General features: G+C 52.8%; 2 protein-coding genes across 3 annotated transcripts in view; both read right to left on the reverse strand.

Moving 5' to 3' along the window:
• Positions 1–11,855, reverse strand: part of Krt79 (keratin 79) — a 12,029-nt gene extending 174 nt beyond the window's left edge. Inside the window, exons 1-9 of the mRNA XM_047549233.1 lie at positions 11,330–11,855; positions 8,850–9,070; positions 7,359–7,419; positions 7,142–7,237; positions 2,671–2,835; positions 2,344–2,469; positions 1,471–1,691; positions 756–790; positions 1–486 (exon numbers count right to left, since the gene is read on the reverse strand). The exon at positions 1–486 is cut by the window's left edge and continues 174 nt beyond it. Coding sequence (XP_047405189.1) covers positions 281–486; positions 756–790; positions 1,471–1,691; positions 2,344–2,469; positions 2,671–2,835; positions 7,142–7,237; positions 7,359–7,419; positions 8,850–9,070; positions 11,330–11,806 — 1,608 coding nt within the window. The 5' untranslated portion in view covers positions 11,807–11,855 and the 3' untranslated portion in view covers positions 1–280. The remainder of the gene's footprint in view (positions 487–755; positions 791–1,470; positions 1,692–2,343; positions 2,470–2,670; positions 2,836–7,141; positions 7,238–7,358; positions 7,420–8,849; positions 9,071–11,329) is intronic.
• Positions 11,856–14,028: 2,173 nt separating this feature from the next.
• Krt78 (keratin 78) lies at positions 14,029–24,450 on the reverse strand. 2 transcript variants are annotated; one of them, XM_047551525.1, is made up of 9 exons: positions 23,991–24,450; positions 23,373–23,587; positions 22,256–22,316; positions 21,718–21,813; positions 20,767–20,931; positions 20,300–20,425; positions 17,591–17,811; positions 17,065–17,099; positions 14,029–16,978 (listed from the first exon to the last, which is right to left on the reverse strand). In XM_047551525.1, exons 1-9 carry the CDS (start codon positions 24,354–24,356, stop codon positions 16,698–16,700), a joined length of 1,566 nt encoding a protein of 521 aa, XP_047407481.1. In that variant the 5' UTR covers positions 24,357–24,450; the 3' UTR covers positions 14,029–16,697. The 2 variants fall into 2 exon arrangements, with proteins under 2 accessions (XP_047407481.1, XP_047407480.1); XM_047551524.1 differs by having other exon boundaries at positions 14,029–16,984.
• Positions 24,451–54,007: the final 29,557 nt, after the last annotated feature.

The raw sequence follows: 54,007 nt of genomic DNA on the forward strand, positions 1-54,007 counted from the left end.
AGATGGCCTGGGACGTCCAGTCTTCTCTCAGTGGTCACCTTCAGATCATGCAGACACATCACTCAAGGTGACCTTGACCTCCCATCCCACAGCACATCCCAGGAGAAAAACTGGGGAGATTTGAGCCCTTCCCCAACTACGAATCATACCCAAAGAGTGTGGTGTGGAAATACACTGGATCTGTGGTCCCAGGGCTGTTCCTGCTCCTAAGAGGGTTGGGGAGGGCAGCAGAGGTGGGGCAGGGAGAGGACTGCAGGGCCCCGCGGGCGAGTCTCCGCCGCTAGTACCGCCGGCTGGACGTCTTGACCGTGGTGGTCTTCCGCAGGATGGAGGTGCCGCCGGAGACGGCCCCGCCTTTGACGTTGCCGTAGCCCATGCTCGTGCTGAATCCAGCCTTGCAGGCACCCCCGCTCCCACCCAGGGAGACGCCACCCCCAAAGCCAGCCGCGCTGCCTCCGCACACGGTGGTGGAGTTGCCAGTCACAGCTGCAAGGCAAAGGGTCTGGATCAGGCCAGAGGCAGGGCCAGGAAAGGGCGTGCAGGGCAGGGGTGGCAGAAGATCCTTGCGGGACTGGGACATTGAAAATTTCCTATGAGAAATGGGCACGGAAGCACAGCACGGGAAGCTCGTTCTGTGATGCTCTGAACGCTCCAGGGAAGGAGGAGAGACTGCTTTAGGGCAGGGACAGGCTGGAGGGACGGGGGTTCTGGAGCCAGGCCAGGGGTGGGGCAGGAGCAGAGCAGCAAATACTCACAAATGCTGACTGCACTGGGGCATTCTCCAGACATCCTAGGGGAAGCAGAAAGGCCGGGAGGGGTCAGTGCCCAGGAACCCAGCAGAAAACCCTCTCCACCCCACCCCCCACCCCCACCCCCACCCCCCCACCCCCCACCCCCGCCTTTATGTCAGATTAGATCTGGGCCAAGATCCGGTGACAGTGACAAGACCAGGAGTCCTCAGAAGTGTGAGCATGCAGCGGGGGTGGGACCCGAGGCCCTCCCACCATGTGCTCTGGACAGGCTGCCAGCAGGCCATGCAGCCCCCACTTTCCCTCCCCTGGGTCCCCCCAGGACGGTGGACGGCATCTCTGCTCCATGGAGACAAAGCCCCTGACCTCCCGGAGCCGCCCCCGGTCTGCCCACTTCCTCTCCATCTCTTGCTGAGGGAGATGAGAGTTTGGAAGCCTGGCGGGGTGGAATTTTTTTCAAGTTTACGCTGGCCGGCCGTGGAATCTGGGGTTAGAAGAGGAAGTGTCCTTTCCACCTGGCTGCTGGCCACCCCAAGGATTAAGGATGGTTATGCTGCCCAGGAAATAAGCAGCAGAGACGTGGAGCCCATGGGGTGGGGGGGAGTGTCCCCGAGGTGAGTCAGGGGCCACTCCCCAGTGCTTCCCCTCTCCCCGCCAGCAGCTCTGCAGGGCTTTCCCCTGGCAGGGACTGGAAGCCCTCCGAGGGGCAGAGGGGCCCCACCTGCTCTCCTCGCCCTCCAGCAGCTTGCGGTAGGTGGCGATCTCCACGTCCAGGGCGAGCTTGATGTTCATGAGGGCCTGGTAGTCACGCAGCAGCCGGGCCAGGTCCTCCTTAGCCTGGTGCAAGGCCGTGTCCAGGTCCCCGAGCTTCTTCTTTGCATCCTTAAGCGCCATCTCCCCACGCTGCTCCGCATCCGCGATGGCCGTCTGCAGCTGCTGACACTGCCCAGGGGGTGAAAGTTGTTGGTAACACTCTCTAGGATCATCCCATTCATCTCTCTACCCCCCAAGCCTGGCATCACCTTCCCCAAGCCCCTGCCCCAACTGAGAGAGAGAGAGAACAGAAGGAGAAATGCGCATCTGAAAGAAGGAGTATTACACATCAGGATCATGTGGCAGCATTGGGAAAGCCCTTACTGAAGTCTAACTTCAATCCCTCCAGCTGCAGCTCAGACCAGTGCTTGAGAAGAGATAAAGTAAATGATGCAGCCTCACTATTAGCCAGATTCCTCCTTCTGGTCTGGAGAATTCATGCTTTTTTAACCATACCCTAAATGGGGTCAGCCTCTGTGACCTGGATCCTGGAAACCTCTGCCTCCTCCAAAGGATGGGATGGATCAGTCTCCTTGGAGGACATGACCAACCTGCTCTACCATTTATATGCTGCTTGACCCTGGACAAACCCCTTCCCCAAGTCTCTGGGCCCTAGTTTCCTCCCCTATAAATGGAATGCACTGCTCTTGATGGTTCAGCATCTGAGCTGTCCCATCTATCAGAAGAGGAGCTGGCCTCGCCCCTCAGGATGACAATGGAAGAAGGCTCCCCAGCCCTGCCAACGCCCAGCCTGACCCCAAGGCCCCAGGTAGAGGCCCACCTGCTTCTTGGCTGCATCCAGCTCACTCTGCAGCCTCTGGATAGTGCGGGTAAGCTCCGCGATCTCGTTCTTGGTGTCCCGCAGGTTGTCCCCATGCTTCCCGGCTGTCACCTGCAGCTCCTCGTACTGGAGGCCAAAAAGGCAGCAGTGAGTATCAGAGTGTGAGCACCAGGACCACAGAGGCAACCACTGGCCCCAGGGCCCACCTGCCCGTCAGGCCCTGTGGAGGCTCAGTGCATCTGGCTCCCAGGGCTCCAGCATCCCAGTGGCCCAGGCCTCTGCCATCGGCGGCCTGTGCCCAACCCCTGAGCCAGCCGTTCTTCTCACCTTCGTCTGGTACCAGGCCTCGGCCTCAGCCCGGCTTCTCTGGGCGATCAGCTCATACTGGGCCTTGACCTCGGCGATGATGCTGTCCAGGTCCAGGCTGCGGTTGTTGTCCATGGACAGGATGACGTTGGTGTCAGACACGTGGGTCTGCACTTGGCTCAGCTCCTGAAGAAACAGAAACAGCTGCTACCAGGACCTTGGTGGGGATGGAGCAGAGGACAGAGGACAGGCCCCTGGGTGGCATCAGGAGGGCCACCCTAGGCTTTCCCAGGCTCCATCCTAGAAAGAACTCGTGCATGGCTGCAGGAGGAGGCTCAGTCTCCCCACTTGTGACCTGGGCTCCCTTTTGTAGCCTTCATTATGTTAGTACACTGCAGGCCACCAAGAGATCAGAGAAGGGGAACTGAACATGCACCAACGCGGTGACGAGGTTCAAATGGCTTCCTAGGATCACTCCCAACTGTCCTGAGACTCTAGGGCCCTCCCTGGGTTTCTAGGACCATCAGCATTGACATGCAAGCAGGGAAGGTGACAGGAGGGAAGGGGACAGGGAACCGAGGGTCTCTGTGTTCTGGTCACTGGGTCGTGACTACATTGACTCCCAGGGGGCTCTGCCTCTCGCTCCCCTGGTCCCTCCTGAACTGCCACCAAATGCCCTAAACCCCAGCCTTGACAAATCCCTCGGCCATGAGGTTCTCCTCTGGACTTCCAGATGGGCAGAGAAACTTCCCTGCAGAAGTCAATACCTTCTGTATTCCAATCTAGACCCCAGTGCTTCTGACACCACAGCCCTCACGACAGCCATGTGGACAGAGAGAGTAACAATAACAGCCATCTACCACCTCCTGTCACCAAGCAGGTCTTGTGGTTCAGGTTCTGTGGCAGATGTTGACAGGCACCATGAGTTAGTATTCTACGTGTCTTGTTCTAATAGCACAAAGAGATTAAGTAACTTGCCCAAGATCACAAACCAGTAAATGGGGAGCCTGGTTTCAGGAATCTGACCCCAGAACCTGAGATGTCCTAGACAAAAGTAGAAAGAAAGAAAAACAGTGGCACGGTGGTGCACACCTATAATCCCAGCAGCTCGGGAGCCTGAGGGAGGAGGATCGCAAGTTCAAAGCCAGCCTCAGCAAAAGCGAGACACTAAGCAACTCGGTGAGACCCTGTCTTTAAATAAAATATGAAATAAGGCTGGGGATGTGACTCAGTGGCCGAGTGCCCTGAGTTCAATCCCCAGTACCCACTCCCCCCCCCCAAAAAAAAAAAACCCAAGCCAAAATTAATATCCATACTGACATAGATTTATTTTGTCAGATTGACTTTAAAGGTGGAGGGGGTGGAAGAGAGGAACCCCCATCTCTGACTCATTTGTGTGTGGAAAACTGATCCAAGTCTGGAAACAAACAAGATGGCTCCCTGGCCTGGTGAACACCAATCACGTACCCGAGGTCATTCAGGGATGCCTCGGGCTCCTCCTGTGTAAAATGCCCAGGAGAACACCTTCCCCATGCAGTGGTAGTGAGGATTCCCCATGGTGGCTTCTGTAAACCAGCTTCCCAGAAGGCCACTGGTGGGGCTCCCAGCCCTCCCAGGAAGGACCAGCTATAACCTCCTCCCTGTACCTCAGCACCTTGTGCCAGTCCCCAACATGGCTCCCAACACTTGCTAACCCTAGCTCCCAAGGGCAGGGACTTTGTCTTGGTTGTCATATGGAAGGTGCTTAGAAAATATCTGCTAACAGAGCAAAGCATTGCAAAGAATAGGAATGCTGGGTGAGCCAGCTATGTGCCCTAGACAATAAGAACGCCATGTTGAAATATTCAGAGAAGAAGGGGAGGGAGACAGAACCTGAGAGGACAAGGAAGCCCGACGCCAGGAAGGACCACCAGCAAAGAAGAAATTGCAGAAGCACCTGGAAACAGCATGACAGCCAGAATCCTTCCCAGCAAGCTCTGTTCTGGAAGCAGGAGTGGAGATGTTGGAAGAGAACTATACAGCCAGGGAGAAGCGGGGAAATGCCCAGGTTGGAGCTGGACATGGACTCCTACAAACCTCTAGCGGGAATCATAAAGTGAAGGGGAACACATGAAACTTTCCAGGTTCCAAAGGAAACGTTAAACCAAATGGACGTCATTCCTTTACCAAACGGCCAAAGACCAGCCACGGGCATTGTTTCACCAAGTCTTTCCAGGCATTGTTGAAAATTGGACCAGAAGAGGTAGTCCAGGGGTGGTGTGTGTAGGTAGATTTTAAAGTCGCTGAGGGCCCAGCATGGTGGCACACACCCTAAATCCCAGTGGCTCAGGAGGCTGAGGCAGGAGGATCACGAGTTCAAAGCCAGCCCCAGCAACTTAAAGTAGCTGAGGCACGTCAGCCACATATTGTTGATTAAAGGAGCAACAGGCCGGGTAGAAAGTCACCACTGAAGATCCCCAGGGCTCTGATCTTGGCCTTGACTGCCTGCCTTAACATGTAATTTAGACTGAATTTTATTGTATCAATAATTTAGACTGGATTTTATTGGGTTTTGTTTGTTTGTTTGCTTTATGGGTTAGTGGTGGTGGTGGTAGTGGTGGTAATACTGGGGATTGAACCCAAGGCACTTAACCACTGAGCCACATCCCAACCCTTTTTATTTTTTTATTTTGAGACAGGTCCTCACTAAGTTGCTGCAGCTAGCTTTGAACTTGCAATCCTCCTGGCTCAGCCCCCCAAGTACCTAAGATTACAGGCATGTGCCATCCTGCCCAGTTACGCTGAAGTTTCCAAATAACTAAACTGGGCTGGGGTGTAGCTCAGTGGTTGAGTGCTTGTCTAGCATGCTGTGGGACCTGGATTCCATCCAGCACAACGTACATGAAAAAAAAAAAAAAAAAAAAAAAAAAGTCTAGATTAAATAACTAAACTAAAAGTTTATCCAGTCTCCAGAGGACCCAAAGCAGGGCATTACTAGTACAGTGGATAGCAGAATCAAGTTTCTCAGTGCCCTGAGGGCCTCAAACGATGGGATAAACCCACAGGAAAGAAAGAAGATGATAAACTCCTGTATTCTGTTCCAAAAATTCAACTACCCAAATACAAAGTAGTAGGAGAGTAGATGCCTGTCTCCCTTGAAAACATTCATGTGAAAAAATCCGGGGGTTAGGGATGAGATGGCTTCTAAATATAATACAGAAACATCAGGGGCAACATCAGGCTGCGTGGGTGGATGTCAATTCTCCCTCCTGACCCTCTATTTTCTGAATACTTCATTAAGACTCCCATTTCCTGGAAGGCACCACGGCAGACGACTGTCATCCTCACCACTTGGGAGGCTGAAGCAGGAAAGTTGCAAGTTCAAGGTCAACTTGGGCAACTTAGTGAGACCCTGTCTCAAAATCAAATAGTTTTCTATTTTATTATTCTTTCATTTTATTATTTTATTATTATTCTATTATCTTTTTAGAGCTGGGAGTGTATAGCTCCATGGTAGAGAGCCCCCCAGGTTCAATCCCCAGCACCACAAAAAAAAAAAGAAAAAAAAACTATTTCCTGAAATTCCTCACAGATTTTTGTTCCCTAATCATCCTGCCCCCTATAAGTTGTTATGGAAAAGACACATGTCACATGGAAGACAACTGGATATATATAGCTCTGAGGGCAGAGTCAGGACCAGTCAAGGTCAGAAATGCTAACAAAACAGCTTCAAAAACAGCGAGCTCCCTGCACTAGGAGTGTTCCAATAGAAGCCACACGATCTCCTGTCACAGAGGTCACAGGAAGGGTTCTTGCATTGGACCAAGTCTCACTGTCCCTGCTGATCCGAGGAACCTAGAATTCTCTGGTCAACTCATATTAAGTTCAACCCTCTCACCTTAGTCTCTAAAGCCACCTTGTCTCCTGGAACCCCTCGTGGATTCTTTGATCTACCCACCACCCCCACCTCACCTCCCTCAACAACCTAGAATACTTTCCCTCCTCTCTGTCCATCTCTGCTCCTCCATCTTTGCTCCAATACAAACTGGAGAGGAAGAGAGCAACTGAACAGTGTGATGAGAGTCAGGTTCTAGAGTTAAGGTCAAGTTTGAATTCCTATGCTGTCTCTTTCTACCTGTGGGACAGTGGACAAGTTACTCTCAAGTCCTTGACTATAAAGTGGAGACAACAATAGTACCTACTTTATGGAGCTGTGGAGAGGAGGTTTGACCAGTGTCTGGCCCATCGAAAGCCCTTAACATATGGAAGGAAGTACTAGTGAAAGGGTTAACATCCCTCCCCCCCCCCCTTTTTTTTTTTTTGGTGGTACTAGAACTTGAACCCAGGGCCTTGTGCATGTGAGGCAGGCACTCTACCAACTGAGCTACATGCCCCCAGCACCCCCAACAGCCCATCTTTTACCAATGAGGTTACACTGGTGAACTCAGTTCAGATCTCCATGGGGAATCCCTGGCACTGTAAGGGAATTATCACTGTCCATTGGCCACCTCACCATTTCGTAGAGAGCCTGGAGGAAGTCAATCTCCTGGGTCAAGTTGTCCACTTTGCCATGCAGATCCATTCGGCCCATATATGCAGCATCCACATCCTGGGGGAGAAGGAGAAAGCAAGGCAGACGGCTCCATCTACAGTGGTCTCAGCTTTCTGGGTCAGCCCAGCACCCTGGCAGCCAAAGAACCATCTCCCCGACTCCCCACCACCCTGCTCACCTTCTTGAGCACCACAAACTCATTCTCCAAAGCAGTGCGCTTGTTGATTTCATCCTCGTACCTGTTACACAAGGAAGGCTCAGCCCACTTCTGTCTTTTAGGTATTGGACCCTCCTGGCTTTAAGGAAGCCCTGATGGGTCCCCCATGGCCCAAGAATGCTTTTGGGGAGCAGTTTTTATTTTTTTATTATTTTGTTTCACAGCACTGGAGATTGAACCAGGAGTGCGCTACCACTGAGTTACATCCCAGCCTTTGGTATTGTTTTGAGACAGGGTCTCACTAGTTGCCCAGGCTGGCCTCAAGCTTGCCATCCTCCTGCCTCTGCCTCCCAAGTAGCTGGGATTACAGGCATGCACCACCATGCCCAGCTGGGGAGCAATTCTTTAATGTGGCCAATCAGTGAAAAACCCAGAGTACTGACTTTATTAAAGCAGTCTCTCTCCCAACCCCTTCCTGAGGAAAGGGACCCAGTCTTTGTGCAATCACATGACAATCAAGAGCACTCATCTCTTTGGATCAGAGCCCTTCAGAGGCTTTATAGGAGCAACCAAAGATGTGAAAGATGTGCCAACAATGGTTACCTTTGCATTCACTTTCAACAACTGGATGTCACTTACAACAACCAACGCCTCCATATCCATTTCTGCTGAGAATTTTAAGGTTGAGAAATTGCTGGTGTCGAGTTATGGAAAAATTTGGGCCTTCAAATTATAAATATACATATCCACCAATCTCAATATGTGAACCTTATTTGGAGCTCAGTTCCAATGAACTGTATTTTTTAAATTTATGACATTTATGGAACAATTGAAAATTCAAAACTGGATATTTGATGATGTTGAGGAATTACTGTTTGGAGTATTATTATGACATTATGATCATGTTTTATAACATTAGGCAGATGAACTATATAAATAGATCTAGTAAAATATTTGTGAATGAAATGATTTGATGGCGGCAATTCACTTCAAGACAATGAGGAAAGAGGAGGGGGTAGAGGGAGAGATGAAGTGAGATTGGCTATGAGTCAATAATTATTAAAGTGGACTGGAACATGGGGGTTCAGTATACTATTCTCCCTACCTTATAGGAAAAAAAAAATTTTTTTTGGTCCCAGGGATTGAACTCAGGGTCGCTTAACCACATCCCCAGCCCTTTTTATGTTTTATTTAGAGACAGAGTCTCTCTAAGCTGCTGAGGCTGACCCTGAACTCATGATCCTCCTGCCTCAGCCTCCTGAGTTGCTGGGATTACAGGCATGCGCCACCACACCCAGAAGCTTATAAAACTGATTTTTAACTACAAACAATACACAAACTAAGTCTCCGGTTCTCCAGGCAGCAGCAGGTCCTGGACCTGAGCACCCAAGGGAACCAGCTCTGGCCGTGCAGACCCCAGGTAGATCCTAGAGCCCTGGGACTGGGAGGCTTTCCCCAGGGAGAGTCTCACCCTGCCCCTCGCCCCACACCGGCCTGCCCGGTTCTCCTCACTTGTTCTTGAAGTCCTCCAGGAGATCTTGCACGTTCCTCAGCTCCGAGTCCAGCCTGCCCCGCTCGTCCTGCTTGTTGTCCAGCTGCCTCCGTAGGCTGCTCAGGTAGGCCTCAAAGATGGGCTCCAGGTTGTTTCTGGTGACACCCAAGTTCTGGCCCTGCTCCTGCAGTAGCGCCCACTTGGTCTCCAGCACCTTATTCTGCTGCTCCAGGAAACGCACCTGAGCCAGAGAAAGAAGGGTAGACTGGTGTCATGCTCTGGCCACAGGAGGGACTGAGGACAGGGACCACCACCCCATGGCTCCCAAGCCAGCATCACAGGGGCAGAGCGGCAGCACCTGCACCCTGCAGGGGAGACAGTCCTGAGGGGAGCAGTCTCTGCTGACGTGACAGCCCCACCTGATGGAAAGGACTCTAAAGAGTTTACAAACACAAGAACCCCAGCTCAGGCGTCTCCAGCTTGGCCTTGGTCACACCACTTCTCTCTGTGTCTCCCTTTCTTGCTCATCCTGAGTAAACAGGACCAGGTCAATGCTTCTGAACCCTAATTCTGCACCAAAATCAACTCTCAAAAATGCTGATGAGGCCGGGTGCAGCAGCGCACACCTGGAATCCCAGCAGCTCAGGAGGCTGAGGCAGGAGGATCAGGAGTTCAAAGCCAGCCTCAGCAACTTAGCAAGGCCCTAAGCAACTCAGTGAGACCCTGTCTCTAAACAAAATAAAAAATAAAAAAATAAGGGAGGGCTGGGATGTGGCTCAGTGGTTAAGCACCCCTGGGTTCAATCCCTGGTACAAAAAAAAAAAAAAAAAATGCTGACGATTCACACACAAAGCAAGAAAGAGAGAAAAAAAAATATGGCCAAATGTTAACAACTGCTGAATCTGAAAGAATATTTAGAAACACGTTGGACTATTCTTTCAACTTCTCTGCAAATTCCTCATTTTTTTTCCAGGTTTGTTGTTGTTGTTGTTATTTTTTAATCTCTATGCCTGGGCCCAATTTCTGTAGGCTCAGAGGGAGGCTCAGAGGATGAGTTAACAGTGCTCCCCGGGGAGAGGGGATGACTGTCCCCCACCAGGGCTCTGAGTGTATCCCCACCGGACACACAACTCTCACACCTCCAGTGCCCTGGCAGTGATTCTGGATGCCCAAGAAAAGTTTTTGCCTATTTGATCCCTGAGACAGTCCCACCAAAAACCAAAAGTCACTACTAGGGGAGAGAGCAAGGAGGTGGGTGGGAGGGCTTGCTTCACCCTCTGCTGTCAGGTCTCTCACCTCCACAGGCCCTGACAGCTCCAGGTAGAGGGTGCACTCTTGGTGCCCAGGGCCGTGGGCTCCAGTTCTGTCTCTGCCTTCATGTGCCTGTGTGAGTCTGGGAAAATCACTCGACCTTTCTAGACCTCATTTTTCTCATCTCAAAAATGGTACTGGCCGGGTGCAGCAGTACCTGTAATCCCAGCAGCTCAGGAGGCTGAGGCAGGAGGATCAGGAGTTCAAAGCCAGCTGCAGCAACTCAGCAAGACCCTAAGCAACTCAGCAAGACCCTGTCTCAAAATAAAATACACAAAAGGACTGGGGATGTGGCTTAGGGGCTTAGTGCCCTTGAGTTCAATCCCCAGTACCAAAAAAAAAAAGGGTACCAGAGTCAGGGAACCACTGAGGGTCGCATGGAAATGGGGATGTGGGTGTTCTTTGTGAAAGCACAAATCAGCAGCCCAGGCTACAGTTGTCCACCAGATCTTTCCCATCGTGACCCTGCTGCTGAGGCTCAAGATCAAGGAAGACAATGCCAGCAAGATGGGCCAAGAAGTACCAGAAAGCAGTACAAGAGTCACCCTAGTCAGCCTGGAGGCCAGAGAAGGCTTCAGGACCCTCCCAGTCTGCAACAGTTCGACTCCACAGCCTCAGGGCACGGTACCTGCTGACCACCCACCTCACCGTCCACCCCGCACTGAGCTTCTTGACTTCCAGGGAGAGCAGGAAAAGGAGAAGCAATGAGGCACATCCCCTGAGAACCTCCCCAACTGTGCTCTGATCATGTCTTGCCCTTAGGCCTCCTCCAAGCCTGAGAGAACGGGGGCAGACAGGGCCCCGACCTCAACCTGGGGTAACTTGTTGAACTCCTGCGTCTCAGTTCCCCAGCTACAGAATGACAATAAGGGCCCCCACACTGAGAGCAGCAAGGACTATCACGTTTCAATTGTAGAATAAGACTGCCATGTAATTATACTTAAGATGACCATAAAAAAGCCTCCCACCATCACTGGGTTTGGCCAGTAGGCCCCATGTGTAGAATGAGATCCACCCTCACGCTCACAGCAAGGATGCCGAGGACCACCCCCTTCCACCTCTCGGCCCCCAGGCTCTGACCCATGGAAACCAATCCTCCCACCCAGCCCCACCCGGGGCACGTGGGCTGGAACAGCCTCAGCCCCCTGCACCTCCCTCGGAGGCCCTGCCTCCTCTCCACACCCCACACCTTGTCAATGAAGGAGGCAAACTTGTTGTTGAGGGTCTTGATCTGCTCGCGCTCCTGGGTGCGCACCCGCTGGATCTCGGGGTCTATCTCCACATTGAGGGGGGTCAGCAGACTCTGGTTGACAGTGACTTCCTGGATGCCCCCTGGAGGACAAGCAGGCCCGAATGTCTGCCTGCCAGCCCCCAGGCCCATGAAGGCCCCACTGCCGAAGCCAAAGCCTCCCAGAGCCCGGCCGGAGGAGGCCCCTCCAGCCACACTGACAGAGATGCTCTTGCTGCCCCCCAAATTATAAAGGCTCCGGCTGCCAAAGCCAGTGGGGCTGGGGCCACAGCGGGCCCCTCCACCGCTGCCACTGCTCCGGGACATTGTCACGGAGCTGAAGCTGGTACGGGTTCTACACCCGCCCCCTCCGCTGGCTGAGTTGGAGCTGAAGCCTCCTTTGGTGGAGTAGGTCTGTCGAGACAGGGAGGACCTCATGGCTGTTGGAGCCGCCCTGGAGCAGGCTGAGAGCAGGAGGAGCGCATGAGCTGCTGGGCCACCAATGGCCTTTTATCTTCTCCCAGCTGGGCCGGTCCCTGGGCTCCACGCACACTCCTGCCCCCTTGCCCTAGGAGGAGAGGGAGGGGCCGCGGACCTGGAGGGAATCCCCTCTCCCCAGCAGGCAGGAGGGCCCCTCCCAGCCCTCACCTGTGCTCCAGAGCTGGGGCTGACAGACTGTTGGGAGCAGGATGCCACCTTCCCCCCCAGGCAGTCCTCGCTTGGAACAGGATGATAAGGGCTCCCACGGCCACCCCAACACCCGGTGGCTGACTTGTTCTCCTCCCACCCAGCCCTGATGGCCTCAGTCAATGGGACTCTGTTCTGTGGGCTTCGTCCCAGGGCCCTGTTGTAAGCCAAGGCCCCAGGGCCCGCAGCTATGCAGGTGGAAGGGAAGGAGCGTTGGGCAACGGGCTGCTGAAGAGTGCCCAGGCCTGCTCCCATCCACCCTCCTGGCCCACGGGCAGCCTCCTTGTTGCCTCCTAGCAGGTCCTGGTGGAGGGCATGGTGACAGGGTGACTATCTGCTCTTTTGACTGGCAGATGTCTGTTGGGTAGAAATCCTGCATAAAGTGAAGTGAATTCAAGGACCTAAAGAGGCCCCTGCCCATCCGTGGGCCCTGGGCACGTGACAAGGGATAGAAAGGCCTGGGGTCTTCAGGCATGGCCCTGGGGTCTGGGGTCACAGCACACTCTCCTGAGGGCTGGATGTGGGCAAGGAGCTTCCACCATCATCTGAGACCCCTGACCCTCTACAGAAGGGCCAGCCACTCTGGAAGGAGCAAATGGAAATACAGACCCCAGAACAACAGAAGCCCCAAGCGGTCCATGCTGCACCCATCAGTCCCCCTTTCCCTGCCCACCAGGTGCCCAGATGCTTGACTCAGAAGGGGCCAGAGGGCATCCCTCAGTTGGGGATGTAGCTCAGCAATGGCAACAACTGCGTAGTTCTGCAAAAAATTAAATATCATTCAGAATCCCGCTCCCCACCCACCCCAGGCAGCTCACCCCAGAGCCCCCAGCAAAGCCAGGGAGACTCCAGATGTTAGAACTGTGTGCTTGTTAAGGTGACTTGGCGGCTGGCTCTCCCCAACCCCTTCAGCTTGCAGCAAGTAAAAGAGTCCAAGGGAAGAAGAGGGGTCCACACCTGCTATACTCCTCACACCCGCTGGGCTGGAGCTGAGAAGGGCTAGTCCTTAATGCACAAGATACTGTGCTCCCTGCCTGGAGTTAGGGTGCCAGGCATTTGCAGGAGCAGGGTTTAGAGACAAATCCCCACTAGCTATGTGTCCTCGGGCATCTCTCAACCTCTCTGGGCCTCATCTCTTTGTCTTACAACACAGCTCACCATAGAAATCCTTTGGGAAATTGATGGCCTGTGATCCCTAGCTGGAGCCATCTCTTCCCACTGAACTTTGTCTCCTTTCCCTAGGCTGGGCTCACTTTCTCAGCCTCCCTTATCTCTCCCTGGGCAGCGTGGGTGGGGATATGGTCGTGAGCCGGCCTAGCTGCATCCTGGGCCTGAGCCCCCTGGGCGAGGGAGTGATGTCAGCCCTTTGAGTCACCATGCGGCTGGGGTAGTGGGAGTGGGAGTCAGGTTGTAAACACACCCCACCCCAGAGACTGACATTCACTCACACAACTCATTCACAACTGTACCACGCACGCCGTCTGTGCCAGCCTCTGAGCTGGAAACTAGCGGCAGGTGCACAGGTGGCCCTGGCCCACTCTCATGGAGCACACAGCTGCTCATGGAGACGCCTCCCTCACACCCAGGAGGGACCACGCACAGGCCAGACCAGACAGGGGTGTGGCCAGCCCCCTGCCTCCCAGCACTGCCCTCCGCTCTGCTTTCAGACATCCTAGCCCAGACCTTCTCTCTGCTGCCTCTTAAAAGGAAAAACTCACACTTTTAAGATTAGCAGAATTTATTTGAGCAGTTATAAACAGAACAAAGTATAACCAAACCAAAAAACCCACCAGTGAATCGGACAGACCTCAGAACAAAGCAGCTTCAGAGAACTGACAACACTTAGAGGAAACGGAAGGGCGCCATAGAGAGAGCTTAACTGGTTCCAGCTTAAATGGTTAATCGGTTAAAGAGCCTCCCACAATTAACTAGGGGTCAAATACTACAGTTCAACTTCCTATTTTCATATTGGGTTCTTTTTTTTTTTTTTTTTTTTTTTTTTTCCAAATCAATGACTTCCCAAAAATATTCTTTAACAAGCCCAAGGAAGAGCAGTTTCTTCCCCTCCGTTTCTCCATAAGAGAGAGCTGCTTGTGACTGAGGGGCTCCAGGTCTGGAGACCAAGGTGATCAGAGTCCTTCCCAGCCAACAGGAGGCAAAACAGAGTGCATGCTACTGTTGCCACTGCCAGAGGAATGCAGCAAATCAGCTGCTAACAGCTACTGAGCCCCTGATGTGGGCCAGGGGAGTGCTGAGCCACAGGGAAGATACAGGGGTGAGGAGTCCCCAGGGAGAAGTAGGATTTTTCTACTAATCTATTAATCGTTGTAGTCAGCATTTATTGAGCACTTACTATGTGACCCAGAGCAGCCTAAGCACTGGCTGTGTGGTAGCATGGTATTCTTTATACTAGTTATGCCCCGTTTGCTTCCTCCCCACCCCAGAGCTATTCTCTACCTGCCTCTCCTGCTATGGGCTGCTCCCCTGCTCTCCTCCAGTGTTGACCAAAGGGAAACATGAACAGGAGACCAGAAGGAGGGGGAGAGAGAGGGCAGGTCCGATTTCCGGCTCCCTCTTTCCTTCCCCTCTGGGATTACAGTTTCCAGAGATCCTTCCCAGTTCCAAGCCCTCCGCATCTGCTCCTGCCACTTCTCTTGTCTCTTCAGCTCCACGCGGGTTGACCACCTCCTTCTGATTTTCTCAGGATTGTCCCAGGTTCACGCCCTCAGTCCTGGACAACCTGGGGTGTTTGAGCACCCCAGCTCTAGGGGTGGTAGCAGTGTCCCAGCTAGTCTCTGACCTCCTGGTTCTCCAGGCCCAGCTGCAGGGTCACAGTCTCACCCACCCACGCCTCCTTCACTAAGGCTGGGAAACTTCTTCTTGGGTCATTTTGATGGAGGACCCATGGAGCTAAGGAAAAGGGCTTCCATCCCCCTGATGCAGGGTGAGGATGGCGTGATACCCCACAGCCCGGGTATGGAGTTGAGAGCTAAGCCAGGTTCCCGCCTCAGTCTGTAAAGGGGCAAGGGGAGGGAGCAATGGCAGAAGCCACCTGACTGCCAGGGAGGGTGAAGAAGGCATCCTCCCAGCCCCTCCTCGCCCCGGCCCAGACTCCCACACTGCTGGCTTCCGGCAGAGCTCTCGGAGAGAGAGAAAAGGAGGGGGACTTTCCAGCTTCACGTTCAGACAGGCCTGAGCATGGGGTGGCAGCTCAAAGAGAGAGGGGCAGGGGCACAGTTTCGGCCTCCAGTCCCCATCAGAGCCCCCCAGGCCTGAGCTAAGCTGAGATTCCCTTCCTAGGTACAGAAGAACCTGCCCAGAGGTCCCAGGCCAACAGAGGAGCTGAGTCCCCAACAAGAACCAGACAGACACCGCTCAGGACAGCAGCAAGTGCAGCTCGAATGTGCTGGGGACAGGAAGGGTCCAGTAAGGAAATTAAGGAAGATTTCCTGGAGGAGAAAAATTGATGGAGAGATCCGTGGTGTCCTTGGTAGCTCCACCCACACCCCAGAAGCAGCCCTATCATTCAAGTCAACTTAACTCTCTGGTCCTCACTTCCAGGATGACAAAGAAATGTCATCCTGAGTGAGGTGGGCAAGTTGGGGGCAGGGCTGAACGGCAGGAAAGAGTAGCAGAGAAGCAGCACGTTGCCACAGCGAAACTCCACCTCTGCCCTTCGGCCTCCCCAAAATGTCCTTTGAACCCATATTGAAGGTTATTGCTCAGCATCTGGGTGAAATTATTAACCTGCTGGGCATTCCTATCCAGAAGTGCAAGGGCCAAATTAAGACTCAGAGATGAGAGCTGGGGGCAGGTAGCAAGAACCAGGTCCCGCAAAGACCCGGAGCCGGGGCATCACTGGGGTGGGACTGAAAGAGACGACACAGAGGGGCTTTCCACAAGGCCCCATTTCCCAGCATAGGAGATCTGAAGTAGTCACAGGAGGCCCGCCCTCTGACCCTGAAGGCCAAGGGCTCTGAGAAGGAAGATCTGGCTGTCAGAGGTAGGAGGGATTATGCTGGAGACCCCAGAAGTAGACAGGGTGGGAGAAACACAACACCCAGCACTTGCCAGAGTAGCCCCAGTCCCATTGCAGCCCCTCAAGTATCGTTGCCCTGGGTAAAATTTGGGGGAGGGCAGGAAGTGGGGAACCAGGGGAGAGATGAAGGAAGATGCAGCAGGGAGAACTGGATGCTGTGTCACTTCACAGAGACCTAGAGCAGGGTGTGCCATGGGTGGGACAACAGTGAGCTCTCTTGGTTCCAACCTCCAGCCTCAGGTCCCCGCTCCTCCTAAAGGACAAGCTTTGGAATAGAGATGTAGCCTTGCAAAGCCCAGCCAGGAGACTTTCCAGCTCAGCCTGAAGGCCACGGAAAAAGGAGAGAATGTGGTCAGCTGGCTGGAGGACCAGGCACAGTGCACCTTGATTTAGGATGGGCAGCATGCAAATGAGATGCAAATCAGCATGCAGAGCAAGGCCAACCAGGCTGAGCACTCAGAACAGGAGGCAGGTGGGACCTTCTTGACTGTCTTGGAACCCACGTAGGCTGCTTTGAGCTGCAGGCCGTGGACATGGAGTTGACCGCACAGAGCTGGGGGATGAGGTGGGAGCTGAGGGTTCAGGAGGGAAGCGCCGCGTCACTCAGTACGTGATGGACGTCTTCACACTTGACTCCACTGTTTTCTTCAGGATGGTGCCGCGGCTAGAGCTGCAGCTGGAGCCAGAACCAAAGCCAGAGCCAGACACAGAGCAAGAACCCAAAGCAGGTTCCTGTCCAGAACCTGGGTTATGACTGAAGCCTCCAGTCACAATGCTGGAGCAACCTGACCCAAAGCCACCTCCCTGGCCTCCGAGTCCTCTGGGTCCACAAGTGCCCACTTGGCCATCACCAACTCCTCCGGACACCACAGCACTGCCTCCTGCTGTTGCTGCCAAGAAATACACCAGGGTCACAGCAGGGTCCTCAGTGCCCCATGGGGAATACCACTCTAAGTCCCCAGATACTCACAGATAGTGACCTGGCTGCTGTATTCCCCTGACATCCTAGGAGAAAAGGACAAGAGGAAGAAATGCTAAGAAAGTCTGCGAAGAATGCATCCCCTAGTGTTTAAGCCTCTAGAAGAAGCTCCCTATCTTCTCAGCATAGAAAATCCAGTCCCCAAATGAAAATCCCTTCCAGTAGAGTTCATTGCTCTTAGCTCACAGTGTCAGGAGATCTCTCAGAATCCACCACCCCTGCCCCTTTTTTTAATATTGGGGATCGAACCCAGGCACACTTTACCAATGAGCCACACCCCCAGCCTTTTTTATTTTTTGAGACAAGGTCTCACTAAGTTGCTCAGGACCTTGCCAAATTGCTGAGGCTGGCCTCAAACTTGGAATCCTCCTGCCTCAGCCTCCCAAAGTTGCTGGGATGATAGGCGTGCTACACTGCCACTGGCCTCAGAATCCCCTTTGGCAAGGAGAGTACTTCGTAGGCATTCCATCCTTCTCCACCCTACCGCATATTCCCAGGTCCCTCCAAGCTGCCCCACCAGCACTCCTCGCCCTCCAGCAGCCTGCGGTAGGTGGCGATCTCCACATCCAGGGCCAGCTTTGTGCTCATCAGTTCCTGGTACTCCCGCAACAGTCGGGCCATGTCCTGCTTGGCCATCCTCAGAGCACCCTCCAGCTCATCTAGTTTAGCCTGAGCGTCCTTGAAGGCCAGCTCCCCACGCTGCTCAGCATCAGCAATGGCTGACTGCAGGTTGGCATTCTAGAAAGCGGTAGAAATGAGGGAGAAAGTGGCTGGAAGTCCAACACGGCCTCCCAAAGCACTCACTGTGGATATAGCCGGAGGGATATCATCCTCATGAGCTCAAAATCAGCCATGACCACCCCACTCCCCAGTTCTAAGGAACAGTATAGCTTCCATGCTTCCTTAGCTCCTGCAGTGAGTTGAATAGGATCCTCCAATTTTTTTCTGCCCACCCAGAACCTCAGGATGTAACTTATTTGGAAATATGGTCTTTACTGGCTCTCATGATGATGCCATTCTGCATCTAGGGTGACAACTCACCCAGCAGCTGCTGGCCTCATCAGAAGGAAGAGGACGTAAATACAGACACAGAGAAGAGGCTGTGTTCAGACAGACACAGAGGTCAGAGTGATGCAGCAACAAAACAAGGAAAGTAGCCAGGCGTGGTGGAGCACGCCTGTAATCCCAGTGACCAGCCTCAGCCACTTAGGGAGGCCCTAAGCAACTTAGCAAGACCCTGTCTCAAAATTTTTAAAAATGGGGTGGAGGGACTGGGGATGTGACTTAGTGGTCAAGCACCCCTGGGTTCAATCCCTGATACAAAAAAAAAAGAAAGAGAGAGAGAATTAAAGAGCCCCTGGAGCCACAAGAAGCTAGGAAGGACCTCCCTACCCCCAGCAGAACCTTCAGACAAATCACCTGATTTCACACTTAGAGGTCCCAGAACTGCAAAAGAATATAGTTCTTGGTTGTTTTAAGCCACCAAGTTTATGGCAGTTCAACTGCCTAGGAAACTAATACAAGTCCCTTGAGCTCAAGAGATCCTCCCCGTTTCTTTCCCCGCAACCAAACATTTAGAGGGCTTCCTGTCCTGTATGGGCCCTTATCCTCAAGTCTCAGCTCGAGGGCAGCCAGGGTCCTTAAGTTTCTGGGGACGGCCCTGTGACAATGTTCTGTCCTGTTGCTCAGTCCATCAAACCACTGCCTTGAGCTTCCGTCTGAGATGCAGCCTCCACATGTATTCTCCAGTTAGCAGGGAACCCGGGGAAGGACAGGCTCCCTGCCTCACCAGACTCACATCCAACCAAAAAGGAAGCGGTTCCCTGAAGGCTCCGCTCCGCTCCCACACGGGCACCCACAGTTGGGACGTCATCTCCACTCTACACCTAGAGAAGCTGAGGCTCAGAAAGGTGAAGGGTGGCAGAGTAGGAACCTGATGGCATCCAGCACCTGGGACCTGGCACAGGGGCACCCAGGCCATTAGAAAAAGGGCACTTGATCCCCAAGAGGGATCTCATAAGAAACGCTCTGGTCTCTGCTCACCACCCTCTGTGGATCCCAAAATTGACTCTTTGGGTTTGGAGAATCTGAGTGCAAAAACTTGAAAACTTATTAAATCAAAACCCTTCCCAACTAGGAGTGAGCGCTCTGCAAGGAGCAGGGAAGCGCGGCCCTCCGTGCACCTGCCCTTCCCGCTCAGAGGCTTGTGAGGCACCTGCCTAAGGAGGGTACCTTTCTCTGGGCTCCGACCCTTCCCAAAAGGGGACCAGATAGTCAGTGATTGACCTTAAGTCCCTGCTTGGTTTGAAGAATAAAAGTCCAAAAAAAGAGATGAGAAAAGAGATTCATGGGTTTATACCCAAAGGACTTAAAATCAGCATACTAAAGTGATGCAGCCACATCAATGTTTAGAGCAGCTCAATTCACAATAGCTAGATTGTGGAACCAACCTAGATGCCCTTCAACAGATGAATGGATAAAGAAATTATGGTATATATACACAATGGATACTCAGCCATAATCAGCCATGAAGAAGAATAAAATTATGGCATTTGCAGGTAAATGGATGGGGCTGGAGAATATCATGTTAAGTGAAATAGGCCAAGCCCAAAAAAACCAAAGGTCAAATGTTTTCTCTGATACATAACAGGGGTGGGGAGTGGCAGGGGTGTAAGAGAAGAATGGAGGAACTTTGGATTGTGCAGAGGGAAATGGGGTGGGAGGGAGCGGGAGCAGGAAAGATAGTGGACTGAGACAGACATCATTACCCTATGATTGCATGAATGGTGTGAGTCTACATGGTGTACGACCATAGAAATGAAAAGTTATACTCCATTTGTGCACAATGAATCAAAATGCTGTCTGTAAAAATGAAAAATAAATAAGTAAATTTAAGAAAAAATAAATAAATAAAAGACAAGGAAAAAAAAAAAGAGATTCATGAAACTATCTAGCCAAAAGCAAGATGTCCCCTGAATGTGGACCACCCCCTGGGGTTGTGCAAAACAGGGGCCCTTTCCTGAAAAATCCAACAAATAGCCTGGAAGTCTCAGAAGGAAGCTGAATTCATCCCAGAGGATACATGGGGACCTCTCCACCCCAAGTTATCCAAAGCCCCATTTGGGTGTCAAGGCTTCCCACAACCCACTGGTGAACTAGGCTTGGAGAGACTGGCCCTGGGGACAGCTGAGGCACAAGGCAGTGAGCGGAGGCCTGGGAGGCGGACCTGCTCCTTGAGACTGGCGATCTGACTCTGCAGCCTCTTGATCGCTTGCTGCAGCTGGGACATCTGGACCTTGGTTTCCTTCATGGTGTCCCCATGAATCTGGGCCGATGCCTGAAGCTCCTGGTACTGAGGGGAACGGAGGAGACACCAGTGATTGAGAAGACTGCCACCTTTGACCCCAACACTGAGGAAATACCACCTCCCCGCCTTTGGAGATGCCTCTCCACATCCTCGTCTTCAAGATGTGGGTTAACTGCTGGAGACGCCGACGTAGCCATTGTGCCTATGGAAGACCAAGTTCGTCTCCCACAGTTGCCCTGCAGAGGATATGGTCCTGCCCACCCAACCCTGGACCTTCACGGAGGCTATCAGAACTGCCCCAGTGGACCCAGGTTGGGTGACCACCTAGGGTGAGGACACGGAGACCCAGCCATTGCCAGCTCTGTGCCATCCCCCGGCCCCAGCACCTTGGTCCGATACAGGGCCTCCGCCTCAGCCTTGCTGGTCTGGGCGATCTCTTCGTACCGGGCGCGGACCTCAGCAATGATGTCACTGAAGTCCAGGCAGCGGTTGTTGTCCATGGACAGCACCACAGACGTGTCGCTTGCCTGGGTCTGCAGCTGACCCAGCTCCTACAGGAAAGACTGTCTCAGTGGCCACCAACAACCACTCCGTCTCCCTGGAACCCTCGGTTGGGGAGGATGCCTGAACATCTGCCCACATTCCGTCAACTGGCCACCCTCATTCACGTTTAGTGGCATTGCATGTGGCCTGCCCTCTGTGAGCCTCAGTCTCCCCACCTGAAAATAAGGTCATAGAAGTGGTCTCTAGTGACCCTTGCAGCTTGGCTGTTAAAGGAAATGGCCCCAAGACCCAAAATCACCTGTCTCCATCACTCCTCTGTCTCCTTATCACTCTCCTCGCCCACTTGCTCCTATGCTCCAGCATGTGGCCTCCTTGCATTGGCTTAAAGACACCAGTACGCGTGGCTGTGGGCCATAACACTTACCCACAGTCCCAGACGCCCACCTGCATGAATTTCCGCACCTCCTTCAGACCTTCACTTTAATTCTATCTTCTCAGTAAGGCCTAGTTGAAGTCACCACCTGCCCCACATTCCCATCCCTCTTTTCCCTATTCTCCATTGAGTCTGTCACCTTCTGTCATGCAGCATCATTATTCACAAGCCCAGTGCTTATGTCTGTCTTCCAAAAGAAAACAAGCTTTGTGGGTTTTGTCTGGTTATTCCCTGATGATCCACACAGTAAGCTTTCAATAACTGATTGTAGAATGACTGAATAAACACAGATCAAGCCACCCTAACTGGCTTCTCCTCCTGGTCACTCCCCACATGGCCACAGGGCGCCTGCCCACACTGTCCCCTTCTCCGCTCTGGCCTGCCCTGGGCAGATCCTCACTTCTTCATACAGACGCTTCAAGAAGCAGAAGTATTCTTTCAGAGCTTCCAGCTTGCCTTCCAACTCCATCTTACTCAGGAAAACCCCATCCACGTCCTGGAGACAGGGAGACAGAAATCATGTGTCTTTCACTTCCTCTTTGTGAACTTTACGCTGGCTTGGAGTTCTGGGCACCCACTGCCCAACGCCCACTCTCCAGATGCCCCTGGCTTCCTCCTCCAGACCCACCCTGTCCTTCTCTCTTCTTTGCCCTACACTGGCCCATGCCACCTTCTGGAAACTTCCCTGATTGCCTCCACTTCTTCTCCACCCACTCCTTCAGTGATACCCAGAACTCATCATGTAGGGCCTCAATTGGATCTAGTCTTAAAGTCCCTGTGTCTAGAAAGATGTCCTGTGTCCCAGGGGGTGGCGGGCCTGCAGGTGGAGTGGTGGGGTGTCCTCACTCAGGATCGCCACCTTCTGCCTCCCGTCTAGGACCAGGCTCCGTGCACAGCGGGGGCTCAGGATCTGAGTGGAGCTCTTGACACTCCCTCACCTTTTTAAGGACCACAAAGTCATTCTCCACTGTGGCATGCTTGTGGGCCTCCTTCTCGTACCTGCCAAGTAAATAGAAAGGGACAGTGAGGTGCCAGGCCAGGGCCCACGGCCCTCCTCCCAGCATGTCCTCCCTGAGGAGGGCTCCCTGGCTTTAGATGGTCCAAAGAAGAAACTTTGGCCAGCCCCATTCTGCTTTCTTGCCAGGAGGCTTTGTCACCTCTTAGCCATGTCCCTGTGCCACTCTTCCAGCCCATGTCCCTATGATGACAGGTCACATTACTTCACAGCTTCTAGCGCACATTCAAATGCCTGTTCTCACTTGGCACTCACACCCTCATCTGCAGTAGGTTGTTTGGGTTATTAGGGGAAAGGACTGGACCAAGTTCCCACCGAGGATCAGTCAGCCATAGCAGACCCAGAACCCAGGCCACCTGGCCCAGCCCTGGGCTCCTTCCTGGGCCTTCCTTCCTCCTCTTTAGAGCCTACTCCCAACAGTTCTGGGGGGTAAGAAGGGTAGATGACCTTTCCCCGGCGCATGGATATGGAAACTGGGCCTGGGAGAGGTACAATGGCTTGCCAAGGCCACATGGCCAGTTCTTGCCACAGTCTCTCCACCCAGGCCTCCTGCCAGTTGAGGGCTCTCTCCACACCACCAGGTGACCTACCTTGGAGCCCAGCTGTGAATCATGCCCTAGAACTGGGGATGATCCCAATAAATTGATTTCCTTCCACCCCTGAGACCAGAGAATATCTGAGTCATTATAGCCCACAGCCTGCTAAACAGGAATTAATTTCTAAAAAAAAAAAAAAAAAAAGCCACCAAGGCATTGTCTAAATAGCCCTTCCCAGCCCAGGAACATGGCCTGTGGGAAATGTGCCTTGGCCCACTGGAAACAGGTCACCCAACCTTCCTCCTCTGAATCTCTCCAAACCTGGGTGGAAGTGGGGGCTGTGGGGTCTCCTCTACCCATAGAAGGTGGGGCCCTTGTGAGTCAGGGAAAAGAGGACACAGAGCAGGAGAGGGAAGGAGTCATGTACCTCTGAGCACCCAGCAAGGGGGAGGTTACAGAGCCTCCGGCCCTCCTAGACCCCACCGGGGAAGCTCCAGAACCTACTTGGTCTTATACTCCTCCTCCTGGTCCTGGCAGGCCTTCAATTCGGCATCCAGAGCCCCTCGGTCTCTCTGCAGCTGCTCCAGCTGCCTCCTAAGATGCACCAGGTAGTCCTCAAAGACAGGCTCCAGGCCCCGGGGACTGTCACTCACCTCCAGCTGCTGCAGCAAGTGCCACTTGGTCTCTAGGACCTTGTTCTGCTGCTCCAGGAACCGCACCTGCAACCCCAGCACAGGGCCCTGAGACTCCTGTGGGACTCCTCAGGCAACCTCTGCAAAGTAAAGCTTCGGGGACCCTCCCGCCAGCACCCCTTCCCCACCTTCCAACCCCGCCTGGGCAGGAAGAGCCTGGTGGCCTTTCATCAGAGCCTGAACGCATCAAAATGACTGGACGGTCTAACAGGGAAGGGTCTTCCCACCACAGGGAAGGGTCTTCCCACCATAGGCCAGCTGTTTTCTGTCCCTGAGCCCCAGCCTTGGAAAACAGGGCCTCAGCGTAACCAGACCGCTTGCTGCTGAAGTGACTAGAAAAGTGGGAGAGGAAGGACAGACTTCCCCACTCCCAGTCCATCAAGAGAGCCCCCTCTGAGGCGGACAGGGACCAGGTCCAGTTGACCCTCACCTTGTCAATGAAGGAAGCAAACTGGTTGTTGAGGGTTCTGATCTCTTGGGTCTCCTGCGTCCTCACCACCTGGAACTGGGGGTCAATCTCAATCTTCAGTGGGGTCAGCAGATTCTTGTCGAAGGTCACTTCCTGGATGCCCCCCGGAGGGCACAGGGAAAGCCCAGGCTCCCCACTCTTCTGCCTCATCCGCACCCCCAGCCTTCCCCTCGACCCCCAGCCCCGCCCACGAGAGCCCCCCCTGCACCCGCCGAAGGAACTGAGGCTCCTGCTGCTGAAGCTGCCCCTGCTGTGGCCCCCTGAGAGAGCAGAACAGGCCGAGCGAGCGCTGAAGCCCCTCTGGGTCCGGCACGGGGACAGAGACATGGCAGAGACAGACAGTCACACAGATGCAGACAGACAGACGGATGGTCAAGGTGTGTGTGTTCCTGCCCCGGGGCCCTGGCACGAGACTTTTATCCCCTCCCGTACCTGGGTTGGGCCTCAAAGAGCAAGATGCTCTCTGCCTGACTGTGTGTCACTCGGCTCCGGCTGACCTACTCTGACACACCTGGGGAATGGGTGTCTCACACGTGCAGAACTCAAGGAAGAAGGAGACCCTGGCCCTCCCCTGGGAGCCCCTGGGCTGGTGGGACAGATGGGCCTGGCCCAAAGTCAAGGAAGCAACTGGGGACCTGGAGCAGAGTGCTGAGGATGGGGAGGGACAGTCCCAAGCAAAGGTACAGAAGGTCATTTAAGGAAGGCTTTCTGAAGGAGAGGGGGAAGGAGAGGAGGGATATCCAGGGGACAGGAAGGAGGAGGGGGTCAGACAAGGCATGAGAGTGTCCTGGGGAGGCCGACCTAGGAGAATGAGCCTCTAAAAGGAGGCTCGAGCTTAAGGAGGCCAGGGAGGAAGGCACTGTGGAGCCGGGAGGTGAGCAGAGGTATCGATGCCATCGTGAGCTAAAAGACACTTCAGGATTTGGAAATGACAGAAAAGCAGGGTTTCCCAGTTCCTCCTCCCGCCCAACCCAGTAATCAATCATCCACGAGGCGCCACCTGCTCCAGCAGGCAGCTCCCTCCAGGATGAGCCCAGCCTGAGTCCCTGTCCCTCCCGCCCTCACGGTGCCAGGCTCATCCACCTGGGGCATCCAGGGTACACATCAGAGGCTCCCAGTCTCCAAAATAAAATGAGCTTTTAGAAGACTGTATTGAAGGACTGGGAGCAGAAACAGGGGATGCGGGAACCTCACGGATGGATTCTGCCTCGGAGCAGAGGCTGGCCGGCAGAGGAGCACACGGTTCCCCTCCCGCCCAGGCAGGGTCCCCGGGGAAGGGCGTCCAGCAGGCGGCCTTAGGCTCCTCCCTGCCGGCCTACATAATTGGATGGCCCTGATTCTTAGGAATGTCTACAATGTCTTTAAATGGCAAGAGGGCTATTCCTCTCTTTTCTAGAACCCAGTGCCTTCTAAGATAGGATACCCAGGCCCTTGACTACGCAACTCAAGTCAGACACTCAGCATGCTGGACAACCAAGAGGTATGCTATGAGGAAGTCAGCTCAGCAATGAGAACAATCCCGCAGGTGCTCCGCCCGAGGCCGAGGGCTGGGAGGCGTCCTAAGCCCCTTCCTCCCTCCCAGGGGATGGCACTGAAGGGGAAGAGAGGCAGGGCCTTTGATGATGCGAGCAAAGCAGGTCAAGGGATGAGGGACCAGGCAAGGAAGAAGAGAGAGGAGAAAGACCCAGGAGCGGGTGGCGTGTCCCCGGGAGAGGAAGCTGCCCCAGAGTCAGAAGGGGAGAGCTGGTAACGGCCTGGAGTCCAGTGGGAACAGCTCCAAACCCTCACCCGGGGGACTGCTTTCCAGAGGCAAGTTGCGGGCCTTCCCTCTGGGTGTGGGATGTGCTCAAAAATGGGCCACATGAACTAAATTCTGCCATCGTTCCTTCTCCACGTTAAGGGTGAAGGACAGAAGTCACACTTGGCATGGGACCAAACCCACCTGCAAGGAACTTCCCCATATTTGTGATATTATGGAGCCGCAAGGGAGCTTCAGTGTCATCTGATCCAGTGTCTTTGTTTTAGGCTTGAGGACTCTGAGGCCCTGGGGGTGTGGGGCAGGGGAGGAGACTGCCCCTCCGGTAACCTGCAACCTTGCACAGATGACCTCGAAATCTACTCCCTGCTCACTCTGGGATCTAAGGCACTTGCTCAGGGCCACCCCACCCAGCTCAGACCACAGCCCCACAGAGCAGCCCAAATGAGCCTCCTCCCTCTTCCTCATGCCTACCCTTCAAACTTCTGTGAGAACACCACGAGACACTAAATCATAACTACACGACATCAGTTCCGTGCACCACTCTGTCCCGTTCGGGGCCTGAAACACGCTAGGCATCAATGAGATCTGTTTAAAGAGAAGGATTTTGAACCATTGACAATTATATCAAGGGACCTTCTTGAATCCCCAGATTTGCAAATGTTGCTATACTAGGTGCTTCCTCTATGTTTAGTTTAAAAGATCAAGCAGTTGCAGTCACTCTGGAGAGCAGTGTGGAGATTCCTTAGAAAACTTGGAATGGAACAGCCATTTGATCCAGTTATCCCACTCGTTATCATATACCCAAAGGACTTAAAATCAGCATACTACAGTGATGCAGCCACATCAATGTTCATAGCAGCTCAATTCACAATAGTTAAGCTATGGAACCAACCTCGATGCCCTTCAACAGATGAATGGATAAAGAAAATCCATTGGCATATATACACAAGGGAATATTACTCAGCCATAAAGAAGAATGAAATCAAGCCATTTGCCAGTAAATGGATGGAACTGGAGACTCTTAATGCTAAGGGAAATAAGCCAATCGCAAAAAAAAAAAAAAAAAAGGCCAAATGTTCTCTCCGATATGTGGATGCTAACCCATAACAAGGGAGGGTCGGAAGGGAAGGTTAGAAGTTCACTGGATTAGACAAATGGGGATGAAGGGAAGGGAGGGGGATGGGAATGGGAAAGGCAACAGAATGATCAGACATAACTTTGCTCACATGTGATACAGGACCAGTGTAACTCCACATCATGTACCACCACAGAATGGGAAGTTACACTCCACGTATGTATGTTATGTTAAAAAACACTCTACTGTCATGTATGTCTACAAAGAACGAATTAAAAAAAAAAAAAAAAAAGACCATGCAGTGATGGAGAGAAAAAGACAATTTTGGAGACTGAACCAGGCCCCCTCGCTGGCTGAGTGATTTTTCCCAGCGCACAAAGGTGCACGAGATCCCCAATCCCACCGCAGCAAAACTGCAAAGGGCTCAAGCTGCAGAATCATGGCACACCCGACAGTGCCAGGGTGCGGCAGGGGCTCCCTCTCCTCCTCTTCCCTGCTCTACGCTAACCACGCCCCGCGCTCGGCAGCCCAGGGAGGGCTCCTGGGCTGCTCCCCACTCCAGGAGAGGCCCTGGCCGCAGCTACAACTCCCTGACCTCTTTCAATTGTTCTCAACCTGTTCTTCTTTATGCAGGTGATTTTTTTTCTTTCTTTGCCCAAATACCACTTGTATATCTGATTCACCAAAATATGGGTGAGCACCTACTATGTGCAGGTGCTATGCTGAAAATTAGGAATGTAGCCAAGACCCAGGCCCAGCCCCTGCACCAAGAAACCTGGGAGTCTGATGAGGAAACAGATATTAAATAGGTAATTAGACAAGTCTTCAATTGTAATTATGATAAGGAGAGAAAAGTGCAGAGCATGAAAAAGGCTCTAACCTAGTTTACTCCCTCATTTATTCTTAAATATTCCTGGAACACTCTGCCTCAGGGCCTTTGCACTTGCCATTCCCTCTTCCTGGATAGCTCCTCCCCAGATACCCACCCAGGCTGCTGCCCACCTCCTTCAAGTCTTTATTCAAGTGCCATCATCTCGGACTGCCCTCAACCAACACTGCAACACTAAGGCCACCTCTTAAGCCCTTCCTTGCTTTATTTCTTTCTACTTAGCACCCCTCCCTTCCTAGGATGCCCCGAGTTTTACTGACTCATTTTGTTGGTAGGTCCCCCTGCTCTAGGCTGTGAGCTCCGTGAGGGCAGGGGCTTTGTCTCTTTGGCTTACTTCTGTATTCTCTAAGTGCCTCGTGTCCTACTCAATAAAAATTTGAGTGAACGAATCTCCATTTGGTCTCATTTTGTCGATTCCTTGCCATCTTCCAGCCTCTGGAGATGGTTGTAAGTCTCTGTTCTCACCTCTGAAGCATTAGTCATCCCTCCCCAAACCTGCCCACCTAAGCTGGGAAGTGCTCGTACATTTGACAAATAGGTACGTGTATATATGTGCACATGTATATTATTGAGCATCTACCACTGGCTGAACACTGAGTTAAGTGGTGCAGGAGATACACGACGGATCAGGCCTCTTCTCACCCTCAAAGAAAATCCAGTCCCATGGGATCCACCCGGCTCCCAAGGGGCTGCATGGGCTGTGAGTGGGCATGTGGGCATGAGGGCCGAAAATTCCCCTTTTCACTTTGATCCAATAGCATGATCTTGGCAGAGAGTGAGGAGAGAGCCCTGTGGCTTCCCCACAAGAAACCCTCCTTGTATTTGGGAATCCACCCAGTTGTGCTTTAATTCAGACCCCATTTCCCCATCTTGCCTGCAAGGACCTCAGGCGATGTGTTGATGTCTCCTGGAATCCCAGGGAGCCTTTGTCTGATCTGCAGTAACTATCAAGACAGCAGCAACTTCCATGCTGAAGGTCACATGCCAGCTTCACACATACAAGCCTTTCAACCCTAACAACCCTTTGAAGCAGGTACTATCATCCTCACCACCTCACAGAAGGGGAAAGTTGCAGAAACAACATACAATTGCCCAAGGTCAAACAGCTGTTACACAGCAGAACCAGGAATGGATGCAGGCGCTTAAGCTCTGCCATTTCTGCCCTTAAACCACACTGTGCTCTTCTCGAGACCAGGAATGTGTTAACAGAGACAACTGAAAGGTCTTAAAATCAGCATACTACAGTGACGCAGCCACATCAATGTTCATAGCAGCTCAATTCACAATAGCTAAACTATGGAACCAACCTAAATACCCTTCAACAGATGAATGGATAAAGAAAATTCCACACAATGGAATATTACTCAGCCATAAAGAATGAAATTATGGTATTTGCCGGTAAATAGATGGAACTGAAGACTATCATGCTAAATGAAACAGGCCAGTTCCAAAAAAAACAAAAGACCAAATGTTCTCTCTGATATGCAGATGCTAATTCACAATAAGCGGGGCAGGGATAGAAGAATAGGAGTTCATTGGATTAGACAAAGGGGAATGAAGAGAAGGGAGGGGGGATGGGAATAGGAAAGACAGTAGAATGATTAGGACATAGCTTTCCTATGTCATATATGAAAACACGACCAGTGTAACTCCACATCATGTACAACCACAAGAATGGGAGGTCATACTCCGTGCAGGTATGATATGTCAAAATACACCTTACTGTCATGTATAACTAAAAAGAACTAATAAAAAATGGGAGGCCACCTCAGCTAACTGAAGCCCAGACAGGTGGACCAACTTATCTAACATCACACAGCAAACCCCAAACTGAAACTCATCTCTCAACATTCATTCATGCACTCAACAGTTATTAAGCACCTACCAGGTGCCAGGTACCAAGCTCGCCCGGGTAAATGAAGATGAATAAAATTTCTGCCAGGGAGGAACTTGCAGGCTGGAGGGAGAGAGGGTGTGGAGAACCCAGGTGAATGCAAGAAAGCGCCGGAGGCTCCGCAGTGGATGTGGAGGTACGGGGTCCTCCGGGATCACCAGCTGCAGGTCTTCGTGTTCAAAAACAATGGAAGTCATCTCCTGGGGGCTAGAGGCTTCCCAGGCATGAAGGGGGCGGGGCCAAGGCTGGGACGTGCCCTGGAGGCCAGCACAGGCCAAGGGGAGGCTAGGCCGCCCGCACTCATCCTGGTCCCCTGGCCTTCCCAGGCTGACTAACCAAGGGCCTGGCTTCTGCCACGCTGGTCCAGGAGGACTGAACAGAGGGGCTCCCATATCCTGTCCCCGCCTTGGACAGCCTGCCCTCTCGACCACGGAGGGCCCAGAGCCCCCCGGATCCAGACTCTGTGGAAACTTGCCCCGTCTGTGGTTTTTTTCAGCTGAAAATACAGGCCAAGTTCTAGCCCAGAATCCCCTGACAGTCCCAAACACCCGCAGGCACGTCAGCCTGTGCCATCTTGCCACCCTGCCATACCACAGGCGCCGAAATGGACTTGAGATTTCTTTCTAAACAGAATTTAAATCGACTTTTTTCCTTATCCCGACCCTAAGCAACAACGTCCTGGAAATCGTGGGTTCTGTGTGCAAATTCTCATTTTTAATTTGTATTCAAATAAAATATAACTATCAAAATACAAAACGTGCGTGTGCAAGCCCCCCACGTGTGCCCCGCTCTCCATGGGCTCACACGGCCCCTCCAGGAAACAGGCCTCGTGGTAACTCCTGGATGGACGGACGCACGGATGGACGCTGGAAGGCCTTCCCCAGAGCCTGCAAAGACCAGGACGCATGTTCTACTTCCCGTTTCTCATAATTGTGCCTCTCTGGGTCCGCCAGGCAAGGGCGAGGAGCGCGCAGATTCAGGACTCTGCCCCGCCAGGTAGCAGGCAGGTCGGCCTTCTCCGATCCCGGCCCCTGCTGCCTACTGGCTGGGGGCAGGCAGCCCCTGCTGTCCTCACTGAACCGACACTGCAGGAAGGTGGCGGCCCCCTGAGGAGTGAGCTTATTGCAACCGGAAAGGGGGTCCCTACGGGTGAGCCCCACTGCTACCTATGCAGCCCCTCCCTGCCCAGGTAAAAAGGCCCCCAAGCCCACAAGGAGCACATTCTCTACTCAGAGGCCTTGGAGGCAAGGGATTTGCAAAGCTTTGCCTTGGGAGTTCCAGATTTTAGTGTAGGATTCCAAGTGAGGGGTGGGAGTGACAGATGATGCCAACTCTGGAGTAATAATAAGCCACTCACATGCATAACGTGATCTCTGTTTCAAAACACTTATTTTGCCAGGCATGGTAGCTCATGCCTATAATCCCAGCGGTTTGGGAGGCTGAGGTAGGAGAATCGTGAGTTCAAAGCCAGCCTCAGCAACTTGGTGGGGCATTAAGCAACTCAGTGAGACCCTGTCCCTAAATAAAACATTAAAAAGGCTGGCGATGTGGATCAGTGGTTAAGTGCTCCTGGGTTCAATCCCTGGTACCAAAAAAAAAAAAAAAAAAAAAAAAAAAAAAAAAATTATATATATATATATATATATATATATATATATATATATACACTTTCATTTTGTTTGTTTGTTTGTTGGTACTGGAAATTAAACCCAGGGGCTTTTACCACTGAGCTACAACCTTTATTTTGAGACAGGGTTTCCATAAGTTGCTTAGGGCCTCACTAAGTTGCTGAGACTGACCTCCAACCTGCGATCCTCCTGCCTCAGCCTCCATAGTCACTGGGATTACAAGCATGTGTCATCGCACCCAGCTTACAAAACACTTTAAAAAATTCTTCCAGAGACCCCCTGAGTGCCACACAGTGAGCTAGGCCTTTGCAGATCCTTCATCCCATTTCCTCCTCACCACAATCTGAGAAGTGAGTATGATTTTTATACACTCTACAGACACAGAAACAAAAATAATTGTCCAGGGCTGGGGTTGTGGCTCAGTGGTAGAGTGCTTGCCTAGCATGTGTGAGGCACTGAGTTTGATTCTCAGCGCCACATATAAACAAAAAAATAAATAAAGATCCACTGACCACTAAAAGAAATGTTTTAAAAATAATAATAATAATAATTATCACTAAGTGAGATAAGCCAATCTCAAAAATCCAAAAGGTGAATGATCTCACTGATAAGCGGATGGTGACACATAATGGGGGGTGGGAGGGGAACAAGAATGGAAGAAAGAGGGACCGTATAGAGGGAAAAGAGGAGTGGGAGGGGTGGGGGGGAAGGAAAAAATAACAGACTGAATCAAACATCATTACCCTATGTAAATGTATGATTACGCAAATGGTATGCTGTTACTCCATGTACAATCAGAAACAACATGTATCCCATTTGTTTACAATAAAAATAAATTTAAAAATAATCATCATAATAATAATTGTCCAATATCTCAAAGATGCAAACTGGCCAAGCGGGGCTATGAGCCCAGGCCCTCTAAACACACACCATCCAGGTGGTGTTCCCAGGAGCCCCAGCACATCCTCCTAGGTGCTTTGGTGCAGCATGGATGCCTATGTGTTTCCTTATGTAACAAAGAGCACCAGAAGCTTCCCCAGTGCTGCGGCTGGGAGAGAAGACCCTGTTCCTTTCTGCGAGGGCTGGGGCGGTGGTGTGCTGTGATGACGGCTGGCTTTCTGTGGGGAGGGGACAGATCCCTGTTTTGGCCATTTTCAGTGATGTAAATGCTCCCGCCATGGCTGATTCTAGCTACCAGGTGAGGCTGTGAATGCAGAGTCGGGAAGAGATGGCCACGGTTAGTTCTCAGCGAGCGGAGGCGGGCTGGCTCCTGCACCGTGGACCGGGGTTGCAGAAGGCAGAGGCCGTTCCCGACTGGGAATCAGGGACCACCAGACATGCTCCTGGACGGAGCGTGGGGGCCCCTGAGAGAGGGAAGTGTTCAGACCAGGAAACGAGCTCAGAGTCCTGACTTGCCCGTCCAGGGCTTAGCACCCAGCCACTGCCTCTGCGGCCCAATCAGGTTCAGCCAGTCGGGTGCCCTGCTGCTAGCAACCGTCCCTGACACCGCAAATATTATGAGACACGTTACTAAGGACAGCCTCCCAACACCCCACAGGCGGAATGGCAACTTGTAGGGGAAAGTTCCTGCATTCTTGCACCCTGGGAATGGACGGCTGAGGCTCCCTCAGGGACTCCTGGGCTGGGAGATGGGGGCAGTGGGCAGACACACTGATTCCTGGCCTGGTGACCGCCTCACCAGCTTTCCCCCCTAGCCATCTGGAGAGCCCTACCCTGGGCAGAGGGCTTGGGGAGAAATGCTTTCCTGTCCCCAAGGAACCTCAGTCTGAGAAAAGAATGATATTTTCAAAACTACAAATTCCAACCCACTAATGGATTGGGAAGTCCATTGAATGGATCTGGACTGGCCCATGAGACTGTATCACGGGCCGGAAATGTCACCTTGCACTGGGAAATTTGGGGGTGTGCGTAAGTCTTGTAGGACTGGCAGTAAATGAGTGTAATACTAAGGATCATTAGCCCCAGAAAAGCTTAGGAAGCTCTGACGGACGCAGTAGTCCCCACACCCAAATGCACACACGGCCAAGAAAATAAGAGCAGAAAGAGGAGCAGGGTCCGAGGCCAGGCCTGCGGGAGAGACTAGAGGTCTGTCCGGGAGCTCTCGCAGCAGACAGGGCATAAGAAGCAGGTCGGAAAGGGGAAGGGGAGGCTGAGGACTGTCTTCCAATCTATTCTGAAAATCAGGAAACTCGCCTCTATGGACTCCACTGCATCCCACAGATGTGCGCCCCACCCTGCGGCCCACCTCCACCCCAGAGGGAGATCCTGGCTCCTCCAGGCAGCCTTCCTCCAGAGTCCCAGGAGGGTAAGGTCTGCGGGGTTGGGGACAGCAGACAGCAGCATGCTGGGTTCAGGCCTGACCCAGGGCCTGCTGTGGCCAGTCCTGTGTATGCTGTGGTGAACAGAACTCGTTCAGATTCCACGCCTGCCTTTGGGAAACGTAGACTCTAGTTCAGAAGGAGCAAAATGACACATAACCAGAGACCGACACGCGACCAGAGAGCAGCCTGACAGCAAACACATCCTGCATGGCCAGGACACTCGCCAGCTGCAGAAGGCCAGAGCAGAGAGACCGGGGCTGGGAGTGAGGTTCACTCACCTGCAGCGCTCAAGGCCATGATTTTGATCCCCCGCATGGCACAGGAAAGGATTTTTTAAAGGAGCAATGACACTTAACACATCGTCTTGTCCTACACCCTTGTTTCACTGCAGAAGAAACTGAGGCCCAGAGAGGGAAAAGCAATCTGCCCAAGTCACACAGAAAAAATGGGACTAAGCTGAGCATGGGGTGCATGCCTGTAATCCCAGAGACTCCGGAGGCTAAGGAGGAGGATTGTGAGTTCAAGGCCAGCCTCAGTAACTTAGCAAGGCCCTAACAACTCAGCGAGACCCTGTCTCTAAATAAAATATAAAAAGGGCTGGGGATGTGGCTCAGTGGTTAAGTGCCCCTGGTTTCCATCCCTGGTATCAAAAAACAATAAAAGAAAAAGAAAGACTGGGACTAGCACTCGCTAAGCCAGGACTCGTTTCACCCTAGAACAAACCCTGAGACTAGAGACACAACAGAAGGGGACCGCAACACCCCTGTTTCAGTCAAGCTCATAATGCCAGCATGCACACATTCACAGTACTGGGCACTGCCCACTGCCCAGCACCATGCTGGGTGCTTTAGATCAATGAACGAGCCCCTCTAGGGAAGAATGAGAGGCACAAGCCGCCTCCAGGAGAGGAAGCTGGCTCTGTGACATGCTGACCTGCCCTAGCCTCCTGAGCTGTCAGGAAACTCTTGGGTCTAACCTTGATCCTTCCTGCTGCAACATCAGCCCTGTTGCTCCTGGAATTTGGAAGCACCTGCTTGCTGGCCAGGCCTGGCAGGTGGGGAGGATGCAGGGCTGGCTGCCAGCTCCCCCAGCTCCTGAGTCAGTTGGCTCCTTTGTTCCAAAGGCTTTGCCTGCTAGGGTGGCATGAAAGCCACCCTAAGGAGCTGAGCCAACTGAGGTTTGTGGCTGGGGAGGGGACAGGGATTTGGCAGAAAGATGTTGGTGGAAAAGCAAAGGGGACAGAACAAGCAGATCCCTCCCACTGCCTGACTCCTTGAAACCTCAGCCTGTGACGCTGAATATGTAGCGGAGCAATAAGATCCTAAGCCTTATGGCACTTCCTTTTCTTTTTATAAGTAACACAAATTACATTGTCCAACTTTTTTGTTTTTTGTTTTCCTGGGGACAGAATCCAAAGGTGCTCTACTGCTGAGTTACATCCCAACCCTATTTATTTTTTTAACTTGAGACAGGGCCTCACAAGTTGCCCAGACTGGCTTTGAACTTGGAATCCCCCTGCCTCAGCCTGAGGAAGATTGGGATTACAAGCATGTGCCAGGCGCACCCAGCTCATAATTGAGTGTTTTAAAATAACAGGCAATATGATAGAGTTAGAAAAAATAAAACTCTCCCAAAAGTACTACCACCTAGAAGTAGTCAATGTTAGTATTTTGTTGTATAACCTTCTAGATTTTTCCATACACAAATATCTTTCAATATTAATCAGTCAGCAAACACTGATATACAATTTCTATGTGTATCCCAGCCCTGGGGATATAGCAGTAAGCAAAACAGATGAAAATCCACACCTTACAGAGTTTGCGTTTTATGGTTACAAGTATTTGCACTGTGCATATGTATGTATATACGTGTGCATGTATATGTGTGTATGTGTGTGCATATTCATATGTCCCGTATAGCACTACATCTACTGAAAATCAGGAAACTCGCCTCTATGGACTCCACTGCATCCCACAGATGTGCGCCCCACCCTGCGGCCCACCTCCACCCCAGAGGGAGATCCTGGCTCCTCCAGGCAGCCTTCCTCCAGAGTCCCAGGAGGGTAAGGTCTGCGGGGTTGGGGACAGCAGACAGCAGCATGCTGGGTTCAGGCCTGACCCAGGGCCTGCTGTGGCCAGTCCTGTGTATGCTGTGGTGAACAGAACCCGTTCAGATTCCACGCCTGCCTTTGGGAAACGTAGACTCTAGTTCAGAAGGAGCAAAATGACACATAACCAGAGACCGACACGCGACCAGAGAGCAGCCTGACAGCAAACACATCCTGCATGGCCAGGACACTCGCCAGCTGCAGAAGGCCAGAGCAGAGAGACGTCTACTGTGTGTAAGCATCATCTATCCCTATCCGCATGTATAAACAGGATCAATGACACACGTGGATCTGAGCAGGCTTTTCCCCACCTGTATCAATGAATACACAGGCAGGACCCTGGGAACGGCTGCGTGTTCCCTTGCACAGATTCTCAGGACTTTTCACCACGTTCCCTGCCTTGCTTCTTTCCCAGGGGGACCATGAGCCTGATGCTGGAAGCCCCATCACACACACACACACACACACACACACACACACACACACACACTGGACCCCAGGGAGCCAGCCAGTGGCTTTCCAGGCAGTGTGGTCTAGTCCAGTCCTGGACCTAGACGCCTGCTCAGGGTTTTCCAGGGTTTTCCCAGACACAGAGCCATGCCTGGCATTCCTGTCAGGCGGGAGCTGAGCTGGATTCCTCCCACTCTAGACTCCCCCTGCAGGCGGCCGAGGTTCTCACAGCCAGGAAGGGCCCGGGACAGGAAGGAGGCAGCCGGCTAGCCAAGACTCAACAGAAGCAAGGGCTGCTGGTGACCGCCCTGGAAGTCCCTTCCACACCACCACCTGCTTGTTGCTGGACGTGATAAAGCCAGGAGCCATCAAATCAAGGGGGACTCAAAACACTGGTGATTGCTAGGCCTTTTCTGGACTTCAAGAAGCCCAACTGGCCTGGCTACACCTGGGGGGTTCACAGTATGTCAATCCCCCGGAAGCTAATTCTTGGCATCCTGGAGATGCCTGGGGCAGAACACAAATGTGAGGTTGAGAATCAGGGAGACAGAAGCCCTGGGCTGATGCTCAGGGGTCACACTACATGGGTTCCCATTCTGTCTGCACCACTGCCTAGCTGAGTGGTCTCGGGCAGGTGACTTAACCTCTCTGTGCCTCCCTCCACACTCTTACCTATGATGAGGGAATAATAATTCCTGTGACAGAGGGCTGTTGTGTGTGTTAAACAAGATGATAACTGTAGAGCTCCAAGAGATTCTCGGCACAGCGGGATGCCCCCCAACTATTAGCTTCTACCATTGTTATTATGAGGAAGGCCCCCCTCACCCAGCAGGCCTGCCCTACCACATGCTGACTTTCCTGGGACTCCTGCTCTGAGCTCAACCATCCCTCTGACCCTGTGACAAGAGAGAAGGAGAGCGAGAACGTGTGCAGACGTGTGTGTGAACACGTGGGGGTGTATCTTAGGGAGCTCGTAAATGAACATGAGCACCTGAGTGTGTGTGTGTGTGCGTGTGTGTGTGAAGCGCAGGGGCTCGTGTGTAAATGTGCCACACAGCTGTGTGTGTGGAAGGGTGGGGGCGAGTGTATCCTGGACCCTGGGGCAGGGGGGCCGTGGGTACGTGTGGCACGAGCAGTGCACAGTCGTGTGTGTGATGCCCACGTTCCCCACCCCCATCACAGTCACGCATCTCTTGGCATGGAAGTGTCACCTGAGGAAAAAGTGCCCCAAGCTGAGGGGACCGTAGCCCTGACCCTGGAACAGCCTTGATCTTTTTTTCTCTCTTTCCAAGCTTTGGGTTCCCAGAGGAAAAGCTGCTAGCTCAACTCAGCCCGGCCGAACCCCGCCCACGGAGCAAACTCGAAACTCGGGCAGGAAAACCAAGGCCAGAAACCCCACCATGCTGCACCCCCACTCCTGCCCAGGAACGCTCCTTGAAAATGTCCCCGGCTAGCAGGACCCTCCGGGCAGGGGTGGGAGACCACCTCCCACTCACCCTTGGGCTCCTGGGCTCTTCCTGCTCTCCCCAGCCCCTCCGAGGGCCTCGGGGCAGCTCCCCACAGCTGACTGGAAGTTCAAGCTCCTCTTCAGCTTAAGAGTACCTGCCACCTGCCTGGGCAGGCCCGACCCCCACAGCAGGCAGCTCTCTGCCAGAGGACAACAGGGGCAGCTTCAGTGGGGCCAGCCTCTCCCAGGAGCCAGCACTCAGCCCACCGGCACCACTTTAGAAGCAAAATTGGGACAGAGGGCTGGAGGAGGGAATCCTGTGGGGAGGGGCCCCTTAGAGACAGAGGTGGGATAGCAAGAGGGGCCCTTCCTCTCTTGGCTTCTCTTCCAGCAAGCTGTCTCAGTTGCTAATACTATAATACACAGTAAGATCATCGCTTAATACCAGGTGCTTTACATCTCAGACCTCCGATTAACCGCATTTTATAGATGGGGAAACTGAGGCTCAGTCAGGTTAAGTGACTTGTCCTGGATCACATCACCAATGGGGTAGAGCAAAAATTTGAAGGCAGGTCTGTGTGTGAAGCCTTTCCAAGGCCAATCCCTGTTCTGTAGCTGGCAACTACACTCCTCCTGTTCCCCCTCAGCAGTGGGAACCCAGAGAGAGAGAGAGAGGTGCTCAGAGCAGATGGAGCAGTAGGGGTAGCAGGGTGCTAAGCAGTTGGCAAAGACTCCTAGCAAAGGGGAGCAGGAGGGCCTCAGGAAGGAGGGGGAGAGATGGCTGAGTGGAGGAAAGAAGAGACCAGGAGGGCCCCTGTCTCTGGGACACCTGGCTAGGGAGGAAGGACATTTGGTTTTGTGCTGCGTGGCAGAGATGGGGGAAATGAAGGTGCGTGACTGAGCCCCTTGACACCTGTCATCCTGCAACATCACTGCCCAAAGAGGCCTGGGCACCCTGCCTCAAGGCCACCACTGGTCAGGCATCTCAGACCCCAAGGAATCCAGATACTGACAACCAAGAACCCCAAAACCCGGATCATACCAGGGCTTTGTTCCTCCAGCCTCCTCACTCCCAGCAACAGGGGGGTGTTGTTCAAATCCTGGGCCCAGGGGAAGAGAACTCAGGGGCCCTCCAGAGTGGCCAGCCAGGCTGCCCAAAAGAGCAGGCACAGAGAAGGGGCACCTAGACAGAGAGTCAGGAGAGGGGACACAGGCAGGGGCCTGGCAAAGCGTGGCAGGTGAGAGAGATGGCAGGGCCCGGGAAAGGGAGACAGCGGGAAGAGGCAATGGGATTCAAGTGCAGGGTGGGGGCTCCTCACTGAGGCCAGGCTGGGGCAGAACTTCACCTGGGACCCCACTCCCGGCCCCACCCCACTTTCCCCAGGCCCAGCTAAGTGCCAGGAAGAAACAGTGACAAAAACCACAGGCCCTTTCTCTCTACCTGGGACTCTACTCTGAGAAAGGGGAAGTGACAAGTGTCACCTGCAGCCCCCAGCCCTCTTGAAGGCCCCCAAACCTCTTGAAGGCCTTCTGCAAGAGGGTGGTTCAGAAACTGCACCAAACTCAAAAATAAAAAAATTAATTTTTTTTTAAAAAAGATCCTTGGCAGCAGGCACTCTGGTACAAGCCTGTAAACCAGCAACTCGGGAGGCTAAGGCAGGAGGATAGCCAGTTCAAGGCCAGCCTCAGCAACCTAGAGAGAGTCCTTGTCTCAAAATAAAATGTTAAAAAGGCTGACAATACAGCTCAGTGGTAGAGTGCCCCCCTGTTCAATCCCCAGGCATAATAATAAATTCCCTGGCAGACCTGGTTCACCCCGAGGTGAGGGGCTGGTCACGCAGTCAAGGGGACTAAATTAGACCACTAAAACCATCCTTGAAAGGACAAAGGGAGTAAGGAGTTGGACTAGGTCCAGGAAACCTAGGCCAAGCAGGGAAGGTCAGCAGTCAACCTGCCGTCTTTAGAGTCCCTACATGCAAGACTCTCTCAGTCTTTTTGCACCAAGCAACCACTGGCACTTCCAGGGAACTCTCGGGAGAACCCTGTCTGGAGGGTGAGATGGGAACCTTGTTACATTTTTTTCAAACTCACTTGACACCTGATTTGTAGAGGGAAAGGGAGAGACTGGGAAACGTCATTCAGCCCCCCGGGAACCATAGGTGAAATGAGGACGGCGGTCCCTGCCTGTGAGTTATTAAGACATTGCCGGGAGCCACGCAAGCATTTAGCACATGCCTAGCACGGCAGGTTATTTGTGGGGAGCAGGCAGCAGAGACACTGGACGGCGGAGAGGCAGATCAATCTCTCCCCACGCCAGGTGCCTGGGCAGATAAGGGCTTGTCCTGGCCAGGGAGCCAGCTTCATTTGAATGGCATGTGCTCTGGCCACCAACACTTGTCACTCCCGTCTCTTCGGAGCCTCTTGTTCACACATCTCTATCCCTTTCTTGTATCCCTCCTGGACTCCTGAGGACTAGAGAACCCGGAGAGAGACGAGAGCCCCGAGTTGGGAGGCCAGGGGGCGTGAGATGGGACGCAACGTCTGAAGAACACAGGTGCCACCGCCGCCGACGGGAAGCCTGGCTTAGGGCGACCCCTACAGGGCGATCGTGGAATAAAGGGAGGCGGCGGAGAGCAAGCTTTAGCTCCTCCCCACGCAGGTTCCTCGGAAACTACCCTTGCCTCGGACAGGCCCTGAAGCTCCGTAGCACCAAGGATTCCAGGGCAGTCCCCACCAGATCCTGACACAATCCAGAAGTTCACATCCTGCCCCCAGGTAGCCAAGAGCAAGAGGGTCAGCACGAGTTGTACCAAGCAGCAAAGCAGGAATACTGGGGAGCTCTGGGCTGTAAGAGACACCCAGCCAGGTAGTACAGGACCTGCACCAGGGGCCACCTGGGCACCACACACCCATCCTGCCGCCCCGCAGCAGAAGGGATCATGGTTTCCACTTCGGAAGGAATTTAGGGAGCAGGAAGGGTTGTGCAGAACTGGAGAGAACCTCACAACTGTACTGAAGCCAGAGGAATGGGCCATGGCAGTGGGACTGAAGTCAGGCCAGGGAGGACTGCACAGCAATGGAGCCACCGAGAGTCCCTGGGAGACACCAGTTCCTTTCCCATACAGAGTAGGTTTTCAATCACCCTGTTCAGCTGGGCGGGAAAGAGTCAGGGAAATGCAGCGATGGCAACACTGGACTAGGGGGAAAAAATGTCAAAAATGCTCTGAGCCTGCACTTCGCTTGTTGACATACACAAACACTCATGCCTTCGCCGCTGGGCTCCTCCACCTGCCGCCCCTGCCTTGGCTCAGCGTGTGAATGGGGACACAGGGGAGGGCAGGGCCGAAGGGCGTGTGTGTGAACAAGTGAAGTCATTCTCTCTGGGTGGCTCCTTTTAATTAACACCCTGAAAAACTCCCAGCCAGCAAAATTGAGTCTTGCCAACTGGGAGTCCCACCCCTCTGGCTCATCCAGGCCCTGGGGACAGAAAGGGGACAGGAAATCTGAGGGCAGGGAAAAAAGCAGCCTAAGTATTTGAAAAGTCCATCCAGTCCTTCTCTGAAGACCCTTCAGTAGGACAGAGCAGGGACGTTGGGGATCAGTTGGCCTCTGGGAAGCATGAATTGAATTGTAGGACAGAGGAATTGAAGTTAGCAGGGCATTGGTGAAATCATCTCCTTGCCCCCAGTTTCCTGAGGGAGACCATCCCCAGAGCATGACCAGTGTCCAGCCCTGAAGGTTACACTACAGGACATTTTATCAAGGCCAGGCAAGGCATTTGGGCCTCCCTCTGGCCATTTTGGTTGTACTGAACATTCTGAGAAGTCACCCAGTCCCTCATGGCCAACCTCCAGAATCCAATCCCCAGCAAGTTTACTGCATGAAGGGGACAGAGCAAGCCTCATCCCCCATCCCTTGAGGTCCCTAGCTCCATAGTCCAGAAGCCATCCCTTTGGCTTATCCTTGCCTCTCTTCTCCTTTCAAAACCCCTCTGCTGGCAACTGGCTGCTGAAGCTCCTGGAATCTGTGAGATCCTTCCATGTGGTACGGTCAGTTCCTCTAACAGGAATCTGACGCCCTCATCCACTATCGGGCTGGCAGTTCCAGAGGACAGGGCCCAAGACCTTCCTTGCTATAGTCTCCAACCTCAGCCTTAGTCCCAGGAGGTCACAGACCTGCTCGCTGTGACAATGGACAGTGGGGAAGTGGGGAGCACTGAGACTGGGGAATTTTCTGGATGGGGAGACAGAAGCCCTAGCCTCAACTACACTGCTGCTTCCACAAAACCAGTGGCGCCTCAGATGTGGGGCTCTCCATCTCAGGGTCACACCCAGTAACCTTGGGGGCCAGCTCTAACAGTCTTTGGTACTAAGGTTATCTAGTATCTTCACGTGTTTGTTGGGGGAGGGGACACGAGGGCAGTGGGAAAATGCTAAGTGGAGAAGACCAGGCTGGTGTGGTGTGGTTCAACAGGAAAGGAGCCTCGTGCCCAGAGCTGGGAGCCGGGATTACTTTTAGCTCTCCCCAGCTCTAGAGAATCATTTTCAAACTTCCCCAGCTCTGGGGAGGGGCGAAGGTCAGGTAAGAACCAAAAACAGGAAGCACAAGGCAAGGAGAAAAAGTGACGGCCTGAAACCAGCTCAGGGCCAAAAGGGACCCTCCTCTAGCTGCTTCTGGAGCCGAGTGAAGAAATCTTGCAAACCAGAACCCTCCAGCCCAGAGGATGAGGGGTAGGGGCCGGGAGACAGGACTACCCCTGCCAACCCTGAAACCTTCCTTCCCCAGAAAGGCAGGCCATCATGTCCTGCCACTAGCCACCCAGGGACCAACCCTTGGGGGCCCCACCCTGGAGTTCAGACTGTTTGGAGAGGGTGGGGCTTGATTTCAGGCAAGAGTGGAGAAAGGATGGGGTGACTGCTCTTGGGGACAGAGAGGGGTGTGTTGGGGAACGAAGGCGTCCTGACCCTGGGGCTGAGTGGGAGCCTGGGCAGAGCAGGCACCGCCCGACGCGGAGGCCTCCAGCCCCCGCCCAGTTGGGCCTCCAGTTCCCATCACACCCTGGGCAGTAAAACTTGCTTTATGACTGTCGTGGGGGTTGCTGCTTTCCTTGGGGAAAGGGGGGGTGCTGTTTGTGTCTGTGTATCTTTGTGCAAATACACCTGTGTTGATGTGTACCTGTACTTGTGTTGATGTCTGAAGTTGTGTGTGTGTGTCTATGTGGGAGAGAATCATAGCTCCCCACTTTATTGGGGGTTTTCCCCATGTACCATGTATACTCCTGTAATCCTGGCAACTATCCTTATAAGGAGGGCATTCTAGATATCCCCATTCTACAGGTAGAGAAACAGGGTTGACCAAAAGTTCGATAATTAGGAAAGGACAGAACTGAGATGGTTCCCTCTCCTGCTTATCACATGTATGTGTGTTCACTTCACATTCGTGAGCATCCGGGTCTAACATCTGCGAATCTGTGGTCTGTACCTGTGTCTGCACAGTCTAAACTGCTCTGGTGAATCTGTGCATATTGTCAGGGTGTTAGTGTGCGTCAAGGCCCAGATACAGGTCAGGCCCGCTAGTAGTTGGGGTTACCAGAGTCAAGAACGATGACCTTCCCGGGTACAGTGACTGCTGTATTTTCTGAGGAAGAAAACAGAGAAGGTGTTGTGGCTGACTCCGGCCCGAGAACTTTTGCCATTAAGACAAGGGAAATGCCAATATTCGGCCAGCACAGTCCCTTAGCCTAGCAGTCTGTTCCCTTTCGAGAGGGGCTGAGTGCCCCCAAGACATAATCTGGGAAGAGTACAGAGAGGGGCAAGAAGGAACCTGAGCAGAGGTCCCCCTGCCAGCAGCAGGACCCAGCCAGTCTCTAACCAGTAGATAAGAGTGGCAGGAAGGGGCCCCTGGGACAGTGTCCTGAGGCCCTGTGCTGCTTCCTACAACCCCCCTGCGGAGGCAGAGAGCGTAGGCCTCGGCTGGGTGCCGGGTCAGGGGTCTCTCGGGGCTGCGCTGGGCCCTGGGAACCAGCCGCGGCGGGCCGGCGGCGGGGGCGGAGCCAGCGCGCTGGGCCGGGTGGCAGACGCCCATTGGCTGGCGCGAGCGCTCCCACGGCCCGCGGGGCCCAGGGCGGCGCCGGCTGCGCCTTTCGGCGGTGACTCACGCTCCACCCCACCCCGGAGCTGGACTGGTGCCCGGCCGCTTCCCACCCAAGCCCCGCCCGCTAAGCCGGGACAGCCTGAGTCAGCAGGGGAGCGGGGGCGCCGCCCCTGCGCGTGGTGGGGTGTGGGGTAAGCCTGGGAGCCGGGTCCTTCTCTCTGGAAGAATCTGCCCGGTTGTAGGGGAGCAGAGTCTGGTGTCTGTGCTTCCAGAGGATCTGTGTGTCTGTACATGGGGCGGTGGACACTTCTAACCCTTTGAAATGGGAGGTTGTGTGCCTTTCCTTTGGGGAGTACCTCTGTTTCCGCTCTCAGCCATCTTTGTGGGTCCAGCTGATAGACTGTGGCCTTTTAGAGTCTGCATGATGGTCCCTGTGCCATCACTTCACCCACACCATTTCAAGATCATCTTTGTGTCCCTCCATGGTGTTCTCAAAGAGGCCAAGACAGGTCAGGGGCTACATTTGAGAAATTCTCCAGCTCTGGTTCTGACCACCTGCACGTGGTCAGGGCCTCTGAAGGTCAGAGACTAAATGTTAACCTGCGAGTCAGGCTCAATGAGTCTCTCCCTAACTCCTACAGCCTTTCCTGCAAGATCTCAAAGTGATCTTAAAGTGATCTCAATGCAAGACCTCAAAGGGATCCCTGAAAAGAAAAAAAAAAAAAGACTGAATTATTCAAAGACTGCCAGGTGCCAAGTCCTGTGCTAGGAGCTTTGTGATCATGTTATCTACTGCTTCTCATAGCAACTCCGAAAACAAACACCATCTCCACTTTACAGAGATGAAACCGAGGCACAGACGGTGGCCTGTCGAAAGTCACACTGGAACTCTATATGAGAGAATCTGGATTTGAAGCCAGGATATATGCTCTTTCCACTGACTCTGGATGTCCCCTGAACATCTTTGCCAGTGGTAGCCTCCAAGTGGCCCCACTATACTAAAGCATATTTGGGGGGAACTGCCAACTCCACAGGGAGGCCCTGTTCTCAACTTCACCCAGGCCTTCCTGTCCCAAGGGAGGATCCCTGGTGGCTGTGAGGAGGCGAGGGGTGGGAGCAGAAAAACGCCAAGTGTCAACATATGTGGGATTTGGAGGAGGCAACAGGTGTGCCAGATCCCCAGCAGGGAGCTGACTGAGGAAGGACACTTTGCTTGGCCCACACACTGTAGGGAACACACACACACACACAGCAAATGCTGGATATGGCCAGTGTGCAGATTCTGCAGTGTGGGGGGGTTGTTCACAGACTCACAAACACACACATACAAGTGTATGTTTCATGGGACACACACCTGGTTTAAGGAGTTGTTATAAGCCTAGCACAGTGACACAGGCCTATAGTTCCAGCTACTGGGAAGGCTTAGGCAGGAAGACTGCTCAAGCCCAACAGTTTGAGAGCAGCCTGGGCAACATAGTGAGACCTCATCTCAAAAAAAAAAAAAAGAAGAATTGTTACAAACACCACACAGATGTAAAGGAGTCAGCAGAATTGTTACAGACTCACAATGATCTACAATCATTCACACACACACACATAGAGAACCACCAAAACAAGATGACAAGGAAGCAAAACTTTGTGAAAGTGCAGAAGTGAATCAGTACGAAGACCTGACCAAGCTGATTCAATTCTCAATCCCAAAACCCAGACCACTCCACCCTCCCACCCGCTCCCTGGAAGGTCATTGCCTTCTGCCCTCTAGGTCCAATACCTGGATCATTCGTGTACCCGAAGAGAGACACATGCACAGGCCTTCCAGAAAAGTCTGTCTGAGCACTAACATACAAGGATGTCTGCCCTAAACATGACACACAAAGCCACAGAGGCCTTCCCAGCAAGCGTGCACAGAGGACAGTCATTCAGGCACCCAGTCTTTTCACAAACATACATCCATGTAAGACCCTCACTCATACGTGCTGGGGGCCCTCACGCCTGCACAGTCACCCAGGTCCTCACACAGACTCATGGATACATGCATACAACACAGGAGGAACACAGATGCACAGGCAGATGATAGGGAGCAACTGTGTACACACTGGGCACACCTCGCCCCACCACAGAAGGAATCCCCACAGCACACACTGCTGCCCCTCAACCTTCCATCTTGGCAAAAACAAGGCCCAGGCTTGCCCATCAGCTCCATCCCCTCCCTGCCCGAGACAGGCCCTGCCCTGCCTGTCCCAGCCTGCTCGGGGTGGGGCCCCGCCTGCCCCCAGCGCCAGCTGCCAGCTCAGCACAGGGCAGGCTGCCCACTGCTCCAGCACATCGCCCGTCCCACCCCTCCTCCTAGGTCTGCCACCTCAGCATCTGGGCCCCAGCCTGTGCCCCACCTAGCCCGTTTCTGCAGGCCAGTGGGTGGGTAGAGCACCTAACCCCAGAATGGGGGACCGGGAAGCGGGAGCTGATGGCCAGACCCTAAGGGAAGGGGCAGCTGAGCTCAGAGCCTTCCGCCAAGCCCCAGGTCTTTTCTCTTTTCAGACGGATCCCTCCTCACCGACACTGGGCCCTCACAGTCACAGGCAGCTTCCGGGTAGCAGGAGCAAACATACGTGGAGCCACAACTCCACCATACACAGGCATTCCACCCACACTGTCCCCTCATCCACGGACATAGGTCATTGCACACAAGCTTCCAAGCACACACCCCACCCCTGGAGCAAACATACTGCCAGCACTACCCCCACAGCCACTTAGCACAGGCCCCACACACCGCCACGCTATCACACGCTCCCAGCATGCCACACGCAACAACAGAACCGCCATTTGCAGGCACGTGAAAATCCCATCCCACAAACAGGGTTTCATGCAGTCTCCATAAAATATACACAGTCGGACACAATGTCCCTGTGCACACCCAAGCACACAGACTTGTGCCATGTCATGAGGTGCTTGTCACTGTCCCCACTGCAGCCATGCCAGTTCTGTCCTGGGTGAGCTGGGAGGTCTGGGGGGTAAATCTTAGCATGCTTCCCCCTCCATTGTGCTTGCAGTTCCAGGACATTGGAGTAGGCTTTATCTTGTCCCTACTCTGTCCATATCCTGGATCTAAAATAAGCATGGGAGGCTGGGAGATGTCGCCCCAGAAGCCAGGACCTCTCACAAGCCAGTTCCTGGGCATGCAGGAGAGGAGCAAAAACAGGCCAGTGGCTGCTTTAAGCACAGAGCCATAGGGACCCTAAGGCACTGTGGTGGACTCAGGAAGAGGAGTAGGCCCCGTGGCCTGCCAACCCAGGAGGAGGCTGTGTAAGAGCCTCCTCTGGAGGAGTGACAAAATGGCAGAAGAGGCCTTGGGATAGAACCTGCATTCAAAAGGCAGTAAAGGCCTAGAGAGAGGCCCAGGCCCTTGGAGGAAGGTAGGCAGAGGTGTAAGGGACCTTGAACTCTCTTCTCCCCGGGCAGCTCTCTCCCCCACCTTGTGGCCTGGTGTTGGGTGGCTGGTGTTTATAAGCCCACTGGGGCTTCTGGGGCCAGCCCTGCTCTGTTTCTGGATCCTAATATTAGTAGCATCATGCATTTAGCTTGTGAAAATGCATCAAGCTGCATGCTTAGGACACGATACTCTCTCCGTGCATGCTACAATTCAAGGAAGACTACCAAAACAAAAATAATCTATCAATTCCCCACAGCATCCAGAGCTCCATGTCTTCTGGATTAATGTGAGCACATCTGTCTGTGCCTGTCAGAGCCTGCCTGCGCCTGTGCACATATAACCACCCACGTGGATTATTCCTTGTCTCTAGTGCCTGAGGCCCTCCATGCATGCACCTCCCGCACACACATGCACACACACGCTTGCCAGCACACACACACCCAGCTCCTGAGATGGCGAGGCTGCTACTGCAGAGGACAGAAGAATGCAGCCAGACCTTCCTTTCTTTTCGACAACTGTGCCACGCATGGGGGACACAGGAGGCATTCCAGGCACACTTGGCCCAAGCCAGGTTCACTGTTGCCTGGGGAGACTACAATGCAGTGAGAAGCGCCATGGGGTGGGGTCCGGGTAGTAAGGAGCACAGGCTCAGAGCAGTCAGAGAAGGACTTACAGAGGAGGTAAACCTTAAGGCAGGCGGAGGAAATGTCCATCCAATGGATGGTTCAGACATTTGAAGTGTAGGTGGGTGGGGCATACACAAAGGCTCATGGGAAGGTGTGGCGTGTGAGGAGACTGCAGGAGGGGTGGTAGGGGAACAGAAAGCCCTGACTGCAGAGGTGGTCCTCTGCCGGGTAAGCCAGCCCTGAACAACCATCCTCAAGTATCCCCCAGGAAGGAATTTGGTCTGGGCTATGACATGAATGACATCAACCAGAAGGAGTGCTGTGGAGGAAAACGACTAAACTGGGAGTAAGGACTTTTAAGTTCTCACCCCACCTCTACTTCATGATTCCTGCCATCTCCCCCTGAGCCCCCAAACAACAAGGTGCTGGGCCTCCAAGCTGCTGACCCATGAGGCCAGCTGGGTTTGGATAGGGCATGCCTGCCATGCTTGTGCTCCCGGGTCCCCCATCTATCCCTTCCTTTCAGCACCACTTGACAGTCCTGTGCAGCCTCGAACCTCCCACCCTGACGAAGCAGGCTCTACCAATGGAGCCTGCAGTCAGGAGCTCCCCCTGCTGGAATGATGGGAACCAGCAAGTTAGGACAGGCAGCGTGGCGCCCTCTAGAGGAGCCGCCTGGTGTTCTCACCTGGTACTCAAACCTTGGGTGAGCGGATTAGCTGAGAACATACAGCTTCAGAAACAGGGCTGCCGCACCCGGTTGTGCAGAGCACTCTGGCTTCAGCTCCCCCACCCACACACCCAGCAACAATGCCAGGATTGCTGGGTATACATAGATAGCGACTAAAATCCACCCCAAACTCCAAATTCATACCCTGGTACAAGACTGTATTCCCCAGGAGGATGAGGACCTTCCTCTGATTTACACAAAGCCACCCTGTGGGTTAGTGGTGTCCTGTAACCCAAGAGACTCCCAGGCCTGGCTTCAGGAACAGAGAAGCTCCCATGGAGTCTCCGCGCTGGGGAGCCGCTACAGTAGTTTCCTCCCTGTTCCTCTGCTGCCCCCTGGGGGACACCTGAGGAAGCTCCTGTTTGCACAAATGCAATTGGCTTCCCTCAACTATAGCCCAGTGTGGATGCCAGTTTTTCAAGGATCCCGACAGAACACAGGATATAGGGAAAGGTGAACATCCAGGACTCTCCACTCTGCTACTCTTCTCTGTGTCCTTTCAGTCCCCACCACAGCACTGTTTCCCAATGCCAAAATTGGTTCCCAAAGTCTAGCCAATGAAGACGGGAACTGAAGTTGGCCATTTTTCCCCTTTTGTCAGATTCCCTCCATCTGCCTCTGCTGACTCAGGCTGCTATGCTGCAGGGACCAAGGCAAGCCCTGCCTCTTGACCTCAGTCCTACTTGCAATGGGAGTCCAAAGACAAGTTTCCAGTGGCTTATGTGACCTTGGCCAAGAACATTTTTCTAAACATTTGGATTAGTTGGCATTTAAAAATCAGATTTCATGTAAAAAATTTGATTTTTTTTTTTTCTGTTGCCAAGTTGAAAACTCTGGCCACTGGGCAGGGGTTGAGGAAAGAGTCTGCCTGAGACCTGACCCCAATATCTGGGAAGCCAGGGAAAAGTGCAAAAGGAAGGCCACACTCCTTGCTCTTCTGACCCCAGCTTCTGCCTGCAGTTGAGAGGCCTCACACACAAGCCAGCAGACACCCCAACTGGCCTTCCAAGTGCTGTCTGGCCAATAAAAATATAATATAACCATAAATGTGAGCCTCCCAATGGAATTTTCTAGTGAGCATATTTTAAATGGAAAAAGAAACAGATAGAATTAATTTTAATAATATATTTTATGTATATGCCAAATATTATTTCAACATATAGTCAACCTTAAAATGATTCACAAGATAGTTTACATTCTTTTTCTCTCATACTAAATCTCAAGGTTTGGTGTGTAAGTTAGCACTTTCAACACATCTCAGTTCGTACTAGCTGCATTTTAAGCACTCAGTAACAGCTTAATAGTACCTTATTAGATGGTACCATAAGAAGCCCCAACCCCCTCCTCCCCCCTGCCAGAACTAATAGTACCCGGGAGGCCAAGCAGTGTCCAGCAGTGGGCTTAGACCACTTGGATGGGGCTCTGGAAATATGGGCTTTGTTTAGGTGGGTGCACTCCTCTGACCCCCGCCCAGGGTTTCTCACCAGGAAGGGGCATAAGGTCACAGCCAGAGGAGTAATAGTGGGACTCACTAAAGCAAGGGTGCCCCTGGCCCAAGCCTAGGAGGGGCACTTACTGCTCTTTATACATGGAAACAATTCTAGTTTGCCACAGTCCTCACCATTCCCTTTTACTGTCCCAGCAACAAAGCAAATATCAGATGCCATTTCTCTGTAGGCTTACACCATCTTATAGAAAAAGGAAAAGAAAATTAAATTGTCCATGTACCTACAGTTCACTCTATAGTGGGAAGATGAAAGGCCCACATGCTCCAAAAAAATAGAGTAAACATAATTTCTGTGAACACAAAGAATATTTAAAATTTGTTAATGTGCAAATAACAAGTATCTTTCCACATTTTCTTACCCCAGACCCACTTTACTCTTGCCTTAGCTGCCTGGTCCCTGCTGGCTTTTGAAATCTTGACCCCTTAAATAAAAATCATCTCCAAGGTACCTACATTCTTACTGATCCAGTCAAACCTAAAGGGAGAAGCAGCTGGAAGGAGACAGCCTCTGGAGCCGGCTCCCTTGTGGCCGCATTTTGCTGGCTAATCCCTATAATGCCCTCCAGGGGGCGCCTGGAGCCCAGGAGAAGACGCTCTCTGGCGCAAAGGTGACCAGCCCTCCTGCTTCCTGTGCCCCACCCTACAGCATAGCCACTGCTAGGCCCTCTCCTCTAGTCCCACAAGATTCCCCGAGAGAAAAAGGGGCAGATAAAGTAATATGTCAAAAGCTCAGGTTTAGGTCCAAGCGCAGCCGTACTTGCGGATGCAAAACGAAAATTGAACTCGCCTCACCTAACCGATGAGAATCCAAGGAGGCAAAGCCCTCCTGCGCATTTTGGAGACAGAACCCAGTACAGAAGTGAGGAAGAAAGCCCGACGGAGGTGGGGAGGAAGCAGGGAGCGGGCGGATGCTTTCCCCAGCCCCCTCTGCCGCCTTCCATCCCATCCTGCGTTTTGAGGAGCCCTGGTCTTGTAGAAGTGTCTGCGGTACCCGGTGAGGGACACAGAAGGAAAGACAAGGAGAGAATTCCTCCTGAAGGGGCTCCTGCGGGGAGAAGCGTGCGCTTTAAATCCATCACCGCATCTGATCGCACAGCCCCCCAGCAATGCCGGGTTTGCCAGCTGCAGACTGAAACGCACAGGGCGGGCAAAATGCCCGGGCTCACAGATCCTGTGAGCGCAGAGCCAGGGTGTCACCCAGGTCTTCTACCTCCTCGCCCAGGGCTCAGGCCGCTGTGCTGACTTGAGGCGCATGTGTCACTATCAGAAGATTCCAGAATCCGTCTTCCTAAAGCATTGCCTCCACCAACTCTTCCTAGTTCCCCACTTGGGTCGGGGGACCTCCAGTTGCAACCACCACTTCTTCGATCAAGGTCAAATTTCTCAGTTCAGCATTCTGGGCCTCCAAATTGTCCAGAGAATAAAGTGGATGGGCTAGAAGGTATTTTTTAAAACACTGTTCAAAATCTGGGTGCAGTGGCGCAGGCCTGTAATCCCAGCAGCTCAGGAGACTGAGGCAGGAGGTTCACGAGTTCAAAACCAGTCTCGGTAACAGAGCAAGGCCCTAAGCAACTTAGAGAGACCCTATGTCTAAATAAAATATTAAAAAGGACTGGGGATGTGGCTCAATGGTTAAGGGCCCCTAGGTTCAATCTCCAGTACCAAAAATGAATAAATAAATAAAACATTGTTCAATTCCTTCTTGTTCAAGAAAAGTGAACCAAAACCCAGAGAGGGGAGGAATTTCCCAAATATCCCAGAGCCAACCATGAATTTGGAAGTCGGTTGGCTGACCCCTATCCTCTGCTCATTCCTGGAGCCCCTCAGTGGCCACCCCTCAGAAACAGGCTGATGTGCTCCTTATGGTAGGATAAACTTTATCTGGGATTACAGAAATAAATAAATAAATAAATAAATAACAGTGACTTTACCCAAATAAGAATTTTATTCCTTTCTCAATTTCCAGGAAATATCTGTCAAAGCCAGTATAGTACCCCATGACAACAGGGACAAGGTCCCATCTTTCTTTTGCTCTGCAAAGGGCTCCATTCCCCAGGCTTCTGTTTCCTAGGCCAACTCATAATCCAAGATGGCTGCTGAACTCCCACCATTGTGTGTGCATTCCTGCCGGCAGAAAGGAGGGGTGTCTCTATGAGGACACTTCCTCAAAGTTGCCCCCTCCACTACAACTTCTATCCCTTTGACCCAGAGCCACAGATAACTACAAAGAAAGCAGGGAAATGTAGTCTTTTCTCCAGATAACCATGTGCTCAACCATAAAATGGAATTCTGGTTACTGAGGAAAGGGAAGAGTGAGCAGGAGTTGGGGACCACCAACAGGCCAGACCACCAGACGCACTAAATCACCAGAGTCCCCCATTACGCTGCTCACTTATCACGGGCCCAACATTCAGGGAACTTCTTCCATCTTGTGCCTGGAGAGGATCTGGTTCACCCCAGAGGCCCAATAAATGTGTGCTGCACAACTGAAGAAGTGAGGGTGACTCTGCTGGGACTGATGTCTGTCCAGTCAGTCTGGAAGGGGTGAGGTCAAGGACCCTGCCCAATACGTCTGCATTCACCTGCGCCCCTCCCCCGGCCGCCCAGGCACCAGGCACACACTGCCAGGCGCGCCAACTCCTCCCACGCCTTCCTCAGCCCTGAAAGGAGGCCCGCCCGTGGCTGTCTGGGGTGGGATGTGGCCCTGATCTCCCTCAAGCCACTTCGTGGGGAGGTGCAGGTGCTCCTGGGCGTCCGATGGAGTTACATCCTGAGAGACCCATCACACGTCGAAAATCTCATGAAGTCAAGGGTACATTTAATGCACCAGCTTAGCCACACAATGCACTGGACAGCACAGGTCGCTTCCCCTCCTGTCTGCCTGGCTGATGGGACTGAGGCACCTGCCACTGCCCAGCATCGTCACCCAGTATAGCTTCTGTGGGTTGTTTTTTGGTCATTTTTTGTACCAGGGATTGAACCCAGAGGCCCTTAACCACTGAGCCACATCCCCAGCCCTTTTTTATATTTTATTTTGAGACAGGGTCTTGCTGAGTTGCTTAGGGCCTCATTAGTTGCTGAGGCTGGCTTTGAACTTGTGATCCTCCTGCCTCAGCCTCCTGAGCTGCTGGGATTACAGGTGTGGGCCACTGGCCCAGCCACCCAGTGTTGTTCCTACTAAACACACAGGGCTTCACATCAGAAAGTGGAAAAACCATGAAGCCAAACCATCATGGGGCCTCCCATATTTTAAAAGATCCATACACCAACTGTTTCTGGATGAGATCTGAGCAAATCACTCTCTTCCCAACAGAAAGAGTTTATAAGGATTAAAATGTAGAAAAATAGATAAATGACTATCAACATAGAAATGGTTCATAATTTCATAATTTTTATTGACTGTTGGGTTTCATAATTTTTATTGACTGGCACATGCCTACGATCCCAGTCACTTGGGAGGAAAAGACAGGAGGATTGTGAGTTCAAAGCCAGCCTTAGAAATTTAGCAAGGCCCTAAGTAACTCAGTATGACCCTGTCTCTAAATAAAATATAAAAAGGGACTAGGGATGTAACTCAAAGGTTAAGTGCCCCTGGGTTCAATCCCCAGTACCAAAATAAAGTAATGATAATAATTTTTATTGACCACCTACTCTGTGCTTTGCAGGCACTCTGCTGGGCACTGAAGAATCAGTGGAAAAACAGGCAGGTGTGGAGTGACCCCTATACACCCTGAAGCCTACAGTCTATGAGGTAATTAATGAAATTCCACTATAGATGAGTGAATGACTCTACTGTACAAGGAAAAAATTCTAAGCACCTGGAAAGTTTATTATTGAAAGTGCTTTCAAAAATGCAAATCAGATTCAGTTACTCTTCTACATAAGACTTTTTGATGTTCACATCTAGGCCACAGCCTCAAGTCCTGACTCTCTATTATGCTGTAGTGGTAGATGTATGTCATTGTACCTTGGCCAGACCCTTAGCATGTCCAACACAAAGA

The sequence above is a fragment of the Sciurus carolinensis genome, chromosome 4, assembly GCF_902686445.1.
Source record: "Sciurus carolinensis chromosome 4, mSciCar1.2, whole genome shotgun sequence".
Classification (NCBI taxonomy): Eukaryota; Metazoa; Chordata; class Mammalia; order Rodentia; family Sciuridae; genus Sciurus; species Sciurus carolinensis.

What these genes read in the sequence shown, in the direction of transcription:
- Krt78 (XM_047551524.1), bottom strand. Translation starts at nt 24,356, where the DNA reads ATGTCTCTGTCCCCGTGCCGGACCCAGAGGGGCTTCAGCGCTCGCTCG. An exon ending in GAGGAGGAGTATAAGACCAA is followed by an intron (nt 22,317 to 23,372) that starts GTAGGTTCTGGA and finishes TTTACTTGGCAG; the next exon opens with GTACGAGAAGGAGGCCCACA. An exon ending in ACTTTGTGGTCCTTAAAAAG is followed by an intron (nt 21,814 to 22,255) that starts GTGAGGGAGTGT and finishes CCCTGTCTCCAG; the next exon opens with GACGTGGATGGGGTTTTCCT.